The 72,089-nt window shown below is 29.6% G+C and overlaps 4 protein-coding genes across 4 annotated transcripts in view; 2 read left to right on the top strand and 2 right to left on the bottom strand.

Annotated features, from left to right (window-relative positions):
- Positions 1-15,885, top strand: part of LOC111684859 (putative mediator of RNA polymerase II transcription subunit 26) — a 17,876-nt gene extending 1,991 nt beyond the window's left edge. The window contains exons 3-8 of the mRNA XM_023447076.2: positions 5,620-5,698; positions 9,712-10,628; positions 10,831-10,962; positions 12,888-13,528; positions 14,423-14,584; positions 14,984-15,885. Coding sequence (XP_023302844.2) covers positions 5,620-5,698; positions 9,712-10,628; positions 10,831-10,962; positions 12,888-13,528; positions 14,423-14,584; positions 14,984-15,106 — 2,054 coding nt within the window. The 3' untranslated portion in view covers positions 15,107-15,885. The remainder of the gene's footprint in view (positions 1-5,619; positions 5,699-9,711; positions 10,629-10,830; positions 10,963-12,887; positions 13,529-14,422; positions 14,585-14,983) is intronic.
- Positions 15,886-21,174: 5,289 nt separating this feature from the next.
- On the top strand, positions 21,175-24,763 carry LOC111684864 (pickpocket protein 28). Its single transcript, XM_023447080.2, has 9 exons — positions 21,175-21,283; positions 21,342-21,548; positions 21,615-21,875; positions 22,626-22,886; positions 22,948-23,152; positions 23,215-23,354; positions 23,470-23,600; positions 24,073-24,331; positions 24,394-24,763. The coding sequence occupies exons 1-9, from the start codon at positions 21,240-21,242 to the stop codon at positions 24,647-24,649; spliced, it is 1,764 nt and encodes a 587-aa protein (XP_023302848.2). The 5' UTR covers positions 21,175-21,239; the 3' UTR covers positions 24,650-24,763.
- Positions 24,764-57,239: 32,476 nt separating this feature from the next.
- On the bottom strand, positions 57,240-61,801 carry LOC111684860 (cuticle protein-like). Its single transcript, XM_023447077.2, has 2 exons — positions 61,114-61,801; positions 57,240-57,844 (listed from the first exon to the last, which is right to left on the bottom strand). The coding sequence occupies exons 1-2, from the start codon at positions 61,759-61,761 to the stop codon at positions 57,308-57,310; spliced, it is 1,185 nt and encodes a 394-aa protein (XP_023302845.2). The 5' UTR covers positions 61,762-61,801; the 3' UTR covers positions 57,240-57,307.
- A 1,988-nt stretch (positions 61,802-63,789) lies between these two features.
- LOC111684852 (cuticle protein 76-like) lies at positions 63,790-64,646 on the bottom strand. Its single transcript, XM_023447066.2, has one exon. The coding sequence runs from the start codon at positions 64,583-64,585 to the stop codon at positions 63,935-63,937; it is 651 nt and encodes a 216-aa protein (XP_023302834.2). The 5' UTR covers positions 64,586-64,646; the 3' UTR covers positions 63,790-63,934.
- Positions 64,647-72,089: the final 7,443 nt, after the last annotated feature.

Raw genomic sequence — 72,089 nt, 5'->3', positions numbered from 1 at the left:
AGACTTATATATAATTACGACAGTCTGCTGTCTTGTCTACAGACTGATCTATAATCTTGACCAATGACTGGTCTATAATCATCACTGCAGACTGATCTATAGACTTGACTTAAGACTGATATATAATCTTGACTATAGATTGATCCATAGTCACACCTATAAACTAACTATATACTGATGTAATGTCTTGATTATAGATCGTTCTATAATCTTGATTGTAGTTTTTGTTATAGACGGATCTATATTTTGAACTATAGGCTGACCTTAACAACTATTTACTTTATACTGACCCATAGACTTGCTTACAGACTTGCCTATAGTTTTGACTAAAAGCTGATCTCTAGTCTTGACTATAGAGCAACCAATTATCCATGTATGTACTAGAGACTCTTCTGATCAAGAATCGTTGACAGATCAACGATACTGACAACAGATTTTATTGAATATAGCCTGATCTATATCTATAATCTTGACTATAGATTGATCCATAGTCACACCTATAAACTAACTATATACTGATGTAATGTCTTGATTATAGATCGTTCTATAATCTTGATTGTAGTTTTTGTTATAGACGGATCTATATTTTGAACTATAGGCTGACCTTAACAACTATTTACTTTATACTGACCCATAGACTTGCTTACAGACTTACCTATAGTTTTGACTAAAAGCTGATCTCTAGTCTTGACTATAGAGCAACCAATTATCCATGTATGTACTAGAGACTCTTCTGATCAAGATTTACTCTTTGACAGATCAACGATACTGACAACAGATTTTATTGAATATAGCCTGATCTATATCTTGTCATTTGCATATCTATAGTCTTGACTATATATTGTTTTGTATTCCTAACCATAGAATGATCTGTAATCTTGACTCTATATAGATCTATATTATTATTATTGATGTAGATTTGAACAGAGTCTGATCTATATTTGTAATTATAATCTTGATTTTTAAAATATGGTTTGCAAAGAGTTTATTCTTTCGCGCACTATAACTCAGTGAGTTCATGACAGATATTGTTTAAAGTTGTGTCTACGCTACTATCAATTAAATATTTTGTTATCCAGTTCCACTACTATATAAAAAATTTTATTTCTTCTTATCAATATTTGGGTATTTTAAATAAAATTTAACCTAATTTTGAATTAAAAAAAGTATATTAATTCATGGAACTAATAATTACACTTTATTATGATAAATTTCAATTTTTATCTTACATTTTTGAAAAATATTTGTGTATTTATATACATACACATGTATGTACGTATACGTACTATATTTTGCCAATTGACCTTTGATCCAACAAGTCATGTGTGAAAATATGAATATGAATGAGTACGAGAACATAAATGTTGCATGCAAAACCTCTTTTAATAAAATATCAATTTATTTTTATAGCACTTTGTCTGTTGCTGCTTGGTTGTATGGTTGGTTGGTTGATATTGCTGTCGTTGTTGTTTTCATTTTCTTTCCAATACTTTCAATTGGACTGCATTTTCTCGTTTCTCACTCTAGATGATACTGAAATCATGGCAGTCAGTATTTTATAGATACACTCATCCATCCATCTATATATATACACATACATACATACAACTATAACATACTTATTCATATGTCGAATTCATTACAATGTTTAATGAAATTTCACACCTTTATTGGAAAATGTATGAAATATTTCATGTGAATATTTTTGTTTATAGATAAGAGCAAAATTTTAGTAGAAATGATGTCAGAAAAGAGATAAATAAAAATATAACATTGAAATAATTATATAGATATAGATCGGTAATAAAAGAAATCTTTTAGACTATGTTTAAGATTTGTTATAAATAGAGGCTTTCGCTTTTGTCAATTAATTGTTCGTCTTTTTTTTTTGCCCTTACTGTAATTGCATCAGGAATAAATACATACATGAATACCAAATCACTTTTGTCTTTTTCGTTTTTGGATGAGAAGAGAGCGGATGAGTAAGTGCAAGCTTTTATGAATTTTAAAGAAACTCCAAAATATTTACTTCATACTCTCAGCGAACAGGAATAGTACACCAGGACATTGTTCATAGTTTATGAACAAGAGCTCACTAGAGAAGTAAAAACATGAGACAAGTGAATATATATTTTTATTTTTGGGAAAAATAAAAAAAAAAATTAATAAAGTAAAATATTCATAGGAGATGGAAAAGAAGATGAAAAGTAGGGTTTTCTTCTAAAAGAAAATTTTTCTAGAAAATAAATCTATAGGAAATTTTCTAAAAAAGAAATTTATTGCAAATTTTCTAAATTTATGGAAAATTTTCCAAAGAAGGAAATTTATGGAAAAACTAAATGAAGAAAATTTGTTGAAAATTTTCTAAATGAAGAAAATTTGTTGAAAATTTTCTAAATGAAGAAAATTTGTTGAAAATTTTCTAAATGAAGAAAATTTGTTGAAAATTTTCTAACTGAAGAAAATTTATAGAAAATTTTCTTTCTAAAAGAAGAAAATTTATCGGAAATTTTCTAAAAGAAGAATGTTTAACGGAAATTTTTTAAAAATGTTCTAAAAGAAGAAAATTTATCGAAAATGTTCTAAAAAAAGAAAATTTATCGAAAATGTTCTAAAAGAAGAAAATTTATCGAAAATGTTCTAAAAGAAGATAATTTATCGAAAAAGTTCTAAAAGAAGATAATTTATCGAAAATGTTCTAAAAGAAGAAAATTTATCGAATATGTTCTAAAAGAAGAAAATTTATCGAAAATGCTCTAAAAGAAGAAAATTTATGGAAAATTCTCTAAGAAATGAAAATTTATCGAAAATTCTCTAAGAGATGAAAATTTATCAAAAATTCTCTAAAGATGAAAAGATGAAAATTTATCGAAAATTCTCTAAAAATGAAAAATATATCGAAAATTCTCTAAAAAATGAAAATTTATGAAAAATTCTCTAAAAGATGAAAATTTATCGAAAATTCTCTAAAAGATGAAAGTTTATCGAAAATTTTCTAAAACAAGAAAATTTATCTAAAATTTTCTAAAGAAGAATAATTTATTGAAATTTCAAAAAAGAAAATATATCGATTTAAAGTTTTGGTTCATAGTGTGAAATTATTTTAACAAATATTACAAAAAAAAGTTGTCCCCTTATTTTAATAGATTCAAAACCCCTAGTGAAGTGAAAAGAAAAACAAATGTGTAAATTTTACAGAAAACATATTTATGCACTTAGCGTTTACACTTATGCACTCTGGCAGACTTACATATAACTACAGATAAATTTGATGATGCCATTTCACAATATGGTTTTCATAAAAATATTGTTGTATTTTTTCTTACTTTTTTTCTACAGAATTATTGAAGAAAATCTGTGTGTTTAATATTATTTGCAGAGAATGAAAATGTATTTAAAGTTGTGGGACAGAGAAAGAAATTAAAATAATATTTTAACAATTTTATAAAATTGAAATGAAACTTTTAAAATCATTTTTATTTTTTTTCTTACTGCTACTGCTGCTGCTTTTCCTGCAGCCACTTTAAACCATTTAAGTGCTTATTTCTGTAAGCGGCGGAAATCCTTCTTATTTTTATCCTTAATCTTAATTATACTTAAAAGTCTACAAGAGTTTTTTTTCATTCCTTCAACTAAACATTTTTAAGGCTGTAGAGGAAAGACAAAAGCGAGAAAGGAAAAAATAAAGCAAAGTAAAAATATTTTTCTAAAACAAAAAATGGAAAAATATATTATACTTGACAGCCATAGTGGTAATTTTTTCACCGCTTTCATTCTTGGGTTCTATTTCATTGCTGTTGTTTTATTCCTGTTTTACCTTGCCCATTTTTTTGTTGCACCATCCCCCCCTGTCTGTCCTTATTAAAGGCATATTTGTTTTGTGTTTTTTTTTTCTCTTAAACATTTCATGGGTGTGCTTCTTAAATATATAATTCGGAAATCTTAAGAATTATGTGAAGTACCTTGTTGTTGAAGTTTTTTCATAACAAATTTCATATTTTTTTTCGTTATCCCTAAATGTTGACTGTCACACCCTTTTCATATTGTTTCGTTTTGTAAATATGATGGCGTGTAATATTTTTTACATTTTTTTATATTTAAACAAAGTTTTCTGTTTTTTGTATTACAACTTTTTAAATAGATGATTGCGAAAATATGAAGACAATTTTTATTAAGACAAATGGTCGTTGATTGATTTATGAGTTGCGTTCTAAAGTTGTAAGTGCTTAGTTTTTGTTATAACAATTTTGGGAATACAATTTTAAGTGTTTTTTAATTTTTCTAGTAATTAATTGAAACAACAATTTCATATCAAATTTCTAAAAAATTGTAAATAAATTCTTAATCTGTAGGTAGTTCTTTAATTAATATTAATTTAAATAAAAAGTAGAATAATTTAATGTACGCCTAATATACAAACATACGTGAATGTCGAAACGCTTTAAGTGAGCACCTGTCATGACGGCCTTATTTCGCGGTGGGTTTTTTCAATCACTGCGTAAGCTTTTGCACCAACTCACCATCGCCTCAATGTGTATTTTACAAGGTAGCAATTTACGTTTACGGTCTAGTATACGTGTACTCGAGCTATCTAATCTCTGAGCCATTGCTGCCCCGTTGCCTAACAACTGTGGTGCAAAAACCTCACATCCGTTTACAACCACACAGATGGGATGAGTTGGCAACAGCACCTGAAGACGTAACCTGTAGACCGATTTACGAATCTATCAAATAAGCCGAGACTTTGTCCTTACACACAGGACACACTGTGTGTAAATCTGGTATGAATAGAGGTCCAATCATACCTGGATAAGGAAGGAAAATTCAATGGTGACACGTGAATAAAATTCCTTTCGTCCAGCTCATTCAATCCTGCACAGTTCTCATTTAACCGATACATATATAAGAGAAACATACGACACACTTATTCTAGGCTCGTACACTTACTCCCTTCCAACGCTTAGTCCCACAGTCACTCCTCTGTAGGGTATCTGTTGTCATTGGCAACAACACCGAACTTCTCCCGAATACTTTAAAACTAAAAAAAAAAACTTTAAAGAATTTAGAACAAAGCATTGTAGAATATTTTTCCCTTTTTTGCAAGATAATGAATTGTCTCTGTACATTAACTATTTATTTGAATTTCATATGAATGGATAAAAAGTCATGAAATTATTTAAGTTTTTTTTCATACTTTTTATCATTTTTTATTAAGACAAGTACGAAACAAAACAAAGCCTTTTTGTTGTTTATTATTTTCGCCCACAGTAAATAATGGCAAAAAAAATTATAAAATTCAAATAAAAATAGAAACCCATAACTAGACTATAAAGACAATGAAAATAATATGTGGCCGAATACAAAAGTTTTGTTATGAAACTTTGTTTTGAGCCTTATTTCTTTTTTTTTCGTTTTTGTGTTGGCCATAAATTTTACTCGAAAACAATGACCAGAATGAAAATAAACAAACAAACTGAAATGAAATGAATAAAAATGAACTAAACTAAGTACTCATATGTAATTTTCATTTATGCACAAAAATCTTTTATTAAAATTAAACTTTTTATATTTTATTATTATAATAATGCATTTTTCATATATAACTCTCTTCTGTTTTAGATGTCAACATGGTGGCAGAACCAAAACCCCATCAAGTGGGCCGCAAAAGACAGAATGTTAATAAAACCGGAAATGATTGGTAAGTACTTTAAACATAAAAAGGGTGGCTTCTAAATTTTAGTAATAAACCGAATAATTTTTTTTTTCATAGAAAAAAGTTTTAAAAATATTTAAAACATTTTGTTGCTTTTTTTGCAACAGCTATAAATTGTTGACCCTAGAAAATATTTGCCATAGATTATGCATGTATGTGTGTAATTGTTTAAAACATTTCTGTTTGTGAAATTTTACGCGAGAACTTGTCATGTATTGGTACTTTGTCTTTGTCCCTGGCATGTTATGTAGAGACTGTTGAAAAAAAAAACATTCACAAAAATACATAATAAAATACTGACATTTTCGTTGTTTCATATTTTCTGTTTACGTACATACATTGGTCTTTGCCATTATTCCTTCGACTATAGCACACTACTATTGCAACGTTAGCTTTCCGGTTATATGTAGCTGTCATCATTATCCTGGCCATCAACTACAAATGTCAACTATTGTATATAGTGTTGACAGAACACTCAAACCTATAGATTTCAATGGCATATATACAGGCTCACACAACTATTAAGGCGACAACAACAGATTCACATACCCCAATACATATTTGGTAGTTTATAACTTGAGGTCAGACAAAAACTGCAAAAAAAGTGAAAACTACAGTCAGAAATATGTTGGGATAAAAAAGTTGTACAATTTGAATGTTTGCATGTGAGGATAGTTTATAGAGTTTTGCCGAATTTTATATTTGCTATTCGGTAGTCGATCAATATGATTCTAGTTCAGTCATATTTCCGTTCTAGTTCAGTTCTAGTTCAGTTCTAGTTCAGTTCTAGTTCAGTTCTAGTTCAGTTCTAGTTCAGTTCTAGTTCAGTTCTAGTTCAGTTCTAGTTCAGTTCTAGTTCAGTTCTAGTTCAGTTCTAGTTCAGTTCTAGTTCAGTTCTAGTTCAGTTCTAGTTCAGTTCTAGTTCAGTTCTAGTTCAGTTCTAGTTCAGTTCTAGTTCAGTTCTGGTTCAGTTCTAGTTCAGTTCTAGTTCAGTTTGGATCAGTTCTAGTTCAGTTCTAGTTCACTTCATATAAGTTTTTTCGATTCGTTTGAAAATTAATGAACATTTTTAAAAATCTCTCAGTATTTACAAATATATTAAACCATTGCACCGAACACACTTTATTAGGTGTGACACTTTAAAAAATGCTTGTTCTCCTCGAAAATTACAGTCAAACAAATAATTCAAAAAATATGTGTACAACTCGCTACATTGTCCGAAAAAGACATTTAAGTGATGAATTGTTGTATTGTTTGTTATTTACACAAGGAAACCTCAAAAAATACGAGAGTCAAATTTTGACTTTATTCGTAATTTGGTTTTTAAGGTTCTTAGTTTGTTTACAGACATTTAACCAGACAAATACTCACACACACACAAGAACAGCCCATACAAATATAAAAGTTTGCAGTATTATACAGTAGAGTACAATAAAATAGTAAAGGACGTATTGCATGAAAATGATTGTATACTTTGTAAAATGTTAGAGATATTTTATTAAATAACATGACAACTGAATATATGTTATCGTTTGAATGCTCTTTTGTGGGTCATATTTTTTTTTTTTTTTTTGTTCTTTACACTTTATGGGAAACTGCTTAATGACATGTAAATAAAGGCGAAGAATTCCTTTCTGACGAAAAAATGGCAACAGCAAATAAATATTTTGTTTATTTTTACCCAGCCTTTTCTTAAATTTTGTTGATAAACGTTTTCTTTTTCGGTTGGAGTTTTGTTTGGTCCTTTCACTCAATTTTCACATTCTTGTGAAAATTATATAGTTAAATTTGTTTTTTTTTCATTTAAATTTTCTTGCTTGCATACACATTTACAGTTTTTTTTACAAATGTGTTGTGTTTCCCCTTCCCCCTTTAGTCCTTTTTGATACGTTCTTTCTATGTTTTTAACAGTTAACTAAAATGTAGTGTAGTGTGGCCATGAGTGCTGTCAATTTGTCAAATTCCCAACTTAAATAGAAAAATAAAATAAGCACACATATACATACATATGTACATACCAAAAATAACAAAATATAATAATGAAATTTTAATTAAAATGCTCACTCATGTGACGTATGAAATTGTGTATTTAATTTAAAATTCAACTGTTAAGTTTTGTATTTTTTGTAATTTTCTTTTATAATTTTGGGAGTGTTATATTACATTTAAGTATTTCCGGTAGATTAGTGTGTATGGAACAAGTTCATATCTTCCAATAGACAATAGAAATCTATGGCTTTTTCAAAGTTTAATGTTTCTAATCTCTCGATGTCTTTGAGATACTAGTTAATGCATCGACAGAGAGCTCTCTTAAGGCTCATTTCCGGATACAGACCTAATTGGTTCTAAAATCTAAATTTCTAATTTCGGAAGTGACTTTTTCAGCTTTCTTGAACAAAAAACTCACACATTTATCAAACAAACCACTTCGATAATTTTTCATCTCTTTTTACCAAAATTAAGATTGCATTCCTTTCTTCACTAGTAGTGATCTTTAAAGAGAGTTTTTGCCTTTATATCTACAGTAGAAAGTGTAGGAATACTTTGTCTTCTTGAAAAACTATCGGGTTGTATTTGAAAGTAAATGTATAATCAACCAATACATTCAACTATATGTACTAAGGATAACTGTTGTATACAATCATATCAAAGTCCATTAATATATTTCACTGCCAATAAGAAAAGTTCATCAATCATCAATTATTTTCATTTATAAACACACCGACACATACGTTACATGTTTGCTAGTGTTTGTATTGCTGTTTATAGTTTTATTTATTTAGTTTAGTTACAAATACACTTTATATTCCATAGTTATTTAAGAGCGATAAACTTAAAGGATATATACATAAGTATATGTATGTATTTGTATTATAGTAATATGTATTTACTTAATAAGTTTGAAATGGTTAGTGTAGAGTTTTTTTGAAAATTTAAAGAAAAATTTTTCTGATTTTGATAATATGTTGGAAATAAATATATAAATTCCATAAAGTAAAATTCTAACACGTCCGTCATTCTGCCTGTTAAAGCCACAATAGAGTGAATGTTTCAAGCTTTAGATAAAAATACACGACAAACTTTAGGACACGATATCTCGAAATCCGAATATTCGGATTCAGCATAGATTAATACTTTAGAAATGTATACTTTATTATCTGGTGCAAAGAACTAATGAAGCATATTTTTTAACAACTCTATCAATTTAAAGTATCAAGAAGCTTAATCATGGCACAAACTATGCTTTAGTTCCTTACCACAATCGCTCCCCCCCCAAAAAAACAGAACTTCTCCTCCACCTTGATTCAAAATTCTAAATAACACTCAATTTCATATTTACATATAACTTTAACAGAAACTTTTGTTGGGTCAGTTTAGATTTTTTCGTTTATTTTTCACCAAAATCAAATATTGACATTATCGCAACAAAGTTTAACAGACCATATTTTTTCGTACAACAAAATCTGTTTGTTTTTGTTTTTCTTTGTTTCAATAAATATGTATTGAAAACAATTTTAAAGTGACCTCTACTATAGAGAGTTTAGTGAGTTGTTGAGAAAAACAACCACAACAACGATGACAACAAAAACACATAAAACATTTATTGATTGCTGGCAACTTTTCATTGTTGTGGGTTGAAATTGTTAGTTTTGTTTGTTGTACTAGTAAATAAGTGTAAACGTTTTTTTGGTAGTCTTTTTCTCACCCAACTTCCAATACCAAGGGCAGGGACAGCGATAAATTTGTTGACTAAATGTTTGGGTCAAAAACTGAATGGTAATTTGTAAACAATGTCCTGTTAAATGGAGCGACAATAAGCGCATCAATTTATTTGCGTTGGCCACTTTTTTCCCCATTGAGTTTATTTGTTTTGTGTACTAGAATGTAAACTTTGGATATGGAACAATTTGTGTGTTGACAATTCAATTAATAGCGATAAAATTGAAATTGTTTTTACTTTTGCTCATATTTTTTCCATTTTTTATGTTTTTTTTTAGGGACTATTTCTATGACAGCTACTGTTCATCCACCCTGAATCGCAGCAATTCGTTACGTCCTAAAAAACGAAAACGTTTGATGAGCAATTCCAGCCGCATGGTTTCACTTAATGATGCAGTCAATAGTAATAATATTAATGCTGCGGTAGCAGCAGCTGCTGTGGCTCAACAACAACAGCATTTAGCTCAACAACAGCAACATCATCAACAACATCAGCAGCAGCAAGTTGCTGCTGTTGCAATGGCTGCCATGGCGAATTTACTGCCTCAACAACAGCTATTGTTGCATCAACAAAATCTTATATCAAATTCAAATGGTGCTACTGCTATAGCAGCTGCAGCCTCTTGTAATGGTTCCACTACCACCCCTCATCATGCCAGCCTTAATGTTTTCCTGCAACAGCAGCAACAACATCATCATATGAAACAGCAGCAACAAGCTGCTGCTGCAGCTGTTGCCGCAGCCCAATATGCGGCCGTTACAAATGGTGGTCTACAGTTAAAAATGAATTCACCCATGAGTCAACAACAATCGATTGCCTCATCGGCCGCATCAATGCTCACGCATAACAGCGAACAACAATTGTCTACCACAACATCGCCCACAACACATCAAACACAAATGTTACATACATCACAGCAACATCATCTCCATCAACAACAACAGCAGCAACAACAACAAACTTCAGGACATTTGATGCAACCGTTATCGTTAACCTTGTCACCACAGCAAAATCATCACAACCACCTTCAGCAACAACAACAACAACATCATCATCAACAACAGCAGCAACAACAACAACTTAAACAACAGTCATCCCAATGTCAACAGCAACAACAACAGCATCAGCAAATTCTGACTCAGCAAACAGAACAAGTATCAATGAATCAACAATGGGGTCCATTTAAAGTTTATAGTGAGTATTTATTTATATGTCTGCTGATATCTTGATTTTTTTACACAGATGTTTTGTACTACAATTTTGGAAAGCAGGGAAGATAATTTTCTTCTAGTTCTTTTTATTATTTTAATATTAACGAATTCTTTATTATACTTTAAATATATTTTCAAAACTTCATTTAAAACTTCTGTTTCTTTTTTGTTTGTTCTTCTTTCAGGCAATCCTGACACATTAATTTGCGGCAATTGTCGAGAATGTTTCAACGAGTTGGCTGAATTATTAGACCACAAGAGAAGTTATTGCAAACTTAGGTTCACATGCAAATGCCAAGATATAACATTGCCAACAAGTAAGTACACATAATTACATACATTTGTATCTATGAAAATGCCCAACAAACATTTGCAATTTATTTGTTATCAAATAAAAATACTTGGGTTTTCTTAAGGCTGAATAATGGCTGTTTAAGATTCTTTAAGAATATGTTACTTAAAGATAGAAACTTGAGATTTTAAAATGCTATTGTTTGCTGGGTATATAACTAAAACTCATCGTACACGTACAACTATGCAAAATGCAACAATGATGATGTTTATTTTATTATTATGGCATATGTTGTAAGTTTTAAGCAACAATACAGTAGCGCTGACTAGTTAAGGAGAAGTAAATATCGTAAATTTCCAAACTGAAGTTATTTAACAATTGCTTATTATAGTCTCATCTAGTCTAGTCTATAGTCTTCTGTATAGTCTCATCTATCTGGTCTGTAGACTGGTAGATAGTACAGTCAATAGTCTAGTCTTTAACTTATAGTTTAGTTTATAGTGAGGAATATAATTTCCTGAATAACATACTTTCAAGATCTAATTTCGACTAATGCCTGATATTGGGAAAGAAATTGCCTCAGAGTTTCACTGTCCTCTCCACATGCTCTTAATTCCTCCAATTTTGTATAGATGTGCTCCTGATGTAATCCTGTGAGAATACTCAGAACACGTACCATCTTACTAACCTCGCCTTGCTCTCATCAGGGTCACCTCATAGGATCTTTGCGATTCTGTCCACCGTTTCATTATTCCAAGAGAGTTTATAGGATTTTCTCACTAATAGTTTTAATTCAGCTTTATTTGCGTTGAATGATTGTACGTTTCCAGAGCATTGTTTGAAGTAGTACAAATCAGCCTCACCTCCGTCTGCAAAAGTGCCGGGAAAATACCAGCCGGTCCTACAGATTTATAGAGAGCAAAGAACTTGATCGACTATCTGTGGCAAGGTTTTAAGTTGGAAGGACGTTAAACTTATCGATAGATATAACAGATATAGGGAAATCAATCCCGCTTCCTTTTGCAAAAGTTCCAGGAAAATGCCATCTGTCCCTGTAGATTTATAGGGAGCAAAGCACTTGATCGCCCAATACCGTGTCATTGATGAACCTAGTCTAGTCTATAGTATATTAAAATTAATTAACCTTATATCAGTCCCACTGTTGTAAGTATACAGTGTACTATTCTGTAGCAAGTTCTTAAAGTGTTACAAATGAATTGTGTTTATATAGGTGTTAGTAAGTATGCTTAAAGTATGGATATATGTATGTACGTCTGCGTTTAGAAGGATGTTTTGTTTGTAATTAATTTATTATTGTTTAACACTTAAACAATAAACAATTGTTTTGAGGGCATGCTGCAATTGCTGTTTTATATGTATAAAATAGAAACAAATATGCATACACACATACATACATATGTATGTATAAACAGTGTTAGAGTATTAGTTACAAAAACAAAAAAAAAACTAGTATAGAATTACAAGCAAAATATTTAAAAATGGCAAAAAGTCCAGGAGGAGTGGGTGTTGTTGGTCCTATAAATAACAGTATTAAACAAAAGTTTTTTTCAAGGATCAAGGCTGTACTAGGAAAACAGATGTTGATGCTGTTGTTTATTTAACAACATGATACATTGTTTAATGTGGTTGAAACAAACTATTTCTTTGGCTTGTTTGCTACTTAGTTTAAAAAGTATTAGAAAAAAATGGTCAATTTCTTGAAATATGTTTAAAATTGAGTTGTTTATGAGTCTGTTACTGGCAAATATATTTCAAAAATATGAAAAATAAAGAAAATATGAAAGAGTAGAATTCTACAAAATTTGTAATAAAATCTCCTTAAAACTTTAATTTTTAACAAAAACTTAAAATGTTTATCCTATACATATACACATTTTGTTTATTCAATTACTAACAACTAATTGTACAAAATTTTAACTTTCACTTTAGAAAATCCACCCAATGGTGCTAAATTACTGTGTGCCGTTTGTAAGGATGCCTTTAACAATCCCTGGGATCTAATGGTACATGCTCAGGCTGCTCATATGGTCAATATTTATGAATTGGGCAATGAACCTAATAACAACAACAACAGTAAAAATATCAACAACAACGTAACCAGTAATGGTAGCATCATTAGTGAAAACCATTTAACTGCTGAAGAGCTGGACAACAACAACATTTCAATATCAAACAACAATAATAACAAGGAGCCTAATAACAACAATCTACATTGCAGCAATGATAACAATGATACCAACAATAATAACAACAAAAACCACAACAATGTCCTGCCATTGTCACAGACAGCAACTGCAACAACTTGTTTTTCAATACCCGATGTTAAAATGCAAGCACCCATACAATCATCATCATCAATGGTCAATATAAATAGTACGGATGTTGCTCTAATAAATGCAACTAACGGCAACAATTGTAGCATCAGCAATAACAACAACATTTTATCATCGTCATCTTCATCATTGTTGGGAGATGGCAGCAGTAGTACCAGTGATACCGAAGCCCATTTGAGTATGGAGCTTAAATTTGGCATTTGTAACAGTCCAATTGGCTCAATCACTAATAAAGAGGTAAGTTCAAACAAACGTTTACTGCCAAAAAAGGATTTTTTATTTGTTTGTTGGGTCAGTTTGTTTAAACAATCTTAGTTCCGTATGTTTTTGTTTTTGAATGTGGTTGAATTGGTTAAGCGGGATATGTAAAAGTTTTTTGAAATGTTTTATTAATTATTTTTGTTCATTTGATTTGAAGGACTTTGTTTTATTATAATTTATTTAATGTGGCAGAATTCTTTAAAGCTTTCATTCGTAAGTTATAAGAAAAAAGACTGAAGAGTCTGAGGAAAGTAATTTTCAAAAATGTAGAAACACAACAATGCCATCCCTATTTGTGCTGATCTATGAGTAGGAGAGAAGTATGACACTGAACTAGAACTGAATTTGAACTGAACTGAACGGAACTAGAACTGAACTAGAACTGAACTAGAACTGAACTAGAACTGAACAAGAGCTGAACTGAACTAGAACTGAACTGAACTAGAACTGAACTAGAACTGAACTAGAACGGAACTAGAACTGAACTAGAACTGAACTAGAACTGAACTAGAACTGAACTAGAACTGAACTAGAACTGAACTAGAACTGAACTAGAACTGAACTAGAACTGAACTAGAACTGAACTAGAACTGAACTAGAACTGAACTAGAACTGAACTAGAACTGAACTAGAACTGATCTAGAACTGAACTAGAACTGAACTAGAACTAAACTAGAACTGAACTGGAACTGAGCTAGAACTGAACTAGAACTGTTCTCTTCTTCTCTTAGAACTGAATTAGAATTTCTCTTAAATACTGTGATAAAACTTTAAACATTTGCAGAAATTTTCATCAATTTTAACATTTTTTAACCCAAATTTCAAAAGTATTTTAACCATGTTTCTTTATTTGTATCTCTTCTCTTTTAGGATAGTCATCGTGATGATGTCTCTTTAGACGGCCGGATGTCAGATGATATTAAAATGATACATACTAATGGATCCATGTCATCACGTGGCAGTTCACCAGCCATGGACAACGATGAAATGTCAACAACACAAAGAAATTGTATTGTGCGAACTTTAAGCATCGTAAGTAGTTGACTTTTAAAGCAAATATAAGCTTAAATTTATAGTTGTAAATATGCTCTACAATTGTATGCATACATATCTATGTATGAATGAACATATGCATGTACGAATGAATCTGAGTGAATCTGTTTATTTATGGCAATAAATTATTTTAATAAATTAAAATTCCACAAAAAGAATAAATATTATAAATTAAGTGAAAATAATTGAAAACATAAAATGGATGATAATAAAATGCAATAACGTACAAATTCAACGTTCAACATCAACAAATTGTTTTACAAATTGAAATGAAAATATTTATACTTTAATAATGTTTATACAACAATATATTTTTTTGTTTGTTTGTTTATTTGCCATTTATCCTCAACAATTTGTTCTCTCTTTCGTTCATTGCAGGAGGCAACCACTGTTAATACTCCCACAACAACGGCCACATTGGGTTTAATACCCAACAGTTTGGGTTTAAGCTTGAATAACGCCACAGCAGCAAATGCTGCAGCTGCTTTAGCACCACAATAAACGGACAGACAGTCATGCTATATTCAATATTGCTGATTTTTTGTCTGTCCTTCCTCGTATGTGTCTGTCGTTCGCTGTCTGTTTGCATATGGATGGTTATAGATATGTTTTTTTTTGTTTTGTAACTGCTGCAAACAGATCCGAATGCAGAATATACCAAAAACCACAAAAAATATATAACAATAACAACAAATACTCATACAATACTGTATAAACCAACAATGGTAGACAACAAACAATTTGTTCGCACTTTTTTTAAACAATTTTCTCGGCTAAAAAGGAAAACAACAACAAAAATTATTATTTTGGCGGACAAATGCTGATTATGCTACAAACCTACTATGACTACTACTACTACTACAACCAGCACTTTATAGCAGGCATTTATGCAGCTAGCAGTAAGCTAACCAGACAGTCACACACTCACATGCCTGAAAATTCCAGGATATACATTTGTATAGATGTATATTACCAGCGAAATGAACGTCAAGATTATAAATTATTTAAGCCTTCAGTTGCAGTTTTTGAACTTAAAACTATACAATGGTAAATATAATAATGAATATTGTATACACATACATACAAACATATATGTATACGTATGTATTGGCATTTAGTTTTTTATGCTGCACTTTGTATCCCAAAAACAATTTCAAAGCGAAAAAATACTTTATTATTTTGGTTTTTTCTACTTTTCAAATTTTGATTATAGTAAAACTACACAGATGATATATTTCAAATAGCACAATTTGTAATTTCTATTTGTTTAGATTTCTCTAGTTCAGTTCTAGTTCAGTTTTAGATTAGTTCTAGTTCTAGTTCTAGTTCAGTTCTAGTTCAGTTCTAGTTCAGTTCTAGTTCAGTTCTAGTTCAGTTCTAGTTCAGTTCTAGTTCAGTTCTAGTTCAGTTCTAGTTCAGTTCTAGTTCAGTTCTAGTTCAGTTCTAGTTCAGTTCTAGTTCAGTTCTAGTTCAGTTCTAGTTCAGTTCTAGTTCAGTTCTAGTTCAGTTCTAGTTCAGTTCTAGTTCAGTTCTACTTCAGTTTTAGTTAAGTTCAGTGCAAGATGTAGTAGTTTCAATGTAGAATATAAATAGTAAAGAAACAAAAACTTAAATTTAATTAAAATTAAATTTAGAATTCAGACTTTGTGGTTAATTTGAACATCCTTTAGTACTTCACATAGAGTATTTGCTTATTAACTCATTGTACACAACAATTATTTATTCTAGTTATACATATATAAATATAACACATATACACTTAAAAAACTGCTGAAATTAAAAGTATAAAAATAAAAATTAGGAATTAATTTATTAAAAAATATTTAATAGATTAGTTTTAGTAAGTATAAAATATTTAACAAACATATCATTTTCAACTAGTTGAAATTATGTATTTAAAATGCATATTAAATATTAACCAAAAATAAGTTTAATAAAATAAATATTTATATAAATGAAATACATATTTATGTAAAAAAGCTAGGCAGTTGCAAAATTATTTATACAAAAAGAAATTAAAATAAATAATAAACATACATTTTTAAATTGTTATTTATTTAAGAAAATATTAAAATATTTTAAATTAAAATTTTAAAATATTAAAACTTTAGTTTTCACTTATAAAACAAATTTTTGAATTTACTAATTAATAGTGGATATTAAGTAATTAAAAAAACGTTATCCTTATTTAAGAAATGTGTTCATAAGAATCATTTTTCACTTCAATAGTTTGCAATTAATTATAAATAATTTGTTAAAAATTTTGCAAATAAAAAAAATGTTTTATAAAAAGTATTAAAAGTAGTTAGTATTAATTAAATATTGTAAAAGAATACATATATGAAAATTAAAAATTAAAAAAAAAAACAAAGAGCATAGTTATTTTTAATTTTAAATAACCAAAGATTATATTTAATAACTTATATGTATATCTACTGCAATAAACTTACAAACATAATTAAATAATCAAAACTAAAAATATAAAATTAAAAATTTATAAACTCTTTGTAAATTAAGTTAAGTTTTATGTCTGTATTATAAACTAAAATGTATAAATATTAATCCAATCCGATCTAAAAAATAAATAATGTAATTGGTGAAACAATAATAATAAAATTCAATGTCCTCCAAAAATTACAAAATGAATTCAACAAAAACAAATAACAAATATAATTTATTAATAATAAATAAAAACTAATAAAAAAATCTGCATGTATGAAATTATTTAAACCAAAGAAAACCACAAAACAGACTTTAATTTACTCATAGAATATAGGTAAGTAAGAGTTTCTATATGATAAAATTTTAATTTAATCTAAGCTAAAACCACACAACTACACATTAAGGCAACAAATATTCGAAGACACATACATATGTATGGGAAATTCTATGAATGTGTTAACTACGATTTGAAAAGATAAAACCCTTAAAAAAATTTTCATATTTGAACAACATTTCGGTTATAATTTTGTGTTGCACAAAAGACCCAGGCTGTTAAACGGTCAAAACTAGAACAACTAAATTTTTGGAAAATTTTAATATTTTTTATAAAGTTATAAAATAAAGACTTGTCCGTAGCAGTCTTCAGAGTAGTCAATAGACTGGTCCATAGAGAAGTCAATAGACTACTCCTAAAACTTGTGAATAGACGAGTACAAAAACTAATTCATTATAGAGTAAACTAGTTAAAAGACTAGTCCGTGGAAAAGTCTATATAATAGTCAATAAACTAGTCCATGTAATAGTCATTAGAGTAGTCCACAGAATAGCCAATAGATACTTAATTCCAAAAGTTTGTTCATAGAGTGCACAATAGACCAGTCCGTAAAATAGTCATTAGACTAGTTCACAAAATAGTTAATGGAATTGTAAATAGGCTAGTCCAAAAACTTATCTATAGAGTAGTCACCAGACTAGTCAGTTGAGTAGTTCATAGACTATTCAGTACAGTAGTCAATAGAGTAGTTAGTAGAGTAGTAAGTAGACTAGTTCGAATACTACTCGGTAGAGTAGACATTGTAATAGTCCGTGTCAATGAACTAGTCCTTTAGAGTAGTAAGTAGACTGTAGACTAGTTCATGAGCTAGCCAATAGACTAGTTAGATGAGTAGAGAAGAAGTAGGGTAGTAAATAGACTAGTTCTTAAAGTAGTCAGTAGACTTTTCCAAAAGGTTGTAAAAAACTATCCCAAAAGCTTCAATGGACTACACCGTAGAGTAGTCAATGTACTATTCCGTGTAGTAGTCAACGTACCCCGTACAATACTCCATGAAGTAGTTCATAGAGTAGGTAATGGAATAGTCAGTTGAGTACTGGACTGTAGGTAGAGTATTCAACAGTAAGGTACGTAGAATAGTCAGGAAACTTGTCCATAAAGTAGTCAATAGACTAGTCCAAAAACTAGGATCATAGAGTAGTCATCGGACTAGTCACTTAAGTATTTAATCAACTTTATGTAGTTCGTAGAGTAGTCAATAGACTAGTCCCTAGTATAGTTAGTAGACTAGTACATAATGTAGTCAATAGACAACATTATAAACCATAGAGTAGTCAATGTACTAGTTAATTGAGTAGTGAACATATAACAATCGTGATAGAAAACTTGATTACATAATATTGTTAAAGTCGTCTGTGTAGTAGTAAATTTTTAATCATGATCTTCGAAATATTCTTAACCTTATACACATGGGTAATAATGCCCACAGTGATCTAATGACTTATTAAATACTACAGGGTATATAAAAGTGGAGCAGTTGTGTACCTAAAACAATTCTGCTAGCATTAAGATCTGTAGTTAAACCCATTCTTACAAACAAATTCAATAACAAATGTAATTAATTACCCGTAAATGATAATAGACGCAGAATTTCTAACATGCTACAGTTTTATTTTAATTGAAAAATATATATAAAAACAGGATTTAAATGATAAGTAATATAAACAGACAGCTTTATAAGATGAATGTTCTGACAGGATAATTAATCTTCAACATCCAATAAAACCTATTAAAAATACTTATATATAAAGTTGCTATTTGACGGAAAAAGCAGATCAGGTCGATAGCTGTTGTTTGGCGATAAGTACTGATGTAGGGTGTCAGTATGCTTCTTGTCAGCAAGTTGCAAATGAGCGTAACGAAATAAAAACGAAACAGTACCAACTGTAGAGTATTTAACTGATGTTAAGAGTCCAGTTAAATGTATTTAGATGGTTACTTGTTCGGCTATTGTTATTTTCATTTTACACACCTTACAACACAGCAAAATGTTCTAACAATCCTAAACATAGCAAATAAACATTTTCATTTGATAAAGTTTACATTTAGTATTCATTCAAGTATTATACAGGTTTAGTTTTAGTATTTTTTGTTTTTTGGGAGAATTTTAGTATTTTAATGACACACCTTGTTTGTAATTTTCATTGTATTAGTTTTAAAACATCATTCTGTTGTTATTTTCCACTTGCAAGGACATACAATACAATAACAAAAACCAAAACCGAAAAAAAGAAAATTCAGTTTAAAACTTTATTAACAACCTAAATAAGCTACAACGCCATTCACAACACACACATACAAACATTAATATACAAATCATTGTTATCCTTTCGTAATGTTGTTTCTCAATCTACAAACATACATTTACAAACATCCTTTTACATGTTGGTCAGTTTATATACTATATCTCTAGTCTGGACGATTTTTGTGGACCAACATGTTCTAAAGTTTGTTTAAATAGCTCTTTTAAATATAGCATAAAGGACAAAAATAACAACAACAACATCACCAGTATTGCATAGAATATGTGTATGTAGATGTAGGGAAAAAAAGGAAATATGTACGTGCAAAATAAAACAAACATCGTAAAACAATTGCCATTTTAAACATTTGTTGCAGTAATTTTCAACGTTGTAACTGTGAAATTTTCAAGTAGTCCCCTTTTCGTTTATGTATATGTTGGCAATTTTTGACGTCACCAACAATATGGTCATAATGAACATTATGCGGATGAGTTAATCAAAAGTGTGCATATATTTTATGAAGTTAATGCTTTAGAAAAAGGGGTCATCATAGAATTGGGGAAAGGGTCATCTTCCAAATGTTATACTTGTTCGAAACAATTTAACATGTTTAAACATTTTAATGGAATTTTGAGCTTTAAATAGTATGTTAAAATAACATCTATACCCGGCGGACTTTGCTTTACAGAAATATATAAACTATTTTATAGACTAGACTATAGACTAGACTATAGACTAGACTATAGACTAGACTATAGACTAGACTATAGACTTGACTATAGATTACACTATAGACTAGACTATAGACTAGACTATAGACTAGACTATTGACTAGACTATAGACTAGACTATAAACTAGACTATAGACTAGACTATAGACTAGACTATAGACTAGACTATAGACTAGACTATAGACTAGACTATAGACTAGACTATAGACTAGACTATAGACTAGACTATAGACTAGACTATAGACTAGACTATAGACTAGACTATAGACTAGACTATAGACTTACAGGTTTGCTCCCTGTAAGAGAAACGTGCTTAAATACCAAAACTGCAGACTATTCTGTAGATTCGACTGTAAACTAGGCCATATAGTAGACGAGACTGTATACAAGACTATTGTCTATATTCCAAAATTAAAAATTCTTTATTAAAATTCATGCAGTTGCGACAGTTTTGCTCCCAGTAAGCGAAATGTGCTTAAATAACGAAACTACTTTTCAAGTTCAAGCAAATTAACCCTTTCAGACAAACTAGTTGTCATTTATATACACATAAAAAACACATACGACTAATTCAGCTAATTAAAAAGCGAAGGAGTAAAAACTACAAACAAACTAGGACAAAAAAGAGGTGAACATCTCCCAAGAGTTTGTCTACCAACAATATACACAAATATCCCTAAGGTGTAATATGATGCGTTATCGCGTATATTGCAAAAATTCTACCACACCTGTAACTACAAGGATTATTTCCTCCTATAAATACAGAACAAACACTGTGTTCACATTAATAGTTGTTAATTCAAGGTGGAAGTGTTGAAATCATTTGTTGCGCATAGAAAATTTAAGGAAAGACATTTTTAAAGGATATAGTTCCGGCAGGCAAGATGGAGCCTGTAAAGCGTATGGAGTCAAAATCATCACTGCAATGGTACACCTACTAAATATATTGGATTTAAATAAAAGGATAATGTTATCGTCCCTTTTAGGAAACGTGCAGCGTTGATGGCCAAAACCATTACGGCTTTCAAAGAAACAATTGATGTGGACAGCGATGAGGATGTCGATACTAAACAACAAATTAAATATGGTAAACCTTCACAGGCTGCTTGGGCTATATTTTCGGAATATTGTGACAATAGTACTATACATGGTATTAAGTATTTGGGTGAACAAAAACGTCCTTGTTTGGAAAGGTATTACAAGTTATGCGTTTTGATCTCAACACTTAATCGTAATTGTGTGTGTATGTGTTTTCTTAGATTATTTTGGATTATGGTATTTGTATTTTCGATTTATCTTTGTGCTTCGCTAACCATGAACATTTGGTGGAAATGGAATAATAATCCAGTTATTGTAAGTTTTGCCGAAAAATCCACACCCGTTTGGCAAATACCTTTTCCAGCGGTTACAGTCTGTACGGAAACCAAATCACGTCAAAGATTTTTTAATTTTACCGAAATGTATTGGAGATCAAAGGATTTGGAAAATAATGAACCGGTGGAGCCCTTAACAGAAGAAGAGTAAGTATTGTTTTTTTCTAGGTTTGTCGGTAGTAATAACTTTTAAGTTCCAAAACTAAAGCTAAACTGAAGACCCGAAAATGATTTTATAGACATTTTTCATAGTCATTACTATGCTGGTGCCAGTTCTTATTTGGACTAGTCTTAAATATACTAGTCTTAATAGACTAAATGAATATACTATTGGGAAGGATATGGACGAGTTCTTTTACTATACTTTGGCGTAGTATGTGGAATAGTCGGTCGACTATTCAATTAAATAGAATACTGACAAGTGTTCTAACTAATCCATGGAATAGTTCATGAACTAGGCTATGGACTATCGTACTGACTACTATGTGAACTATAGTATTGTCTAAATTATAGATTAATGTATTGACTGCTATTTTGAATGGTCGGACATTCCAGAACTATCTATTAAACCTGCCATTTAGGGTTAACCCTAGCCAACCACATTTGACTACCTATTTCAACATGTCACCGAATAGATTACGAAGAGACAGCAAAAAGCTTAAGTTTGTTTCAAGTGTCCACTCTCTCGCTGACAAGGGGGACTCGTTTACGGAGAGTATATCTGTGAAAAAAAGGGCCAACCAGGTGGTTAGACGTAAATGAAAACCACCGTCTTTTTCGAATGCCTTGATTCTTCGTCGAACTATTGAGTAACTAGAGACTTAAATAAGATCGAGATTTACTTCTAAAGAATTTTACATAATGAGGGAAAGTTAACCAAATTTTTCTAATTTTCAGAAAAAATCGCTTAGACGCCGCTTTTCTTGTATGCGAGGCACATTTATCCAGTGAACAAACAGGTTTCAATCAAACTAATGGCTCAGAACTTATTGATATATTAGGCACTATAATGCCTCAATTTGGTACAACATTTGAACAGTGTCGATGGCGTAATGTCAACCAAACATGTGATCAATTATTTTACAAATATCTAACAGATGATGGAATATGTTATAGTTTTAATACCTTAAGTTCCGAAGAAGTCTTTAGGTCGGAGAGGTAAAGTGTATTTCATTATTAAACTTAAGGAAAATGAATGCTTAACTTTTTAAGACTACAGTTTAATAGACGACTTCAAATTCGAAACGGAGAAACGTAATCGTACAGATTGGAATGTTGAATTGGGTTATAAAGACAATGCTGAGCCAGAAACCTATCCGCATCGGGTGTTGGGACCGGGTGCTAAGGCGGGTTTAGATTTAGTCTTACGAGGTATAGCAGAGGATTTTGATAATTTGTGCCGTGGTCCCGTGCAAGGATTTAAGGTTTTGTATTTTGTAAAATCAAAAGAAATTTGTTCTCAATTTTATTGTCATCTGTTTTATAGATTCTATTAACTACACCCGGTGAAATGGCTCAAGCTTCAAGGCAATATTTTCGCATACCCTTTGGTCAGGAGGTATTAATTGCTATTAAACCAAAAATTATTACCACATCGGATGGTTTACAACATTATGAGCCTAGTAGGTAAGGAATGTCATAGCATTGTCAAATATTAAATTGTTTAGTTTTTTAATGGAATTTTAAGAGTTTTAGGAAAAATATTTCTAAACCCTCAAGTTTTTTTACTTTCTCTTTACAGACGTCAATGTTATTTCCAAAACGAACGTTATTTAAGCTATTTTCAGAATTATACCCAAAATAATTGTGAATTGGAATGTTTGTCGAATTTCACCATGCATACGTGTGGTTGTGTGAAATTTTCAATGCCTAGTAAGTAAATAGATATTAAAAAGAAACAGAATTTTGATAAATAATTAATCGGGGAATCGGTCTATATTTAAATTTTCGTAACCACCATCTTCATTACTTTATATCTCATAAATCCCCTTAAAATTACTCAAATTTTTTAAACCAGAGATCAAAGTATTATTTTATAAAGGATTAAACAACGCTTAGTCCGAATCTGGCGAATCCGAAAATTTATCCATCAAATAAGGTTTTCCAGATAAATATTCTTTGAAAATCCTCTATTTTTTATAATATTTGAGACAGCTCCAAGACGCTTTTTTAATTAAAGTTTTATGTCAAAAAACGGGGTGTTTCAAACTTAATAAATTGATATCTAAAAAGATCCATATGATGAGTAAATTCTGATTTGGATTCAGAGCTGCTTAGTCTATTAAAAACAGTAAAAGTTTATGTCAGGTTTCAACTGCATTATTGTAACCATAATTCCATGCAGGAACTGAAGACATACCCGTCTGTGGATCAGGTAAAATCAATTGTATGAATGAAGCTGAAGATCAACTATCGATGCGAGAATTTGAACAGGGTATTGCAACGTCAGGAGAAAATTATCGTGGACCCACCAGTTGTAATTGTCTGCCCTCGTGTACGTCAATAGCATATGAAGCTGAAATATCTCAAGCCGACTATGATCATCAACTGTCCATGAAAAATAGGGATGCTGAATCCAATTTGAATGATGCAGATGCAGGAGAGTAAGTTAATTTCAAAATAGAATTTCATTTCAAAATCCTTCATTAATATATCTTTAAAACAGACCTAAACGTTCTCGCCTATCGATATTCTTTAAAGAAGCCCAATTCTTAACCTCTAAACGTTCAGAACTCTATGGTACCACCGATTTTCTAGCCAATTGTGGTGGTCTTTTGGGTCTTTTTATGGGTGTGTCCACTTTAAGTATTGTGGAGATAATCTATTTTTGTACAGTGCGTTTAATTACCAATTTGAAAATGCGTCGTAAGAAACGTAAAGAAATGAAAACTTTGGAAAATGGTGATGATAAAAAAGCTTAAAGAAATGTATTTGTTTTTTTTTTTTTTGTTATTTAAATTGAAGAATTTGTATATGTACGTTTAAAGAAAATGCCTTATATAGTTGTTTTTGTTAATTTTTAAGCCAATAAAATGTTGAATTCTTACCCTTAAAATAATGAAAATTTTTAACAATTCGCTGCACAAATTAAACATTTGATTTGTCTGCAGGCCTTAATAAAGTTAGTTTAGGTAAACAATTACACTTATAGACGTAACAATTATTGAATTGTATTAATTTATAATAATTTTCTATGAAAACTTTTACAATATGTTAATATACACACATATGCATGTGTATATTTATATAGAAGATGTAAAGTCAATAAGACAAATATATTGAGTTTATAACTCTTTAGATAGATGAGAAATATTCTTATAGATTTCTATGTGTGTGTGTTTATTCCATGTCTAAGGATTTTCGTAAAATGTAGTATAGTAATTTTATAATAATACCTTTAGTTGTGCAAACAATTTTCTAATACAATAATAACATTACATACGTATAACGTTTTAAAAGTTTTGGTCTACTTGTTATGTAAAACTCGACATATAGCAACAACAGTCAAAAAATAAGCTAAAGCAAAATCCATATATATGAATGTTTATATTTAACTCATTTAGGAGGTGCTATGTCCCTTATTATTTTATTAAAAACGGTCCAGCTGTTTAGGCTCCAAAATGTTCAAATGGATGTTCAAGTTACTCTGGCAAAACTTGAAGATTATAGCGCTAGTAGTATTACAGATAAACAGATTTGTGTATTTAATTCATATGGGAGGTGCCACGCCCCTATTCCGCTAAATTTATCACTCAAATGTTTTATACTTTATCAGATAAATGAATTTTTATATTTAAATCATATAAAGGTTTCCCGTCTTTATATAAGAGGGCTTGTTAAATTCCAGCTTTAATAGTTTTCCAGGAGAAATAGTTTTTTATTTAATTCATATGGAAGATGCCACTTCTTACTAGTTCATCAACTTTTTGGTGTATGCATTTACAGTGCTAACTGTTTTACTTTCTTAGATGTACTGAGTTAATGTTCTATTCATATGGAAGGTGCCACGCCCACTACAGCCATACCACCTATTTTGTGTAAAACTATTGCAGCTTCTGAAATATGTGACTCTTAATCGGTATTTTGTTTCTTGTATGGCACTTCAACGTCCTAAATTTTCGAAAAAAAAATTCCAGACATTTATGGAGATTCTATGAATTTCAATAAAAGCGGTACAGCAGTCAATAGACCTCAAACAAACACATAAACAAATGAGCATACCTTATTTTTTATATATCGCGGAGGCAATCGTCTCTTTAATGTCTCTTTGTAGAGTGTATAGTGACGATTGACTTCCTCGTAGGACAAGTCCATGTTAAAATGATCAGTCACCTGGGTAGTTAGGTGGCTAGGGGCCACCACAAGTGTTAGGTTAAGAAGACAGTTCGGGACTGTCCCGTCGAAATGCTGGGATGTAGAAGTCAATCGTCACTCCATAGATTACGAAGAGACAACAAAAAGTATAAGTTGGTTTTCTAATTGTCCATTCTCTCGTTAACAAAGGGATACAAGAGTGACGATTGTCTTCATACTCGTTTTCAGAGTTTACATCCGTGACGAAACTAAATGGAGCCAACCAGGAAGTTAGATGGTCTTTTCATGCATTGACTTTTTCTCGCACTGCTGGGATGTTTGTGGTCTGCAGATTGGTTAAATTTTAAATAACGATCTGCTTAAAAGAGAAGCTAGTCTAATACTCTTTTATATATACATACATGCCCACAATACATGTAGAACAGTGTGTGTGTATTAGTTTCCATATCCAACACTACTGCTATAATAATATAGTTGTCTAGCAGATACATTTATTTACTTACTATTCTAAACATTTAATGGAAAATGTAAATGAATTAACTTAATTAAATAAGCAAATATTTAGACAATACTATCAATTTGGCAACAATAGATTTATAGAGGTTTTAAAAATTTCGACATTCATTTACTATACGTCGAAAATCAGAAATTGTGTTAAAGTTACCCCATTCGAAGAAATCAATTAAAATATGAAAGAAAAATAAGGAATTTTATATTTATAGGATAAAAATCAAGGTAAATATAATATAATAATAATATAAGGATTGAAATACACTACTCATTAACACTTTGTCAACCTATTTAAATAACGAAATAGTTGATTTAAATAATGCATCTAATTTGAGTAATCGTTCTAAAAATGTCAATTCGTTAAATTTAAAATCAACAATTACTAAAACATTAACTACTTCCCTTTATTTTAAGAGAATTTTTTTATTTAAGTTCCATATTTTTTGACATTATTACATTTAATTTACAACATTTACTGCCAAATGACGAATCAACAATTTGCTTTTAGACTTTTATAAAAAGCAGTTTTATTATGGAAATAAATGCATTTATAAAACGGGCTATAAAGAAAAAGGGTAATGGGTATGCAAAATTGTCGAAACTGTATATACGGCACTAAAATATAACTTTATATCTATTAAGCCTGTTAATTTAAACAACTTAAATTCCTTTGGTATACTAATATGTATACCAAAAAGTAAAAAAAGGACTTCCAAAGTCCTCCATGGAAGTAGTGAAAAAGACCTGAAGAAGTTATGTCATAGGAGAAATGTGCTTTTTATTTGATTCCAACTTCAATACATCTAAAGTCATTCTCAGGAAGTAATTTTTATATTTGTTCAATTCACAATCAATGTCGTATCGTTGTAGCGTTGTAAGTCATAAAAAATGTTCAAATAAAATTTTTTGAAACAAAAACAAATCAATAATATAAAAAATTACGACATACTACGATACAACCGTACAACACCGATTGTGAATTGGATAATTCTCTTTTTAGAAGTTATTAGGTAGTGAAATTCTAGTATTATAGAATACAACTAATTTGACTCAAATAATATTAACATAAATAAATAACAAATTCACTTCGTTTTATTTTTACTGGGTATAAGATATTCATCTAAATTCTTCAGAAAGAGTAAATGGTTTTATATAGGTCTTGTTACAAAAATTAATATCTAAAGATTTTCAACGAAATTCCAGCATGACTCTTTCGGTAGCCGTTAAATTCAAGTCAAGTGTAGACAATAACAAGAATATATATACGTCACTATAGTTTTGTGGGATATAAAGTGTGAGTTTATATGTGAAATCAATAAAGTAAAATTACACTGTTAGAGTTTATAATAAATACCCAGCAAAAACTTACTTTGAAAAGTAATGAGTTAAAAAGTTACTTGTTCATTAGCATTTTAACTGATTATTTTAACACAGTGATGATATTGGTGGCAAACACTTACCACGCTCGCTTAAAAATCACTATTTAAATAAGTACTTACAAATAAGAAGAGTTGTGAGTAAAACAGTAAACTAGCGAACAGTTCTTATTTGTAAGAACTTATTTATTTAAGCGATTGTTCAAAAAAGTTAGTTTCTTTATGTAAGTTTAAAACACTAATTTTCTATTTCGGAAATCATCAAAAAAAGTACTTACTTATCTGATTATATGTAAGTCATTATATGAGTATTTAAACGTTATGCAGACGGTAAGTAGTAGTCATTGAAAAGTAAGTGATAATGTAAGTATAAGTAATTACCGAGTTTTTGCTAGGTATACAAAACCTACACATACATACATGCACTTTGAAAATAAGTATTTTACATAAAAAATACTTAAGTATAACAATATACTCTCATCCATATGTTGATGTAACAAACCACATTTATTGAAAGGTTCAATCTAAAAGGGCTTTCAAATTGTAAAAATTATTCTTAAAATACATCCATCAATTTTCTAGTTTCTAAACACTTCGATTTTAAACGGATAATTAATTCTACAGTGAGACAAAATAAACTAAAATCGAAATATCTAGATCCGAGTTGAACTAAAATCAATTTTTGAAATTTCCCAAACACCTCCAAAATTTTGACATACGGCACTTGTATTAAGCACTTAGAAATCAGTAACATAGTTGACTCTCAATCGATTTTCGGTTTTTTCTCAACAGATTTAGAAAGCAGAATCTGAGAGCTTTATATGAGATATATTATATTGAAATTTTCATTGTATATTCCTGTTTATCTGGAAGAGAGCCACGCCCATATTATGAAAATATCATATAAGTATATCTGAGATAATATAATAATTAGAGTCCTCAAAGTTTATCAAAGGCTCTTTATTCTCAATATGATTATTAAGGGCAAAAAGTAGGCGGATAATTCGCAGGGGGCGTGGCGCCATTCAGGCAAATTAAGTAAAAAATTTCATATAACTTGGAAATCTATTTAATTTAAATAGAAAACATTTTAATTCTATGAAACCGTTAAAGCTAGATTCTACAAATTTTACATGAAGAACTTTGATATTCTTGTGCACATTTAAAAAATAATGCACGGACTTTCAATGGGGGGCTTCGCACCTCTCATATGCATTAAATAAAAAAAATCTGTTATCTGGGAAACTAATAGAACTAGATTCATGATTTGAAAAAAAACTATTGTAGTTAGAATCCTCAAAATCGTTAAGTGGGACTTTTATTTATATATTTATAATGAATTTCATCGTTATATTAATAAAATCAAAAGAATTATAGAAATTAAGACACTTGCTGAAGGAAGGTCTGCATGAGGACTTGAGTCAAGCAAGGCTCGATCAACAGAGGGATTTATGCCTACATGTTATCAACAGCCATATTCGTTGCGTACGGTTGTATCCAGGGGCAAAAGAAATAGACCGATTTTATACACTTTCAATAGGATTGGTTCAAAAGAAGTGTATGTGCCGAATCTTATCAAATTATTCTGTAAATTGCGATCTGTAGCTTGCGCACAAAGCTTACATAGAAACAAAGACGGATAGATAGCTTAATCGACTCAGAAAGTGATTTTGAGTCGATAGGTATGCTTCAAGGTGGCTGTACGCCTTGTATTTTCGGGTATTACAATCATCAAACGCATAATAAGTAAATAATACAAAAAGTATATGAAGATCAAAACGAATTTTCGCGGCAACTAACTAAGAAAATATTAAAAATTGTTTCATAATATTTATATAGATTATCTTTTCGGAGTGAAAACGATTTGTTATCAAAGTGAAAACGCTATGTTGTCAAACAAAATGTTTGAAATCACAACAATGCTTTGCAGAAAACACACAAAGCGTAATCAAACAAAATAAAATTTGACGTACAATTTCGTATATATTATAAAACAATTTCATGGTGTGAAACAAACACAATCTTATTAATTTTTATTGAAATATATTCTTGGTTTCAAAATGAATTTTAAAAAGAAAACTTCCAAGTCTATCCTCATATTAACAGTATAATGTTGTTGTTTTTTTTCGCCTGCAAAAGCAACAAGGTTCACATCATCAATAATAAAAATAAAATTGTCATAAATTCAGTTTATTTTTTTTCTGTTGTTCATTTGGTTACATTTTGTAGTAAATTATTACTATTTTTTTATAAAATATTAATAATATATATTGATATGCACGAATGCAAAAGTTGTAAAATGTTTCCCTATAATTTACGTGATAAATGCATGTTTCAGTTTTATATATTTTTTTTTTGCTGTTTGTGTTTCGCTTTTTTTTTCTCATTTCCTTTAAAAGGATACATTTATGAATACCCATACCGAGGTACTTACATACATATGTGTGTGTGTGTGTTCTTGTAATAAAGTGTATACATTTCTATTAAAAATTGTGTTTCGTTTTTTGTTAATATATCCCAACAGTTTTGCGATAAACAATTTTACGAAGTAAAATTTTTAGAAATTGATTCATTGGAATTTTACTTTTACATTGGTCAATATAGTTTGTTCAAGTTATGAGGAGAGAAGTCACACATTTGTAATAGAAGTAAATAGAGCATTGATAGTCTGATAGGATTATCAGTATTTTATCAAGGACATGCTTGTATTAAAAAACAGACAACATCCAAATTCATTAGAACGGGACAGCTACCATGAACTGTAAGGATGTTTGATTGTATTCAATGGTTTGGTGTGTAAATGACGGCTGTCATAAGTGTATACTTTAAACCTACATACTTACACACAAATTTATATATGTATATATATATATCATTTCATATACATGTATGTAAATGACTGACTGCACTTGTCACTTTAGTGTTTAAAAATGTATGAAAAAATAACACTTATTTGTTGAGTTTCACATGAAAAGGCGCGAAAAATTTATGAAAATTTTATTAGTTCGTTATGCATGCAGCATTTATAATTGTATATACATACAAACTGTATATTGTTCATATGACTTACAAACAAGCTAGTTTGCTTTTATTCAACTTCATTTTCAATCAATGAAATGTGAAAGTTACAAAAAAAATGTTTTTTTTTTTTTTCAATTTTAAACACTTGTTGCTGTTCGTATGCAGTAGTTTCGAATAAATATTTTAATAAAATATGTTTTTAAATTATGAAAATTTGTAGTGCAAATTCATGTAAATTTTATAATGGACACATGTCTGCATTGTTTTTATCAGATGCAAGTTAATTTGTAGAGATTGACAGAAATTTTATTTAACTAACAAAAATTAATTAGTTAAATAAAAAATACACCCAAAAATAGAACTGAGTATGGGTTTTCTTAAATCAAGAAAATAAAAACTTGATTCAAGTACGTATTATTTGATTTAAGTTCATGGGTTTTCCTTCATCAACGGATGCGTATATGTATATAAGTATGAACCACTTAATTTAAATTTATTTTGGCTCAAAGTGATCTTAAAATTTGCTCATTTTAAGAATTTTCGTTTTGATTTATTGTTAAATTGGGATCAAAACAACATTGATTTAAGAATTTAAAATATTGAATTAATCCCAAAATGTTCTTGATTTGAGCATAATATGTACTAGATTTTAGAAAATTTAACTACTTATTACAAAAATATTCTTAATGTTTGAATCCGAATGACTACATTTTTTGAACCAAGTACGAAATGAAATTAACAAAAGAATTAAATATAACTCGCTTAGTAATAGCACATCAATGCTGAGCAATATGTAGGAAAACTATAGACATGAAATGGGATATTAGTCCTAGTATAACAAAATGGCAAAAGTGTAATTAGACCAATTGTAGCTTCAATAATCTAATGGATTTCTTTGGACAATGAGTGTAATATCCAACTACTACAGGGAGTTCAGCGTTCATGCTGCTTGGGTATAAGTGGCACCACTTGTGTACTACTTCAACCAAGGTCCTGAAGACGTTAGCTATTAAAATATAATAAAGATATGAGGCGGCGCTAACAGACGAAAGGCTCTTTGCTTAAGGTGAACTGGCGAAAAGCGGCAATAGGTCATCCACGTATACAGAACATATTGGAAGGTAATACACAATCTTCGGACGTGCCTAACAGACACAGAATATATCTGAAACTTTGAAACGCTGATTCCAAATAGAATGTCTTGGTCATGCGGTACATTAGAAAAAATACAAGTAGGAGTCCGTCCTACATGGATAACTCAAAATTGGGAAAAAAGTGAACTTGGTATTCTATATTGACGACCCAGGACTAGAAATATACCACCGTTTACCAAATCGCAACATAAGCTTCCAGGCAGAAGCCCGAGCAAAACAGGAATATATTAATTTGATTAGAATAAATATGTCGGTCACAGGATTGTACATATTAACCGTGAGCCAAAAGGCAATTAGAACTATTTCAGATGAAAGTGTTAAATATAAAACCCAGAGCAAATAAATACATCACAGTGGGTACCAGGACTACTCAGAAGTAGTCGACAACGAAAGAAAAAATGAGATATGCTTTAAAGGAAAGGGAGCTTGAAGTAGTTAACCTGACGAACGAAAAACCATTTGGCACAACTAAAGCTGAATTAAAAACATAGGTAAGAGAATCTTATAAGGCCTCTTGAAATAATGAAACGCTGAGTAGAACCACAAGGATCATATGGACACATATAATTACAAACACATCTATACGAAATTGGACGCGTAGATTCAGACGAATGAGAGCATGTGTTGAGGACACTGAAACTCTGGAGGATTTTTTTATTGTTGTTCCGGAAATAATAATCCTGACTATCGGCGACATGTCATAATGTCCAGTGTCCATAGACCTTAAAGTGTCCACGGACATTTTGATACTTTTAAAACAGAAATGTATTGGAAAATTTGTTTAAAATTTAAGAAAGGGACACACTTATCCCGAAAAAATTGCTGCTAAATTTTTATGTATCTTGCATTTTGGATTTCTTTTAAAAAGTGTCCTGGATAGCTGACCTTTGGCCAGGCGGGGGGATTTCGCAATGGACTCTTTGAAATCCATGGACTATCTGTCGCATTGCTCTTGGACATTGTGACAATTTTGAAATTATCATTATGTCCATGGACATTATGACTCAATTTAGTGTTTAATAAGGTATTTGAGTAATACGACACTGGAAATTATGACTCACCACCTTGTCTTACGTCCAACAAACTTAGTTTCTGAACATACATTCGGTGAACAAGTTGTTTTTTTTTTCATGAAACGAAGGGTACAACAGGGCCGATACTGGTTTTGGTGTGTTTCTTTGGATATGATATATATTACTATCTAATTTGAGAATATGTGTGTTAAATTTAGTATATGAAAAGTGAATTTTTAAAACAATCTTTTAGAAAACTTTACAAAATTATTAGAAACATTGTGCGTTGTCTGTCTGTCTATATAATAAATAGTAAACAATGATTCATTAGGTTATACAGGGAAGACCTGAAACTATGAGTTTCAGGTCTTCCCTGACAAACTTACCTCTAGAAGAGTATTCGATGAAGGTTCTCTTATACTTCAATACAGTTAGGATTTAACATAATCACTGCCATTCAGTAAAAATATTTCCCTTTGTTGTGATGCATTTTATATTCGAACCTGGTTCAAAAATGCAATTTATGCATTCACTTGACTTCTACAGAATATGAAGAAATAGAAAACACCAAGTATTTTCTATCTAAATGTGACAAAATAACCATTGAGTAGGTGTAAATTAACTCTAAAACTTCTGATCTCTAGTGGACGAAAGCTACGTATCATTAATTTTCCAATTGAAATCCGTAAAACATCAAAAAACTCCAGGAAGTTAATACTAATAAACAATTCTACTCTCAAACAGAAATAAGTGTTCTATACAAACATTAATATGAAACGCTACAATAGCAATTCTCCGCCTCTGTCAACATATTGTTGCACTCCATTAAATATGAAAATAAAAAACACTTAAATAATGTTTATGGCTTAAAACAACTTATAACAAGAGTAAAATACACTTTTTTGGGCCTTTATTAAAAACTTCATAATATATAGTCCCAAAAGTGTTTTAAATTAGGACAAAAAAAAAAAAAAACACATACGTACAGTTAAAGAAAGCTTAATATTAGAGAAAGTTATAAAAAATATATTTTATTTATCTCAATATTAAAGTTTTTATTACATACTTATATATATATATATGAATGTAAAACTTTACTAGTGTGTTTGTATTTACTCTATATAAGGTAAAAATTATTACCTTTTTTGAAAATTGTTTTTCACATTCAAAATAATAGCATGGTATGACATTTTAGAGAGAGAAGTATTATTTTATGTAAAAACTTGCGACAACCATTCATTAAATAAGTTAAGTACCAATATTACTCATGGTTATTTATTTCTGAAAACGTTTGTTAATAATTTCTTCTGATCACCACTTTAACTACCACTTCTAGGATTAATATTTAATTAAAACTTTTCTTTTAAAGTCGCCTCCCTAATATAACATAACTATACATTTAAACTCGTACATTTTAGAGTCTCTAGTGCGTATACTTTATGTGTAAATAAACACCGTTCATACACATGAACGAATGTAAGGGAGTATTTAGTGGTTGTATGGTTCCATTTTTTTTTTTTTTTGTGTCATAATATTCTCGGTAGCAGTACTTGTACGCTTTTTGCTGGTTTTGTATTACAGTTTGCTTTTTTTGTTTGGTTAAAATGTGTTGACATTATTATATAATGTTTGTGGTCGGCTTGAGTGTGTTTCATATTTATAACATTTGTTGTTTTTGCTTTTGAATATTTTTTTAGTTTTCTGTCATTTTGTTTTCATTCTGCTTTAAATGGACACTTTCTATTAAGGATAATGAGCTTTGTTAATTAAAAAAGCCATTTTAATTAAGTTGATTTTGATAACAATATTTAAAGGTAAATAAGTGTGTGTTAAGTATAGTTTAAATATTAGTTTTTTAGAGAAGTTTTGTAATTAAGAGTGAAAAAAATATATTAGTATTTAGACATTATTTTACAAAATAGGTCATTTATAGAAAGAAATATTCATGAAAGTGTAAATTAAACTAAAATATTCGTATAGAATCAAAAAAATTATGCAAAATTTTCTACAAAATCAAGATTTTATAGTAAATCGTTCATATAAAAGGTTTTAAGGATCTGTTAGAGAGTTTTTTTTTTAAGAATTTATCAAAAAAGTTCTATAAAAAAGGAAAATTTATCGTAAATATTTTGTAAAACAGAATTAATCGTAAATTTTCTATAAAAATTAAACATTTTTCACAAATTTTCTATAAACACGAAAAATTATTTAATCGAGAAAATTCATTGAAAGTTTTCTATAAAACAAAAAAATCTATATAAAATGGAAAATGTATTCCAAATTTTCTATAAAACTGAAAAATTTATCAAAAATTTTCTATAAAAATGGAAAATGTATTCAAAACATTCTATAAAACAGAAAAATTTATTAAAAATTTTCTATAAAAATAGATAATTTTTCCAAAATTTTCCATAAAACAAAAAATTATCGAAAATATTCTATAAGAAAATTTATCAAAAATTTTCTAGAAAAAAAATTAACCAAAATTTAAGAAAAATTACCGAAAAATTTTCTATTAAAAAAAATTATCGAAAATTTTATATACAACCGGAAAATTTTATTTAAAATAAAGAAAAATTATCTAAAAATTTTTTTAATAATTTTCTAAAAAAAAATTTAATTAAAATTTTTCTATAAAAAAATTTTATTGAAAATTTAAGAAAAATTATCGAAAAATTTATTAAAAATTTTCTTTTTAAAAAAAATATCGAAAATTTTATATAAAACAGGAAAACTTTCTTTAAAAAAAGAAAAATTATTGAAAAATATATAATAATTTTTTTAAAGAAAACTTTAAGAAAAATTTTTTATGAAACAAAAATTTTTATAAAAAAAAGAAAATTTATAGAAAATTAAAAAAAAAACAAGATTTATCGAAAATTTTATATAAGAAAGCAGAATTAATAAAGAAAATTAAATAATTAAAAATTTTCTATAAAAAGAAAATTTATCAAAAAATTTTTATAAAACTAGAAAATTTATAGAAATCTTTCTAAAAAAACAAGAAAAGTTATCATAAATTTTCTTAAAAAAATATAAAAAATTAAAAAAAAAAACATATACTGATTTAAAGTTTTCTTCATATGAAAGGTACTACCCCTACTATAGCCATTCCGCCCATTTTGTCCAAAAAAATCTTATTGAAGTCAAAGAAGTCTATACTTTTGAGACTTATTTTGTACGCAGGCGTGACGCCCACATAAAATTTTTAAGTAAAAATGACTGGCGGACTACCATTATAAGAATTTAAAGAACTTAAAGAATATTTAATAAAATATCTTCAAAAAACTTTCTCTTAAATAAAAATCCTTTTTATACCGGAAACTCTACTTTGTAAATTATCCAATAATAACTATAACTTTAATAAAACACTCTCAACATTTATCATTAAGTAAACTAATTTTACACTTAATCCAATTTTCAGACGAAAACATTGGAATAATGTAACATTTCCTAGAATTAAACAATTTTCTTTTATTGTTTACCAACACAAATACATAAAGCAAAACTTACAAATTTAAGTACTTTAACGGAGAGAGAGAGAGAGTGAGAGAGAACAGGAAACATACAATCTTTTTTTATAAACTAAAATGTATATATGTTATTAGAAGAAATGAAAAACGAATGAAAACAGGAAAAAAACAATTCATACAGCCACAATTTTACGATTGTGGCTTGGATGATGCCAAACGATTTCCACATGAGCACGTACAGCAGGAAATATTAAAGATAACTTTCAAAAACATGACGTTATGGTAAAATAATACATATACGAATATAAATGTGATTGTGAATGTTTATATAAGAGGGTATATGTATGTACGAGAAATTGAAAAATAAAAGAAAATTTAGAACATATTAGAAAATAAAAATAAAAAGTCTAATAGTGGCTATATATATAAAAATAACAAATAATAGAAAAGAAACCGCCGGAAATATTGCAGACCATACCAGAGTACCAAACTAAAGTATTGCAATTTGAAAGATTTCAAAACTTTAGCAGAAAATATGAACAAAATATTAAAATTGGAGGCAAAGTACAAGAAAACACAAAAAAGTCATCCATACATATGAAGTCATATGTCAGTGTATGTAATTTTATTCTTTTTTGGATAAGCCCAATAGGAAATTTTGTGATAGTTGACTGCCTGTGTAAAATCTTTTAATAGTGTTGGTTTCGAAGTATTTAAGCAATTTATTGATGAAATTCTTTTAATGGTGTCTAGGGACAAATATGGTCTAGCAAATATGGCAGAGCTAGGATATGGGATTGGATCAATTATGGACCGATAGATAGATAGATAGATAGATAGATAGATAGATAGATAGATAGATAGATAGATAGATAGATAGATAGATAAGTAGATAAGTAGATAAGTAGATAAGTAGATAAGTAGATAAGTAGATAAGTAGATAGGTAGATAGGTAGATAGATAGATAGATAGATAGATAGATAGATAGATAGATAGATAGATAGATAGATAGATAGATAGATAGATTGATAGATAGATAGATAGATAGATAGATAGATAGATAGATAGATAGATTAGGTAGTTTGTTGGTTAGTTAGTTAGTTAGTTAGTTAGTTAGTTACTTAGTTAGAGGTGGGGTTAGTCGGAGGTGGGGTCTAACAGACTAGATGATTGTGATCTACAGATGCAGTTATTTAAAACTTCATGTCGTTAATTTTTTACCTTCATATCTGACAGTAGCAGGATGTTACTGAAGAATATATTACCTTCAAGACATACTTGTACAATTGATGGACTAAATTAACAAAATTCCAAGGGGACTTAAAAATATATAAAATTTTGTCTGTATGTGTACAAATATATTGCAATATGTTGAATATCATTTTCACGCCCGTTTGCCAGCAGGCATTTTCAACAAAAATTCAAATGTTCATAAAATAATTCTCATGCCACATACTTTCGCTAAAATTTTGTAATTTTTGTTAGAATTTCGTCTATATATGTATGTGAAATGGTATATATGTGTATGTCTGTCTTTCCATTCTCGTTTTTGTATGTTGGTTGTTGAGTAAATATTTGATTTTTGCATTAAAGTCAATTTGCTTTCATGATTCTGTAATTCATTGTTTACATTTATTTACCCAAAATGTTGATGCAGCCTTGTAGCATTGAGTTTGGAAACACAGCAACCACCACCAGCATCATCATTATCGCAATAGCAATATCATCATCACTAACAGCATTTTCTTTAAACAACTATTTCGTGCTTCTACATCTTCTTGTATTTGTTTACTTTTATTTTTTGCCATTTTTTCGTTGCCCTCAACAAGTGAAGTCAAGGAACAAGGATGATAAAGGACAAAAACAAAAGCAAAACACGACGTTTATATTTGTTGTTGCTAAAGTAGTATGTGACTTTAATTTTTTTTTCGTGCCAACACTTTTTTCTAATTTTTAACTTATTTTTTTCTAAATTATTAACGCCTTTTTCATTATAAATTTTATGTTGTTGTTGTTAGTCTGAATTCAAAGTTAGTGTTTGCTTATGTGTGTCCTTACTTCGTTGTATGTGCGAGAATTTTATAAAATTATTTGTTTATTTTACTTTTTATTATTCTAAGTACCATTGTGCAATTCATATACATACACTGTTGTCTGTAAGTTTGTATTTGCTATTAAGTGAGTAGATTTCTATTTGTTTTTCTCTTATTCTTTTTCTCGTATTAAATTTTAATATGTTGTTTGTTATTATTGTTGTTGTTGTTTTTATTATCCTTACCAATGCAATTGAAATTAAATCTGATTTTTAATGTAATTTTCTGTTTTATTTATTCATACAAAATATTTACTTTGGAAAATTCTATTTAGAAAGTATTAAATAAAAGAATAAGAGAATATAGAGAAATATAACCTAAGAGTAAATAATAGTGATAAGTAATTGTTATATTATTGCCTTGTACATGTAAAGTAATGGAGACTTATATGATATGAAAATATAAATATTTTATAAACACATATTTTATGAAGAATATTTGCAAGATTTAAGTTTTATATTTATACATATTTAAATTAAAAATAAATTAAAACAAACATCTCAAATAAGGATTTTAGCAGAAGTATAATAAGAAAACAATAATTTTCTTGAATTAAAAGAATTTTATTTTTATTTTTTATAAGTCCTAATCTAGAGGTGTCGAGTTCGATAGAGTCTTTAATGTATACACAACCTGCTAACTAACTACCTACCTAAATAACTAACTAATTAACTCGAATAATCGACTTTTTGTCGAAAAGTCGAAGTCGATTATTTTGTTTCAAAATACTCGATGACTTTGAAAAAAGTCGAAAAGTTTCCTTTGTAAATAAAAGGCGAAAGAAGTCGTAAAAATTCAAAATGTCGGAAAAAGTGGGAAAATGTAGAAAAAAGTGGGAGAATGTCGAAAAAAATCGAAAAGACGAAAAAGTCGAAAATAATGGAAAAGTCGGAAAACGTTGAAAATAGTAAAAAAATCGAAAAATGTCGCAAAATGTGGGAAAAGTCGAAAATTCGACTATTTTTAAAATACTGAAAGTCTTAAAGTCGACTTTTAATGAAATGCAAAAAGTCGGAAAATCGACTTTTAACTAAATACAAAAAGTTTACTTTTCGTTTTAACTATAGAACCCTATAACTTAAAAACTAACTTACTAACTTACTAACTTACTAACTTACTAACTTACTAACTTACTAACTTACTAACTTACTAACTTACTAACTTACTAACTTACTAACTTACTAACTTACTAACTTACTAACTTACTAACTTACTAACTTACTAACTTACTAACTTACTAACTTACTAACTTACTAACTTACTAACTTACTAACTTACTAACTTACTAACTTACTAACATACTAACTTACTAACTTACTAACTTACTAACTTACTAAAAGTTGCAGAAGGAAGGATAAGTAAAGTGATCACAAGGTTTCCGAATAAACCAATTTTTTACAATCACATTAACATATTTTTGGTAAGTATAAAACTGAAATAATACTGCAGTTAAACCTTAAAAACACGTTTACAAAAACCATAAAAATAATTGTTTGAAAATTAAACAAGTATGTAATAAAAAATAACTTGTATGACAAATTTTTTTATCAAAACAGCAAAATATTTTACAAATTTGCGCATTTGAAAAAAAAAGAAAAAAATTCCTGCAAAATAATCTCATCAATTGCTGTAATTAATAAATAATTCATAGATTCGAAGCTAAATCAATAGATAACGTGACATTATTAACAACAAAATTAACAAGGATTCGTACACACACACACAGACACTCATAGAAATATACATAAAAACATGCGAAAACACACATTGCACACTCCCCTAGAAATAAATACATACTCATACTTTCATTTTATGTGATGAAAATTTTGAATGTTTTAACATCACACAGCCATCAATGAATGAATGAATGAACATTGATGTGTCTTTTATAAGATAAATGAACGATAAAAAAATTTTGTATGCAAAACGCGAACTAAATTAGATTTTTTTATATATATTTGCACGAGTAGAATATAACGCTAAAACGCATAGAGAATGTTAGATTATATCATGTATGTATGTTTGTGTGTAGTTTTTATCATTATTAGTTTGTTGTATTTGTGCAATGAAAAAAATGTAATAATGACAATCTATTGCAGCAATTTTGTGGCATTAAATCTGTTGGCTGGTTAGTTAGGTGGTTGATGTTTATAAAATGTCCATAAGGATTTGGAACTTTAAAAATTTTAAATTAAAGGACTTGGTATAGTGGGCTTGATATATATAGTTTCGACTTTAGTCTATTCTTATTTTATAGCCTTGACTATAGTCTAGTCTATAGTCTTGACTATAGTCTAGTCTATGGTATCGTCTATAGTCTATTCTATGGTATCGTCTATAGTCAATTCTATAGTATCGACTATAGTCTAGTCTATAGTCTTGATTATAGTTTATTCTATAAGCTATAAAATAAGCTATATTCTTATTTTATAGCTTTGACTATAGTCTGGTCTATAGTCTTGACTATAGTTAACTCTATAGTCTCTACTGGTCTAAGTTATGGTCTAGACTATAGTCTATCTTATAGACTTGATTTTAGTATATTCAATAGCCTCGAATAAAGACGATTATATAGTCTCGAATACAGTTTATTTTATAATCTAGACTATAGTCTATTCAATAGTCTTTACTATAGCATATTCTATAGCCTCGACTATAGTCTATTGAATAGTTGCGATTATAGTCTTTTCAATAATCGTGATGTTGTATATTCTATAGTCTTGACTACGGTATATTCAATAGTTGCGACTATAGCCTTTTCAATAGTCGCGACTATTTTATATTCTATAGTCTTCTCTTTAGTCTATTCAATATTCTTTTTTATAGTCTTGACTAAAGTCTATTTTATTATCTCGACTACTTTCTATTTTACAATCTTGACTATAGTATATTCTATAGAATCGGTTATAGTCTAGACTATAGTCTATTATATAATCTTGACTATAGTCTCGACTATAGCCTATTCTATAATATCGTCTATAGTCTATTCTATAGTCTATCCAATAGTCTAGACTAAAGTTTATTATATAGTCTCGAATATAATCTATGTTGTAGTCTCAACTACAGATTATGTTATAGTCTAGGGTCTATTCTATAGTCTCGACTATAGTCTATTCTGGACTATATTATATTTTATAGTCTCGGAAATTGTCTATTCATTAGTTTCGACTATAGTCGATTCAACGATCTCAGCTAACATCTATTGTGCTGTCTCAACTATTGTCTAATCTATAGTCTCTATATAGTCTATGTTATAGTTTTGACCAATATGCCATTTCTTTAACTTTTATTGTTCCACAGTATTAAGTTTGCAATATGTATGTTGCAACATAAAATATGTTTGATCTACACACAATCATGTAAATATGGCTCGGAGAGAACGAAAAGAAAGTGTTAAAAAATTTTTCAAATATAAACTTTGTTAGAAACATAAATCCATAACTCTACTCTCTCTCCCTGAGTTTTATAACAAAATAATCTTGTTAATATTTGTAAATTGTATTAGAGTGAAACTGTATGGGTGGCAGCAACACACGGTAGTATGTTGATAAGTTATTTATTAGAACTAATGATAATCATGTTTGGGATGGTGTTAGTTCGGTGGCATTGATGGTGATGATGAGCTTAACACTTTTTTTCTGTGTCCTAGCACTAATGCTGCTGTGACAACAATGACTGTGTAATACGGTTGACATTAATTGTAATAGTGGCCATGAATTTTATTATGTTTAATAAATGATGTGACAAAATTATTGAATCGGCAACATGTGTCATTTTATTGACAACTATACACTAGATAATGCAAAATTATAAATTAGTAGAAAATTTTGTTTTGAACACTCATAAATGAATAAATAAATAATTTGTAAATATTAAATTATATTAAAATATGATCACAGTAAATTTGTTAAATATTAAATAATTTTGTAAAAATACTTTTAAATGTTTAAATATATTCAAATTCTTTCTAACGAAAACTAACAAATTTTGGTTTTAATATTTAAATGTTGCAAAAAAAAGAACTACAAACGTTTGTAGATTGTTTAACAATTTCAATCAAATTTGTTCAACTTTTTAACTTGTTTGCAAAGTTTTTAATGACTTTTAAACTATGCAAACTTGCATGTTCTTGCATGAAATATTTAACGAACTATAAGGATGTTGCATAAAATTTAGCTAAACTCTGCTTTTGTTGTTATTGTTGTGTTGTGCTGATTTTGTATTTGTTTCCTTTTTCTGTTGCTATTCAAGGTGTGTTTAAGTTGTTGTCAAAAAAGTTTTCTATTCCATATTTGATTAAGTTGGTAAATCTAAGCGACAAATAACCCAGTAAAGAGTTTTTTGTATTTGTGTTTTGAATGTAGTTTGTTCCCCAGATTTGCAAAACAATTGATTCTGCGAGAAAGAGAACGAACTAAAGAACAAAGAGTCCAGTTTTAGATTCTGTATGAATATTTTTTTGGTTTTTTAAACAAATCAACTGGGTTAGTCTCGACAATAGTCTCTTCTATATTCTCTCGACTATCTATCTATCTATCTATCTATCTATCTATCTATCTATCTATCTATCTATCTATCTATCTATCTATCTATCTATCTATCTATCTATCTATCTATCTATCTATCTATCTATCTATCTATCTATCTATCTATCTATCTATCTATCTATCTATCTATCTATCTATCTATCTATATATATATCTATCTATCTATCTATCTATCTCTCAGCAGAGGGACAGAAATGTTCAGATATTAGATTGCTCAAGTACTTGAGCAAAGTGATTCTTTCACCTGCGTCTATGAAGTACTGTGAGTCGGTGGCGAGTCGTCACAGAAGATTACCTATTTGAAAAAGACCATATATGAAAAGAGGCCAACATGTCAGGTTTCACGTAAGGCACTTCGACATTCAATACGATTTATTATATCTATTCTGAGCATTTTGTGTTTTATAACAAGTCTAAAGAACTAAAGACCATTTTCCGACTATTCATTAGAGCGCTAAAAACAATATTTTAATGAAAAAAAATATTCTCATTTATAATTGACTTTATATATTTTACTTAACTGGGTTAGTTTTAATTGGTTGTTCTGTTACGTTGATATCTCTCTTGAAATGAAAAACGCAAGTTTCCACTCAATTTCATCAAATGCAACAAATGTATAAAACTATATTCATACGTCATCTATCAAAAGAATGAATGAATGCAAACATATAGATTTCTATGTATAGGTAGGTATTTAAAGTAAAACTGAATAAATATCTAGACGTTAGAATACAATTGCTTTAACTATATTCAGCCCGGCAGTTTTGAGAGTGTTCATTGACATCAATATGTAGCTTGGAGTTTTGCCCGAAATATTCGTCAGAAGAAAATTAATTGCATAACATACAACGGTAAAAAATTACAATTTCGTATATATTACGAAACAATTTCGTAGTATGTATGAAATTATAAATTAGACACGGACTATTAACAGTATATATTTGCATATATTTGTGTACAAATGTATATACCGTGTCAAAACCGACAGGACACAACATTTTATTTATACTTATTCAGACAATTCCCAAAGTTGTAATAACATTAAAACCGATAAGTGGGCTATAGAGAGATTTTTTGCAATATTTATAGATTTTTATATAATACAATTTAGTCCAAACACTAATGATTAATAAAAAATAAACGAAGTATTGGTGCTAAGGATAAAGATGTATATATATTAAACATTTTAAAATCAACCGTGTCCCTCTAATATGACCCACAGCCCTCGTAGATCCTGTAACACACATACATATAAACAACTGCATATGTCTATATGTATGTTTATGTTTTGTAGTTTTTTGTAATTCAAATGATGACATGACTGTCGCGTCAGCTTGTAATCAATGCCGTTCGTTGTCATACAAACTTCAAACAAATAAGAAACAAAACTTTTTAAATACAAATATTGGTAACAACAATAGAAGCAACAGCTACAACAACAACTACAACAACAATAACCATCGTAGAAACAATAACCCAAACAAAGATATTCATGGGCTACATACATATAAACAGCCCCAACAGTTTGAAATGTGTTTGGATGTGGTCGAATGTTGTTACAACAATGACGTGTGTTTTGTTATTGCTTTTATTGCAAGAACATTTTAAACGGAAATAGGAAATGCAAAGTTTTTTTCAAAGAGTGAAAAAAATCAGTATTGTTGTTGTTTCTTTTATATAGATTTAAGTAAAAGGGAAATGTTTAAAATAATTTTTTTGTGTTGTAAAGAAACTCATTTGCATTGAAGTATTTATGGGTTTTTAAAATAAATGACTGCATTATAAATGTTTATGGGAGAATAAAGTATTAAAGTAGTTTTATTAAAGTTTTTTGAAGCAGTTTTAAAGAACACTTTCAAATAAAATTGTTGCCTAAAATGCTAATTCTAATTTTCTCATTTCCAAGAATATTTAAATGAATAAGTACAATACGGTTCAAGAACATTAATTTGAATTAAATAAAGAACTATGTTATGTTGTCTGAGACTCTTGTAATCAAATTAATTCCTTTTAACTCCTTTACGTTTATAGGTATTTAGTAGCAGGGGAGTATAGGTCCATACATTCCATGCCACAATGTTCTAACGAATTAAGATGTCCGAATAGCTGTACAGCTGTAAAGTCTTAGTTTCATTATGTTGAGCTGAAAGTCCTAGGAGACGTAAACAAATATTATTGGTCGACTTCTTAAAACGTTATTTACAGGTAGATCATGCTTTGTATCGATAGCAACAAGCAAATCTTACAAATTTTTCTTAAGATCATATCGATAGCTGAATAATGTTCCAAATTCCAGGCTCATCACAGATTTTAATATTGAAGAGAACCCTTTCACTGAGTTCAAAGCATTTTTTGAACTCAATTTTCATTTCGGAAACTTTTTTACTAACATAAAATATGTTACATTGAGGAATTACCTGCTTATTGGTGTTAATTCAATCCCGGTGAAATGAGGTTTTACTAATACCTCTAATCTATTAGGATTATAATCTGACGATGAGCAGTATTTTCTTGGAATGATTTAAAATGGAGTCAAACTTGAGAACCACATGATTTGATCCCAAGGGAACTGTAGCACACAGGGCAGAGTTACTTAAGAGATCCCTTCGGGTGCACTTGGTGGCAGAGTTTTAAATTCAAATTTGAAGAAAAATATTGGCAAAAAGGTAAAGTCTACAATCTTGGTTAAAATCGGTACTATTACCGACATACCCCACAGGGGACACAATTGTATTTTCCCTATTAGCGGGGGGAGGGGGTTTGATGGCATGTTACATTGATGAACTTCTAGCATATTGGTGTTATTTCCATACCGGTGAAATGAGGTGCTACCAATACCTATACTCTGTAGGGATTGTAAACTGATGATGATCATGTTTTCTTTCTATCTTACAGAAGAGGTCCCTTTGGGGTGTACTCGGTGGTTGTGTTTTAAACCCAAATTTGGAGGAGAATATTGGTAAAACGAATGACATCCGGTGTAGTCTAAAATTTTGGTTAAAATCGGTGCTGCTGGCGACATACCCTACAGAGGAATGGCTGTAGGTCTAAGCGTTGGGAATGAATGGGTGTCAAATATATATGATACGAGATAGATATAGAAGTATACGATCCTAGCATATACCTAGAATCAGTGTATCGGATTAACGATAAATGTCCTGGATTAAAAAGTGATAGATTTATCTTATACAAATATGTTCTCTGTATATAAGAATAAGTTAATCGGCTTATACGATGAATACGTGTTTTGGCCTATCGATCTCTTGGTGCTACATGCCTTTTCAAAGTTTTTGTACATGGACTGGCGAAACAAATATTGCCACCAGCGTGTTAGATACAAAGAAAAGCTTATACTGTAGGTCAAAAAGTCCACCGTGAAATTGATATACTTATAAAGTCAGGTGTTTACGTAATTCGCTCTATAACATCTCCTATTACTAGACAACTCTCTCAGTACAGTAGACCATATGAATCCGTAGGATTCCAGAATTTCGATATGCTTGTCTACGATCTATCAAGCGCTTGTTCAATAGGAGCACTAAACTTCAAAAATACCCACAGTGAGGAAGATATTTCTCATAATAATGGAATATTTTAGTGCGGTTTTGCACCTCAAACTGAAGTCCCTTGATATCTAGCATGTATGGCCAGTTCAGTTTTGCTCCTCAAGCTAGATATGAAGTCCCTTGATATCTAGCATGTATGACCAGTTCAACAGCCTCTATCCAACATCCCAATATATTTCTATAATGGTAACCATTCCAAACAGAGCTTTGGTGAGGTATCCAATCTAAAAAAGGTTGACAGAATCATGTATGCTAACTAACCAAGCTGGAGTTGTGGGCTTTATGAGACTTATTTTCAGATGACATTTAGAAAAGGTATTAAGCAAAATTTTAAATATTTCCACTTTTTAATTTTCCACCCCTGTACTTTCCAACTCTGGCGTGCAACATAACACTTGAAATTAAAAATTAACAACAATATTTCCATCGCTTGTCAAAAATGTAACAGATTTTCTTTATTCACTTCATGTTCAATCAATCGTTTTGATGACGATTGGTTGCTTACACATTGAAGTTATCACTTTTTTTCTGAAACTCCAAAAATCATCGTTGGAAATTAATGTTCGAAGTATAGATTATATGAGTAACTGTATCAGTTATTGTTGAGTGGCAAGTAAAATTCAAAACTTTATATTTTTCTATATATTCAGACAATTAGACCATTGATGTCAAGTCAATGGTGGCAATGAGTCATTGATTTTGCTGTCAGTGTCACTAGTGATTTAAGAATGTAAGTGTTGTTGTTGAAATTTTGCCACAAAACGAAGTAGATTTTTCAGTCACGTTCAAGTGATTGGTTTCACACATCATAAATATAAATGTAGAAGTAATAAAAAAATCATAGCGATTGGAACACATTCAAATACATTGGGCTGGTTTTCCAAAATCTCAAATTTTAACATCGTATTTTGTAAGAATATTACATTATACCAGCAAAAAAATAACTTCCAAAGAAGCGAAATTAGGTGGGATGTTCTTTTAAATTGATTCCAAATTCACTACATCTGAAGTCATTCTCAGGAAGTAATTATTACGTTCTTCTTTTAAAGTTATTAGGAAGTAAAATTTTAGAATTTTAGAATTTGACTTTAATAATAAAAACACAAAAATGTGCTTGCTTTTTAGAGTTTAATCTGTGATAACCATGGAGAAACTATATCGATATGTAATATTTACTACAAGATAAATATAAATTTACAATACAACATAGAAATATCTAATAAATTGCCCCTAGCAACACTCTCACTTCCACCATTTAAATAAATTGAAAAAAAGAAAAAACTATTTTTAAAATTTCATTTGTCCATTGTATCCGCATTTAACTGTCAATATCTTGTTGCATAAATCCTTCCACTACAAAATTTTCAATTTGTCCATCAATTGTGTTCAACTAACCAAAAAACAATCGTTAGAATTTGTTCATCCAGTTTTTTTTTGCGATTTGTTTACAAAGACTCTGCTTGAATTTCAGTATCAATAAACACTTCAAATGCTAAAAAAAGAAAATAAAAAGAATTCAGAGAAAGACCGAAAACTGGATAAAAAAAAGCGAAAGGATAAATGGCTCAATATTTGTAAAAATGCAAATATGAATATAAAAATGTTGAAGCAATAAAATTCATAAAATCAAGTAAAACAATTGAATTTTGGAAAAATTTATGTATGCAAGAAAATAAATACAAATAGTTTTTGCATACGGAATAAGGATTTGTAATTGATGTACATAGTAGATATCTATGTTTATTTAGCATTTTATATAGAATAAAAAAGTCTTGTTAAATTTTAAAGGATATGAAGTAAAAAACTAGTTTACGGAATAAATTTTTGGTGGAAAATTTTACATGATTCCATATTTTCACTGATTTTAACATATATCTTAAAAATTCCGAGTAAAACCAAATTCAAATGATCCCAAATTTTCATAGGGTGGCGTGTCATAATATCCTTGGAAATTAATTGAGTTATATTGTCCATGGACGTTATGACAGTTTCAAAAGTGTCACAATATCTAAGGCCGTCTATTAAGGACACTTTTTTAAAAGGATTATAAATGTAACAATAATAAATAAAGTTTCACTTTCCTAAATAAATTCCAATACATTTTTAAAGTGTCACAATGTCCATGAACATTAAAACAATTTCAAGAATTGTCATAATATTCACGGACACTATACGAAGAGAAAAAACATGGTTGTGGAAACTATATTCTAAGAGTAACATAGTATGCTTAAAATTATGATTGTAGTCTTAACATATTATGGTTATTAAAACAACTTTAAAATATCATATTATGATTAAATAAAATTGAAGTATTTTATCATATTATTTTTTTATTTATCATAATATTGTTTACATAATTATTATTCCCCAATTTTAGAATAATTTCGTAAGAAAATATATATCAAAATCAGAATGTGTGGCAAAAGTAGTTTTGTTGTTGTACCAGTAGACAAATAATAACATAACAAACAGAGATTATATAACATATAACAACATAACATATAATGGGTAATTCTAAGTTTAAATAGTTGTAAATAACATAATTTGTTTTCATTGTTAAAATAATTTAGTTGTTGAAAAAACGTTTTGTTTCAGTAAATCATAGTTAAATTTATAATTGCCATGAACATGAAAACGATCACAGTAAGTAAAATATTGTTTAAATGGAATTAAAATAACAATTATATGTTTTTGATAACAATATATTGTTACAATAGTAACCATGTCTAACTATTTTTCTTATCTGAGTGTATGACACTTTTGGTGTGTCATAAAGTCCATGGACATTATTGCAGTGGACGTTATGATACATCACTTTTTCACTCTTGTTGCCATATACATATATTTTCCTGATTTTTGGTGACAAATTAAAGTGATCACACTTCACCATAGTGCGTGGGATATTATGCGTTTGTGCTAATGTTTGTATTACCCAAAAATCTTACACCCATCTTAATGTATACCAATCGACTCAAAATCACTTTCTAAGCCGATTAGCTATGTCCGTCTGTCTGTGTGTACATGAAAAGCTTGTGCACAGGCTACAGGTAGCGTCTGCATATAACCTTCTTTTAATGCAAGGTCGAACGCTATTGAAAATTGTTGAAATCTATCCATTATTTTCAATACAAAGGTATGCACGAATAGGGCTTTTGGTCTTATAATTATATTTAATGCTGTTGTATTAGCAAAACTAAGTTTATGAGTTTAAATGTTTTACAATGATCGGAAATATTTTAAACCCTGTCCCTCATATAAACTTACCTTCAGAAAAAGACTTGATGTGCAAAATTTACATACAAACACTAAAAACACGATTAAATTCTACACAAATTACTTTAAAGTAACGTAAATTCCTCTGCCCAGACTTGGAGGGTAAAGATGACATTTTCAATTACAATTACATTCGAAGTAATTGTAATTGAAGCTTTATTAATAACAACTACTTTTAATTGTGATTGAAGTTTTCCCAATTACTATTATTTGTAATTGAAGTGGTGAATTAACAAGTACTTGTATTTCTAATTAAAGTTTTGCCAATTACAATTATTAAAAACTTAGGTATTTTCAATTAAAATTACTTGTAATAGTGAATTTTGTTTTTTATAATTACATGTAATTTGTAATTAGAACAATTGTAATTAATTGTAATTGTAATTAATTGATTAATTGTAAGAATTATAAGCAATTGTAATTGGTAAATTTGATTACAAGTAATTGTACTTGGTTATTGGTCAGTTACAAATCATAAGTAATTGTAATTAGAAAAACATCAATTAAAATTAAAGGAAATAGTTATAGAGTACAAGTAATTATAATTTTCTAGAAAACTATAAAAAACAAGTATAGTTGGATATGGCGGACTGCATAACATTTGGATCATCCTTTGAATTATCACAATTAAAACAATTTCATTTTCATTTAAATCACTTAAATTTAAATTTAATTTAGCATGAGTAAAATGTTTATACATTTAGCAATAAATTATTCACACAATTAACCACAAAACAATTTTTTTTCAAACAGCCATTTCTTTCTTTTTTTTTCCTCCCAAAAAAAATTAAATAACCACAATAATGAATAAATTTATTTCTTTTTGCTTTTGTATCTGCTTTCAACATTTTAATATGGTGCGTCAAATAGCACACAATTGACTGAGTGAATGAATGAGTGACTGACTGGCGGACGTGGCAGCAGAAGCAGCAGCAATAAAGCGTTAATAGAAACAGCCAACAGCAGTTACAGGAGGAAAGAGGAAAAAACTAAAAATCAGCTTGGCAGCTTAAATTGTAAATAATGCAAATTTGATTAAAATCACAAACGTCAACTGCAAATGACAGACAACACTGTGTGCCGTTATAGAGTGAAACGCACACACATATAGAGTAACACAAATTCATTTATTCACACACACACACACTACAATCAGGGAATCTATTCTCATACCCTGAGAATTTGAAAGTCAATACGATGCAATTCAATATCTAGAGGGCATAATTTTTGGGTGGCAAAATTTCGTAACTTTATCGTTATCTCTTATTCTTCTTGTTTTATCGTTTGGCTTACTTTGCTCGTTAGTCTTTGAGTTTGTCCGTCCTTCCGTTTGCCTCTGTGTGTTTGTGTGTCTGTCTGTCTGTATGTTTGTTTATTTGTTGCGCTGTTGCTTAGTTAGTTACCGCAAGGCAAGTATGCGTGTAATCCTTGCTAATCATTTTAAATTTGACATCCAGCTTATAGCATCATTCTTTTTTATTTCCTCACACTGTCTATCTATATATGTATATTTCTTCTTATAGTTTTAATTTTGGTGTGTAAGTGTTGGTGTGGGTCCGGGTATTATATTTCTTCCGTGATTTTTAAGCTGAAGAAAAATAAGTAACAAAGTAGTAGTAGGTCATAACCAATGCTATACTTTAAGAATGTAGTGGAAATACTTTCAGCTACAAAGCTGAATACCCTCCCTACTGTAGTTTTAAAGTTGCATGTGTCTGCTTGTATAAATCCAATGTTATACTCTGCCACGGATTATTTTCAGAGAAAATAATTGAATTGCTATTTGACACAAAATGTCACTATATCTTTAGATAATGTAAAAATTATGTTAAATTAAGATTAAGATTTAAAGTTAAGTTATAAATTTATATTCATACAGTAAATAAATTTAAGTGCTTGGGCATTAAGAATTTGTTAATTTAAATAAATCAAGATTTAAAAGCGAAATATTACTTTTAAATTTAAATATATAAAGTTTTGTTTCATTTAAACATTTTCTATACAAATTTCCATTATGCCGTGGGTAGTATTGGAGAGAGCTTAGTCTTGCTTCGACAATGCTATGGCGCATACAATTTTCATCTTCATAGCCCAGAGATCGTCTTTTTTTATTTCAGAATAACCTTAATGCATTCAAATGATACGCATGATATGTCTTCTGAAATTAAGACAGAATTGAGTTAAAATTATATCCTTGTCGTTTCCTAAATAAATATGCTGGAAAGCAGTAGAAAAAGTTCCGATTTTTTTTCTTAATGCAATAATTGCTAAAATATTTCCCTGCCTAACTTTATATCTAACTTTTTTGTCGTTTGGTAACACTGTAGAATTGACGCCATCTTTATTCGATATAGGAATTGGGATTGTATATAGAAGGAACTTACTCGAAACATCAGTTTCGATTAAACTCCAAACTTTCAATGAAAGTTGATATTAAAAATCTAAATCATCACTACTAGAGACATCTTGTCTTCTTTTCGTTAAACTTATACACTTTTCTTCCAACTCGGAGACCCAAACCAGGATTAGGTTTTGATCAGAGAGTTCTAAATTAGTCTGTTGTTTATATCTAAGGATGTACAATATCAAAGCATAAAAACTGAATATACTAGAATTGTGAGTCGTCTACAGACAGATACAGACCTTGTACTTCTCCTGAATTTTCTCCTTTGAACTGTTAAGAGAACAATATGCTACTGATTAGTTGGTCCATTAGTTGAAGTTTTCTACACGCAAACTATAAAGTAAAGTTGCAAAGGTTGGGTGTGTTAGAGATTAATCTACTCTGTGGCAACTAAAATAAGTTTTATTAATTAAATATAAATACGGACTTCAGTCTACCACATATGTGCATAGGAGCTGTTGCCGAAACAATAGAACCATGAAAGTAGTGTAGTTGTACGTCATTAAAAGATTAAGAAATGCACTTTGGCGAGTTTTTATACCCTACACCACTAAATATCAATCGGGTAAGAATTACATTCTGAGTCGATTTAGCTATGTCCGTCTGAAGGTGTGTCAATGTAAACCTTCTGCGCACGCTATTTTCAAGACAATTTGATGAAATTTGAACATACTCTTCTTTTGGTCCAAGGACGAAATCGGTCCATTATTTCGCCTAGCACCCATACAACCGTACCCCTCGTTTCGATGAGAATGTCTTAACTCATAGCATCAATAGAATTAAAGAAATTCATCCTGTGGGTGAAAAAGACAACCGTTAAATTTAGCTGTCAAGGCAGGAGTTCACGTAAATCTCATGGACATATAATACCAATAAGCCATATAAACATGGGTCATCATTTGTATAACAGAATTGTTGATCGAAGGATTTTTTCTTTAAATTTTAGCACAACCTAAACACAGAAACCTTTTGTATTTATAATTCAACATTAATTCATCTTCATACTTTAACTAAGGAATTCCCCTAACCAACGCCTTAATAAAACATTTTCTTTCACTCTAAGAAAAAGAATTAAAATATTGAAAATTCCACGATAGCAATGTAAGGAGGAAAAAATATAATGGATATAACTCCTCGAACACAACCACAGTGCCAGTGGTATTATAAACCATCCTTGAGTATAAAATCAAATTAGGTGTAAACGAGTAAAAATCTCTAGGCAATAACCACCAAACAACAAGAACATCTATAGGAGTTTTCATTGCTTTTAAATATGTAGAAGTAGCTATGTGTGAATATCCTTAGCAGTAGATGATTTTATGCTTAAAGGGATCAACATGTCAGTCGGTAGGGGAAAAAACTGCAGAATAAAAAAAAAACGAAAAACAGCAGACAAAAAACCACAACGAAAAAGTTGGAAAAAAAACTAAGAAAAAATATAATGAATAATTTATTATAGTTGGCAAGCTTTTACGGGAAATTAAAGTTTTGTGGATTACACAACAGAATAATCAACCAAACATACAACTTACTAACGCCCTCAGTGAATCTCTAGTATATTTTCTTTTTTTGATTTTCATGTTTTTCCCTAGAAATATGGAATTCTATATAAATAGTTAAAATGAAAAAGTATAAAATCAAAATGCAATAAAAAACAGCTTGTTGAATGTTTTCTTTTCTGTACTTTTTTAGATAATGGTTCATGAAATTGTTGAAAAAAAAATTAGTTATACACTTTTGTAGAATTTTTTTTTATTTTTGTCTATCAATAACCTATCGAACTTTTATATTCATAACAATTTTTTTCCTCACTACTCTATTCACACTCATCTTCATAACCATTACACTTCATCAATCTGTAAAATTATAAATACAAAAAAAAAGAACTAAATTGTTCATGTACGATTATAAACTCTTACAACCGGAAATTTTTACCAACATTGTCTATTACAATGTATTGACTTTTTCTTTCCTTCTGAACAGCGAATTCATAAATGTTTTCGGAGTCAGTTCTTTTAATGAATGTAATCTCTTTAGATGAAAACAACTTTGCAGTCCTTAATATACAGATTTTGTTAAATGATAGCAATTGTCTTTTTTGTTCTGAAAAATGTTAATAAAAATGTTATTTTAAACTTCTGCTTTAACGCATTATACACAGTCAAGTGAATACATCTCATGACTTACAGCATACATCGATTTCCGAGTATTCAATTTTTCACTTTACACACAGTTGATTTATCGGATCACATTTTTCTGCTGACACGTTAAGGGTGCCTCGTTTCAACTTCACATTCATAGTCGTACGAAAACACATACGTACACACAACGCTGACTATATTTCCGTACCCAGAAGTTTCATAAAAATTTTGAGGAATCCCTCCTAAACAGTCTAACCACTTGATTTTAATTATTACAGTGAAAAGTAAGGAGTTAAAAAGCTAGAAAGCCGCTTTTGATTACATGACATTGGGGATAAGTATTTCTATGCTTGCTTACAAATAGTGAGTTAAATAAGTAGTTCCAATTTCGCTATCAAAGAAGTTGTTGTTTTTAAAATTGAGTCCTCGTTTCTCAATTGTTAGTCAAATTCTAAAAAATAAACCGCTGGACTTTTTATGGATTTGACTTAACCATAATTTTTGATAAAAAAGGAAAAAAGTGTTTTCTTTGGATATCGCAAGATATTATACTTCTTGGCATGTAGTGACATCAAATTCTAAAAAATAAAATAACAAAATAAGACAAATAGTCTTTTCAAATAAACATTTATTGTAGCTGCGAACTCAAAATAACGCTCTAAATAGATAAAAAAGTAAAAATAATCTTGGGTCACGACTGTCTCGTATACGTGAAAAATGACAACGTAAAAGAAAGTCATTACTAGAGTACTTCCAAGTTATTCAAAAGGTATATAGTAGGTATTGAAAAGTGAAAGTTTATAAAAATTCTCTACATTACCGAGTTTTTGTAGGGTACATATCTGATTATATGAAAGTCATCATAAGAGTATTTAAAAGTAATGCAGACGATAAGTAGTAGCCATTGAAAAGTAAGTGGTTATATAAGTACAAGCCATTACCTAATCTTGCTACTACTCTTTAACATCTCCAAATGTTCTTAAAAAAAGTCTATTTGCAATTTATAATTAGAGAGAATATGATAAAATTTCTTACACGCACATTTCCAGTCACATAAAGTCACCATTGATAACCGTAAATAATATATAAAATCACTAATTCGTCACAATCACCCCAATCTACAGGGTATTCTGCAAAAGTCTACAAGTAAGCTACAAAAAAAAACGTCAAGTGAAAGGAAATAAAAAATTGTTTTCTTGTAAACGATAAACTTCAAATCAAATTAACAAGCATCGCAAATAAGGTTAATTTTTATTACTCAGATACAGTTATATACATACATCCATCCAACATTCTGATACAATACGAAGTCAAGATATGAATCAATTTATCTTATTTTAATTCGCAAATGAAATAAGAAACGTAGAAACATCAAAGGTAACAAGAAACACAAAATTAATTTAAGCCTACATTTGTTTAAGAAAACACAATATGTTAATATGGAGGCTATGTGATTTATAAGTAAATAAAATAGTTCAAGTGAAGGAATAAATTGGCATGAATATATAATCATATTTAAACACAGTTATTTAAAAAGTCAAATATTTTTAAATATGGCATTTATGAGAGGCAGTCCAAATCTTGAAGGAACCAGCTTAGACTTTTACTTCTTGAGTGTTTCTCAAAAATAAGTCATGTCCGTCTGTCCTGCTGCCAGTCCATTGAAACCTTGTGTGCAAGGCTCAGGTCGATATCTTCAAGATATTTTATGAAATTTGGACCAACTGTTTCTTTTTAAATAAATTTTTCAAAATATATGATTAAGAGTATCATATACTTGTTTCATAATATTTACGAAAATTTCGTGAATAATGCGAAATATTATTTTATGAAATCGTTTTCTACATGCTTTATGGATATTTCAAGAAGTACCTTTTAAAGAAAGGAAAAGTATGAAGAAATATTATTTTATAAGATAGATAGGTAGATAGATAAATAGATAGATAGATAGATAGATAGATAGATAGATAGATAGATAGATAGATAGATAGATAGATAGATAGATAGATAGATAGATAGATAGACTCGTGCCAGTAATTATCGTTAGTACGTTTTATGGGAGATAGCGTCAATTGTGAGCCGATTATCATAAAACTTCTTTAAACTTATTTATGTGGATTTTCATTGCTTTACTGGTGTTTTTAAACCAAATATTACTGTTTAAACTGTGGGACAACTTTTTCCGTGATCTCATCGATCTATTAAACAAAGTTTCAGCACACCTGCTATCTTTATTCGGAATCTATAGTGTTTTCAACGGACATACGGACGGATACACTTTTGTGGGTTTTACGACTATACGATTAAAAACTCTAAGAGTTTTAAATTGCACTGGAAAAGGCTTATTATACTTAAAACTCCGTGAACTGATGAATAAGACAGCAAAGAAAAACTTACTTTGCACTGACAATTACATACCGTCTGCATTACTCATAGGGAGTCTAGTAATTTATTTTTTATCTGACGAAGAAGTACTTATTTTAACTTACAATAAGTGTACCTAGGGTACCAAAAGGGATTTAGATACCTAGGGAACTAATTTCAAATTATTCCATACGTTATATGTTTAAGAGTTGGGGCTTTCAACTTTCAGTTGTATTGCACGGTGAAATAAAAGAAAAATTAATTAATTTCAAAAATCAACAAAATTTATTTATTTCAACAAGTGATAAAAATAATATTAAGTCAGACAATTTAATAGCCCCAGTGAGAACCGAAACCATCAAAGGAGACATGAGCTACAGTAGCAGCGGGAGAGTAAGCAATGGCTTGCTTAACGACGGGAGCAGCATGTGAGTAAACAACAGGAGCATGAGCAGCATAAGTATTAACAGTGGGTACAGGAGATGAAACCAAAGTCTTGGTGTATACAGGAGCGGGAGCAGCATAATGAACAGCGGGAGCAGCATAGCTAACAGTTTTGGTTAGAGCAGGAGCAGCATAGGTGACAGTCTTGGCAACAGCAGGAGTGTAAACATTGTTACTAATGCGGGTGTCCACCTTACTGACACTAGAGTAGGGAGTCTGAACTGTTTTTGAATAGGAAGATACAGTACCGCCAAAAGAACGCACAACATTTTGTTGAGTAGAGGCAACAGCATCCACAGCAGGATTGACATACTTAACCACAGGAGAGGCAGCATAAGTAACAGGTGCTACATAACCGGCGCTAGCAGCAGCCAAAAGAGTGCAAAAGGTAATGAATTTGAAAGCCATGGTAAGTAAGTTGTTTTAACAGTGCTGGATAGTGGATAACTGATATTAAATACTAATTGTAATGAACTTTTTATATGATTTTATACGCTGCTTTAGGAAACGAATTTGTTATAAGTTAACGATATATATTCAGGGTCAATTTTGTCGCTAATTAAATTAGCTTTTGTAAAATGAAATAAAAACTGTACCTTTCATATAAACGAATTTTGTTAACCGGTTTTGACAACGACAAATATTAGGGCCTAAACTTACTTATTTGTTACGCTTGTATTTTAGTATTGACAAAAAAAACGAAAAAAACGTTTGCAGATTATAACGCAAAAAGTTACAATTATGTTTTCGTTTTTTTTTTGCACATTATCTCTTTCAAATTCAAATTGTAACGTTTTTTATTCGTTTGTTAATGGCGCTCTAGAGTAAAATTAATATCAATTTGCCAAAATTACAAATGAACTCTAAGTCAAGTCACTTGTAATATTAAGACTATCAAAGTATCTGTAGTTGCAAAAAAAATATCTTTTTATTAAATACTCTTTATGTTCCTGTACTGAATATTCAATTTCCATTACAAGTTTGTATATAAAAGGAGGGTTTCTAAAGTTTTTAAAAAGTTTAGCTTTTTTTTGAAATTCTAATAAATATTCATCATCGTCCATAAAAAAAACAACAAAATTTTACCATTTGCCAAAATGTAGAGCAACTATAGATATAATACAAACATACATATGTATTAAGATATATGTTTGAATAAATATTTTTCCAAACTTTTAAGAAACATAATAAAAAAAGTTTTTTTTTCTTTTTTTTTTTTTTTGCTTGCACCCCCACAAGGTTTTCATTCTAGCAATTGTCATCTTACCTTTCGAGGAGGGTGCGATTATTTTTATAAATATTTGTTTTGTATTCTATTTTTTGTTTCTCATCATAATTTATGTTTTTATTACAACATATTTTCCATTTGAATTGAAATAAATTAAGTGGAAAATATGAATGTCGACAAAGTTTTGTTTTTGTAAGAAGATTTTCTTTCCAAACTAATTATACCCTACACCACTATAGTGGGGAGGGTATTATGCGTTTGTGCTGAAATTTGTAACACCCAAAAATATTGGTCCTAGACCCACCTTAAAGTATACTAATCGCCTCAGAATCACTTTCTGAGTGTATTTAGCTATGTCCGTCTGTCCGTCCGTCCGTCCGTCCGTCTGTCTGTCCGTCTGTCTGTGTGTCCATGTAAACCTTGTGCGCACGCTACAGGTTGCAATTTTCAAGATAATTTGATGAAATTTGGCACATACTCTTTTTTTGGTTCAAGGACGATCGCTATAGAAAATGGTTGAAATCGGTCCATTATTTCTCCTAGCCCCCATACAACCGTACCCCCCGAATCGGGCCTTTAGGCTCATAAGTACGTTAAATGTTTTATAATGTCAACGAAAATCAGCAAAAATTAGTTTTGTAGAACAATAATTGACAATACTAATTTTTATTGTGATCGGGCCTCATTTGACCCTAGCCCCCATACAGACTCCCCTTCAGAAAATGACTTGATGGTCAAAATTAACTTATAATTACTTATAAAACGATTAAAATCTACATAAATGACTTTGTAGTAGACGTAAATTCATCTACCAAAATTTATAAGGATAGGCCCATATTTACCCCTTCTCCCCTATGAGCCCTCTTGTAGAAAATCTCTCTTTTTTGTCAACAATAAGTAAAAATATTCCACAATAAAACAAATTAAATGCTTTATTTAAAAAAAATTAGAATTTCAACATAATGACTGGTGTAGGGTATCATATGGTCGGCAATGTCCGACTATGAATTCATACTTGTTTTAGTTCGAAATTTTAGTAATATTTATACCCTACACCACTATTGACAGAAGGGTATTATACGTTTATGCTGATGTTTGTAGCACGATTCAGAATCATTTTTTGAGTCGATTAAGACATGTCCGTCCGCCTGTCCGGCTGGCTGGTTGTCCATGTAAACCTTGTGCGCAAGCTACAGGTCGCAATTTTCAAGAAAATGTGATAAAATTTGTACCAAGCATGTTTCTTGGCTCAGGGATGTAGCCTATTGAAAATTATGGAAATCTATCCATTATTTTGCCTAGCCCCCACACAACTGTACCTCCCGATTTGGGCTTTTTATGCCATAATTAAGTGAAATATACTATTATCTCTCTTTGCAGATTTTCGTAATGATTGGACCTTATACTTCAAAAAATGACCCAAACGTCTAAAATTGACTTGTAACCATTTGTATCGCAATGAAACTCAACAAAACTAACTGTGATTTAAAAATATATCCTTTCCTACATATAATGGGGATCGGCACATGCTAGACCTATATAAAGCCTCATTTAGAAAATTTAGTTTTTTTTATCAATGAATTGCTTAAATACTTAAGGTAAAATTCAACATAAAAGTTTCTTTATGAAAAAATATATATTAAAAATATACTCATGGTATAGGGTATTATATGGTCGGCCATGCCCGACTATATTTTCCAACTTATTTTAAATTTAATTTAAAATCAATGACTGACCTTTTTGCATAAAATTTTGAACACATATTATTGTCATAAATAGTTTACTATGTATCTGGGTATTATTTCCGGATCTTTGATTAAAATTCCAAATTCTAACATCATCGAATATGTCTAAAACATTAAAAATCTGATCCCAGAAAGTAAGAAGACGCAGAAACTCTCCCGAAGGTAAGAATTACATCACATGGGTACCGTTGAGTTAGTCCTCAACGAAAGGGCAAATGTATTAGCATTAAAGAGAAGAGAGCCCTAAGTAGTTAACCAGACGAATACCAAAACCTTTCGACGTAACAAAAGCTATATTAAAATATGGACGAGAAAATACCATAAGACCTCTTGGAACAATTAAACGGTGGGTAGAACTACAAAGATCCTATGGAGTGACTCTGATGAGAGAAAGAAGAGAAATCTTCTTAATATGAGAAGGCTGGACTTGGTATGATGATATGTATTTTGAGTGAGTACACAGGTTTACGGACACAGCTATATAAACTTTTAAAAAGTTTTTTTTTTTTTAATTGAGAAACGATATTTAAACTTATATGTATTATTGAGTTTCCCCATCAAATTATTCTCAACTTTTTCAAAAAAAAAAAAAATATATATATATTAAATTTTTTTTTAATTATTAAAATTTAAATGTATTTATTTTTAAAAAACAACAAATATTTCAACAATCAACAAAGTATTAACAAATGTCAACACATTAATTCACTATTAACTTAGAAACCCCAGTGAGTACCGAAACCATCGAAACTCATGTGAGAAACGGTTTCAGCTGGAGAGTAATGTACAGTTTGACTAGTACCATAACCAGAAACTCCGGGAGCACTATGGGTGTAAGTGGTGGCAGCAGGTCCATGATTGTATGAGGTAGTAGCAGTAGGAGCAGCATAGGTGACAGTCTTAGTTAAAGCTGGCTTAGCGTATACCAAAGGAGATTCGTGTGAGTATACGGTTTTAGTAACAGCAGGAGCAGCATGAGTGTAAACTGTAGGAGCAGAATAGGCTACAGTTTTAGCTACTACGGGTGTAGCATGGGCAGCATAAACTGTTTTGGTAACAGCGGGTGAGGCATAAGTAACAGTGGGAGCAGCATAGGTTACAGTCTTGGCAACAGCTGGAGTGTAGACATTGTTATTGATGCGTGTATCAACTTTACGAACACTAGAGTAGGGAGTATCCACCGATTTAGAGTAAGAAGAAACAGTACCACCAAAAGAACGCACTACATTTTGTTGAGTAGTAGCTACTGCATCTACAGCAGGATTTACATATTTCACAACTGGAGCAGCAGCATAAGTTACAGGTGATACATAACCAGCATTAGCAGCAGCCAAAAGAGTGCAGAAGGTAATAAATTTGAAAGCCATTTTATTCGGAGAAGTTAATTGGTTATTGATTGTTGAGTAATTGATCGTCAACTGATACTGTTATTGGATAATTGTTTGGTATTTATACTCAAAAATTATGTTAATTCATTATTGCTACTTATTGTGTGCGTATTAATATTTTAATGCTTGTTTCGATTAACATTAATGTAGAAACCTTTTTTGAAAAAATTTACCTTTAGTACAAGATAAGTTGTATATACATACAAAAAATCTTCAAGAAAGCATACACAAAAAATGATTCATGCATAGACTATATAGTAAGTAGTCTGCTATTAGTAGAAAATTTTGTTAACTAGCCATACTAATGGATGGTCCTCGAACGAATAAAATTTTATAGAGCTTTATATAGACAACTAAACATCAATTTGGATAAATATTGCCCCAAGGTTAGTACTATTAAATAATAGGCCAGACACAAATTTTCAGCTTTATCGGTCAAGAATTGTCAGACTTAGATGGGGGTCAAACTTGGACACTTTCCGATTATTGTCGAACTACTAGTATATTTTAAGAAATTATGAACTTTAAAGCGTTATTTAGAGGTTCTATTGTATCAGACCTAAGTGAAATAATGGACCTATTTGAAATAGTTTCAATAAACTTCACCTATAGTATAATGGAGAAATATATATTAAATGACGCATATTTTGCTATACTCAGGATTATGTCAGTATTGTAGTAAAGACGCAAACCATGACCATATTCAATGGAAGTCGGTTTATAATTGTGAATACTGTACTTAATGCGAATTTCATTGATATACTGCAATTTTGAAGTCTGTTATCAAAAGAGTTCTTATATCAAGGTGGGGCTAAAATATCGTCATACTTTATGGTAAAACCTATATTCCTGATGATAGACCTAAAGAATTTTTAAGGAAAACTGACTCCTATCGCGCCTGTTGAAGGCAGAAATACGAACATACCCAGCATGGAAATGCTGAAATAGATCAGAAGAAGTTATGATTTTAACACAAGCTTTTTCTTATTTTTTGATTCCAAACTTACTACTTCTTTTCAAGATGTCATTTTAATGTTCTTTTTTTTGGAAATTATTTGATAGAAATACAGACCCTTATAATAACAATTACCAAAAATAATATTTTTATACTCTTCACCTTCGTGAGAAGGGTATATATAAGTTTGTCATTCCGTTTATAATTTCCGACCCTATAAAGTATATATATTCTGGATCCTTATAGATAGCGGGGTCGATTAAGCCATGTCCGTCTGTCTGTTAAAATCAATTTTGTAAAGACTCCAGATATCTTTGAGACCCAAAATCTTCAATAATTCTGTCAGACATGCTTTCGAGAAGTTTTCTATTGAAAATCAGCAAAATCGGTCCATAAATAACTGAGATATGGATAAAAATCTGAGACTAACTCTAAAAATTTCCTCAAAAAATTATAAATAAAAGCAAAAAAACAACAACAAGGAGATAAAGCAGTAATATGTTCGTAATACAGCTCATATTTGTTTGAGGGTGGTAATACAGTTTTACGGTGGTAGTACAGTACAACGGTTAATATTTCTTTCTGCTACAGTTTATATTTGTTTGCGTGTATGTATGTGTCACCTGTGTGCAGAGATACAAAATAAATAAAAATAGTTTTTTAAACCATACTTGGTGAAGGGTATATAAGATTCGACACAGCCGAATATAGAAATCAGACTTGTTTAACAAAAAAATTGTAAGAACAAAAAAATATATTAAGTTTTGCAAAATCATCACTTCCACAAAAGGTAAAAAAGTTACGAGTGCTTCTATTGAATTGGCGATAAATGTTATTCTTTTAGAAGTACTTCGTTTTATTAATGCTGGGTAATAGTATTAGAATAAATCCAGTATGTGTATGTGTAAAGATCGGTCTTTAACTAACACATTTTTAAATCATGGTACAAAAATCTTTAAGTGTTGATATTAAGATTTTTTTTTCAAAATTGTGGAATTACAAATTTAAAATTTTTAAAATAAAAAATAACAAAATATTCGTATATTGTACTTTATTTCTTAATTAATAATATAATTTTTCAACAATCAACAATGTATCATTCATAAACATCATCAGAGGTTTAGAGAACAAATTTTGTATGCAAATTTGATATATAAACCTTTGAATAAGAAAACCCTTACTCTTCTTATTTACTACTTAAAAACCCCAATGAGTACCAAAACTATCGAAACTCATGTGCGAGACAGTTTCAGCAGGAGAATAATGAACAGTTTGGCTGCTACCATAACCGGTAACTCCAGGAGCATTGTGAGTGTAAGTGGTAGCAGCAGGACCATGATTGTATGAGGTGGTAGCAGTAGGAGCAGCATAGCTAACAGTTTTAGTTAAAGCTGGCTTAGCGTATACCAAAGGAGATTCGTGTGAGTATACGGTTTTAGTAACAGCGGGAGCAGCATGGGTATAAACTATAGGAGCAGAGTAGGCTACAGTTTTAGCTACTACAGGTGTAGCATGAGCAGCATAAACAGTTTTGGTAACAGCGGGAGCGGCATAAGTAACAGTGGGAGCAGCATAGGTAACAGTCTTAGCTACAGCTGGAGTATAGACATTGTTATTGATACGAGTATCAACTTTCCGAACACTAGAGTAGGGTGTATCCACCGATTTAGAGTAAGAAGAAACAGTGCCACCAAAAGAACGCACTACGTTTCGTTGAGTAGTAGCTACAGCATCTACAGCAGGATTTACATATTTTACAACTGGAGCAGCAGCATATGTTACAGGTGTTACATAACCAGCATTGGCAGCAGCCAAAAGAGCGAAGAAGGTAATAAATTTGAAAGCCATTTTATTGATTTGTTTAAGGTGAGTTAAATTTTTAATTAACGGCTGGTTGTTGATTGTTGAGTAATTGATCGTCAACTGATACTTTTTCCAATTGATTGAGAGTGTTTATATAGTTAAAGAATGAAGTAATTTAACTGATAATACATTTTTTGGTTCGAATAGTTTTGTTTTGGTGATTTAAACATTCATTTGTTCAACTCGAAGAAATAATTTAAGTTTAAGGTTTAGACAGGCTTTTGTGGGAAAAAATTAATGTTTATTCAGGCATAACTGACTAATTGATACCCTTTAAAGTTGAGTATTATATATGTACTTATAGTTATTGTTCGTATAATAAGGCTTTAATTCTGAAATTTTTTAAAAAGGTGATTTTCTGAATTTGTTAAGTAAAAATTTGTTTTAACATAATTTCATTAATTTTAAATAGGTTTCCTTCTTGGATTAATGAAAACAAGTAATTTCATAAAATTAGCTTGAAATTTGCGATTTTTAGCGCGTGCACAAGTTTTACATGGAAGGGCAGACACATGGATGGAAGGAAGGACTACCTGTTATAGGATCTTCGCACCAATACTCGGACAAAGATTGCCAACCTAGCAACAGCTATATCAACCGATATTAACACAGGTAAGAATTATTGGACACAGTCGAACTATTACAACAACTATACTTATGTAGGGTATAATAGGATAATTATGTGCCGATTTTCGCCATATACATATGCTGTATGACTTAATGTTGTTAATAAATCGATAATTTATAATTTAAGGGGCAAATGCCTCAAAAAATATTTGTGAGTTTTAAAAATTAAAATTTCCTAACATAATTTTCGTAATATTTACGAAAATTTCATGCATAATACGAAATCTTATTTAATCATATAATTTTCTAATTTTACAAGACTTTTTTGTAATATCATTTTTAAACAAAAATTCTTTAAAAATTCCCAAAATACTATACTCGGACAAAGATTGCCAACCTAGCAACAGCTATATCAACCGATATTAACACAGGTAAGAATTATTGGGCACAGTCGAACTGTTACAACAACTATACTGGTGTAGGGTATAAGAGGATAATTGTGGGAAGATTTTCGCCTTATACACATTTTGTATAGCTTAATGTTCTTTATAAATCGATAATTTATAATTTAAGGGACAAATGCCTCAAAAACTATTTGTGAATTTTAGAAATTAAAATTTCCTTATAAAATTTTCATAATATTTACGAAAATTTCATGCATAATATGAATATTATATTATATGATAATATAATATTCTAATTTTACAAAACTATTTTGTAATATCATTTTTAAACAAATATTCTTAAAATTTTCCCAAAAACTAAATCATATACAAAAATTCACCTGCTTACTATTCTCTAAATATGATTCGGTAAAATTTAAAAAAAAATTTAATTTTTTTTCTATTTTTACTTTTCATTCATACGACATATAGCCACAGGTCAATTATGTCAGTCAGACATAAGTCACAGACATTCAGTCACAGACATTCAGTCACAGCCACTCAATTGATTGATCAAAACATATTAATAGTTTGCCCATAAGCAGAACGAATCAATTACTTTGCAAATTATAACAATAGACATTCATATATTCAACTAAACATGATTATATTAATTTCAGTAAAATATATGTCTAGTTAAGCACAGAGTGAGTGGCCTTGTAAAGGTGAGGGAGGGTATTTTGCTGCAGATCAGATATTGAATGAAGGTAAATAATATATAAAAGACACGACAAACAATTCAATTTAATTCAATAATAATAAAAAAAAGGGCATTATCAATATTTAATCTTTTTATTGTTATTGAGTAAACATTTAAATTGATTTTGAACATTGTGATCTATAAACACAATTATTGTCTATTTATAGAATGGAATTAAAGTAAAGCATTTTATTGTTAGAAAAAAATCTAGTTTTTGTAAAAAAAAACTTTTTTTTAAATAAATACCTTTTGCAATTTTAAAATTAAACTGATTGTATAATTTGTCAACTACAATTTTATCTAAATATTATTGATTTTTACTTACTTCACAGTTAATGGTCAAAATCTGTTAAACTTCATACATATAGTATACTACATCCTTTCGAAAATTTAACAAATAATCAAACTCTTGTTACTGTCTAGCATGTGGCCATACATCCAGAACATACAACCTACCACTTCTTTATATGTGCATATGTTGAGAAGTAACATGCAACATGTCCAGAATAATGTCTATGTGTCCAAAACAAATAATCTCTGTGGAGCAATGTAAATTTGATTTATGACTTATTATGTGTCTTATGTCCTTTCATAATTTAATTACATGTTTAGGAAAAACATTTAATATTCACATTTCTGTCTGTCTGTCTGTCCGTTTGTTTGTTTATTTCATTGTCTTTAGGAAAATATGCTGCATTTAACTTTCTTTGTCATATTCTAAATATAAAAGAAATTTTGTTATTGAATTTCAAAGATTGTTGGCAAATTACACAAAAGACTTGTTGTCAAAAATTGTCAAAATATTTTTTTATGAGATAATTGTAATATATTTTTTTTGAAGTTCTTAAAAAAACAAATAAAATGTCACTCGTAAAAGTTTGTTTAATAATTTAAAAAATTAATTAAATTTTTGTTTGTGTAAAATTTTAATAACAACCCAATAAAATATTTTCAAATTTTAACAATGAGTATCGAAAGCAATATAGTTATTTCATACATTACTAAGTAATGAGTGGTCGATTTTTTTATAAGATTTGTAGACAATTGTCATAAGTCTAATAAGGAAATAGTTAGTAGTTCTAACCTTAGTCGATATAAGAAGCTTTATAAAGAAATATTAATTTTTACATTTGAGTAAAAACCATTCCAGATAGAATGATAAAATCATTTAATAATAGAGCATTGAGTAAAAGTAATAAAAAAATTACTGTAAAGATAGTTTAAATCCGGATAAGTCGGTTAAGTATATTTGTAAACTGTTAATGCCTCTTGGACTATATATGTCAAAATTTAAAACTAATTTTTCGTACATTTTTATTGGCGACTTTATTATTACCTCTACAGATGATAATTACCCTAAATGTATTCGTAAACAAGATCGAACAATGGAATAGAAAAGAGAAAATAGAGACAATTCTGAAACTCCCTATCTGATTTAATATAAATTTCACATGCCTCAAGAGGAAGTATTGTCGATTTAAAACTGAAGTGGGATATAATGAGGACATCGGAAGCGCGGTCACAGGTTTCTAAATTAATACATCTTGACATTATATGTGGTCCGATTAAAGTAAATTTACTATCCATGAAATTTTACTAACACATCGAAATATTGATTATAGACCCACAAAAGTATATATATTTTAAGTCCTTATTAAACTCTAAGAAGATCTAGCAATGTCAATTCATCTGCCCGTCAGTCTGTCTGCCTGTCTATCTATCTCTTGAAAGATAGAGTCCAAATGGAAAGAGCTGGAGTTGAAATTTTCCACAAGTATTCCTTATATAGGTAAGATTTGTTTGGTATTGAAAATGGCCAAAATCTGTAAACGCTTTTGCATAACCCCCATACAAATGGACCCCCAAAAAAACTCTAAGAGTCATAAATATTTTAAAAATGCAAATACAACGACGATATTCGGCATAAATATGTTTTGTATGAGTCAAATTCTCTCTATCAAACTCTTTATCTATGGTCCCCTCCAAAATGACTAACGCTCTTTACTGACTTAAAAATTCGAGTTTAGAGCTAAAATTCGATATAATTAATTTTCTAACGCTCAACACGAGAAGGATTATTGACCACATAAAAGTTCGATATTTTTAAGTATTTGTAGAATATAATTTATTTAAATTTTGTTCAGTGTTAGTTATGACCATATCTCTCATCTGTCTGGTAACAAAAGAAATCTCAGACAAAAGAACTGCTGATCTTTTGATACCAGGACGGATTCGAGCGAAATTACGAATTTCTAATACAAAGAACATTTCATAGAGAGCATTCTTCATCAATCGAAGCATTTAGTAATCGGACGGTTTAAGGTCTCGACTATAAGGAGGGTTAGGAAGAACCCATTTGTAACACTAAATACAAAACAATATTTTATCGTCATGGATTTGATTCAACGCTTCGGCTTAACGTTATGAATATTTTTTTCATCGAAAAAAATGATTCAGAAAATATTTATATATTTTAAGCAAAATTGTCTGTCAAGGTATCTGGGGATCAGTTATTATATTTCTCAGTTCCCCTGTTGCTTGATTAGCTCTCAATGATTTTGCAAGAGTTTGACCAGAATCTTAATGAAGTAATCCTTCATTTCTTGGAGTCTAAACTGTTTCAGACTGGACTAGATGATCTCTGTTCTCCATTTCAAAATCACCACTTCTGGACCACGCAATACTATGTCTTACTACTTTAAAACGCTAGAACACATTCACCAATAACGCCGGTATTATTTTGATATTTGCAAAAAACGGACGATCTTGTTCCTACGTCTATATGTTCAAAGCACGACCTTTTACTTTCACATAAGAGAAGCTAGTGGTCTGAAATTTTGCTTAAAATATTCTCTACTGTTAAGGTTTGTACGATATTGCTTCAGGATTGCACCTAGCCCCATACAACGTCCCCGGGATGTAGTTTTGAAATTCACGCCCCACGTTTATGAGAGCTCCTTATGACAATGACTTTAACTCTTAAAACTGGCAAGTATAGTGATGGACCTCGACAAAAGAACTAGATTTATAGAAACCCGAAACAGTCTAGCTCAACAAAAAAATTGTTCACATATTATCGAAATGATAAAATTCGACAAAAAGAACTTTGTAGAGTATATTAATCTATATTTCAGTAGTTCATAATTGACTGCAACTCCTGAGTCATAAGTTTGTTTTAATTAATTTTGTATCTCTGCTATTAATCAGAGATACATTCAAAACTTCTGGAAATGTCGATTAGTACATTTATATTAATTTTTAGATTTCTCCATTTCTTACAATACATTTTATACAAATACAATTCTACATCGAATTCTGTACAACTTGCACCTAAACAATTCAAAATTCATAAAACCCATACCCTCGGATCATGGGTTATATTGTCACATTTCATGAAACATTTCATAAATATGCATGACATATCCTTCAGGGGTGTCGGTGTGTATTTCCTCATGTAAGTGTAAGAGTCCAAACAGAGATATGCATGTGTGTGTGCAAGTAAATGAATACATGTCGAATTAAGTTTTTGTTTATGTATTTGTAACTGTTTTTGAAAATGAAAATTCTAATGAATTATTGAGTAATTGTCACATCTGTAGCAAGTGGTAGTAGTAGATTTGCTTACGAACAAACACACATATGTTGGTATGTGTGTGCGTTTTGCAAAAGTCCTTTCTATACCCTTTTTTATGTGTAGGTATGTAAGAAGAAAATTTTGTTGCATATGTTTTATGTTGCATACTTTTGTGCATATTTTGCCTACAATGCATTTTATTTATTCAACAAGAATTTATCTTATTGTTAGTGTCAGCTAATTTGATTTATTTTCTACTTGAATGGATTGAGTTTATTGGGTTTTTATATTTATATTTACATGGTCTAAGTCACTGGGGAAATTATAAAAAGATGTTTCTATATGCAACTATCAGTCCATGTGTTTAATGACATTTATTTTAATTAAAATAATGTTTGTCTCTACATATCGTTTAAAAATGTAAATTACTTATTTGATTCTATAGGAAAAAAGTAGGCGAAGGAAAATATTAATATTTGTTTAATTTTAAATAGCAAATAAATTTATAAATAATATAAAGATATTTGTGTTAAGATAATTATTATTTGTAATATATAATTAAACGGTATCAACTTGTTCTCTTATTTCTATTTAAAATAACACATGACATTTTTATTAGTTTCAAAATTTTGTTTAGTGTAGAAATCTGGTTTTTGGTTCTGTTAATGTCAGTTACAAACCGACTATGGTTAGAAATGACTAATTTTTGTACACTTTGAAACATGAACGCATTAATATCACCTCCCATTCTTTTCCGAATTCACTTAACAAATACATACTTACAAACGATTGAAAACATACACAGGAATTTGTATAAAACACAAGAGCATTCTATTCTTTTGTGCCCAATCTTATGAACCCAACATAGAAACATTTAAATTAAGAATTTTTGAATTATTCCTTTCGTGAGAAAACTTTATAATTTATAAAGCAATTTACAATTGTATGAACACAATCTTAAAGCTTTTGTGGAAGTCAAACCTGTGACCTCCTGAATGATGACCTAGTAAATATTATATATTATATATATTTTTCTATGTAAAATAACAATATTTAATTGTGTTACAAACTGAATGACAAATACAATATATGTCCCACAAAAATATATTTTTGATATATTCTTGCTTCTAATGTACTCCATGTAGTCTAAGTTGCACTTATGTTTTTGCCATGAAAATTGTTGCAGTTTATTTTTTTTCTTTCCAGTGCAAGCTACCGACATGAAGTGGTTGATAATAAAAATGGATAACAATAATACATAAGGACTAGATGAAATGCATCCTAGCAAGTAGTGTAGTTACATAGATCAGCGCTGTTATGTTGTTAAGAATTAATATGTGGAAATACACTCCTCAAAAATGACAACAACAATAACAAAAACATTGGTCAATGTTGGAATCAATAAGTGAGATATTAGGGTGAACAATTGTTTAACAATTCCCTTAATATACCAAATACATAACATATATCTATCAATCTTTCTATCAATCAACTAACTATTTATCTATCTTTCTATCTATCTATCTATCTATCTATCTATCTATCTATCTATCTATCTATCTATCTATCTATCTATCTATCTATCTATCTATCTATCTATCTATCTATCTATCTATCTATCTATCTATCTATCTATCTATCTATCTATCTATCTATCTATCTATCTATCTATCCAACTAACTTATTAATCCCACTAAGCGACCTAAAAGGTCTTACATACTAAACTGCAGTTTTCATCAAAATCGGACGACATCAATTTTAAAAGTTGGATTTAAATGAAATGCACAATAATATATATTTTTATTGCAGTATAGATTAGAAAATTAAAACATAAAAATAACGCTCAACTAACCCTCGAAGTATGAAATTTGTGAAAACATTTTCTTAATCTTTGTCTTTTTTTCTTTTACGTTCATTGATCTACTTTTTACCATGAAACCTTTAGAGAATGTAATATAAAAAAGGTTTTCATAATATAAACAAAAATATTGTGGTCGTTTCTAATGCTGTATTTCTTTAGAAATATTTCTTTGTAAAAATGTGTTTTTGAAGTGAAGAGGAGGGAGAAACACAATTTCCCATAAGCAATTCATAAGGTTTTTAGTTAAAATTATTTTAGCAATGTTTGAAGTGTGTTGACTGATGATGTCGACGCATACACTGATGAAACTATTATCGACTATTTTTCACTAACAAAATTTTGTT

Source organism: Lucilia cuprina, chromosome 5 (assembly GCF_022045245.1).
Source record: "Lucilia cuprina isolate Lc7/37 chromosome 5, ASM2204524v1, whole genome shotgun sequence".
Taxonomy (NCBI): Eukaryota; Metazoa; Arthropoda; class Insecta; order Diptera; family Calliphoridae; genus Lucilia; species Lucilia cuprina.
Note: the sequence above shows the minus strand (reverse complement) of the source record. Positions and strands in the feature narration are given on the sequence as shown.

Excerpts from the sequence above, each read along its gene's own strand:
- LOC111684864 (XM_023447080.2), top strand. The coding sequence starts at position 21,240 with ATGGAGCCTGTAAAGCGTATGGAGTCAAAATCATCACTGCAATG. Across the intron at positions 21,549-21,614 it reads AAACGTCCTTGTTTGGAAAG|ATTATTTTGGATTATGGTAT; the intron begins GTATTACAAGTT and ends GTGTTTTCTTAG. Across the intron at positions 23,153-23,214 it reads GTCCCGTGCAAGGATTTAAG|ATTCTATTAACTACACCCGG; the intron begins GTTTTGTATTTT and ends TCTGTTTTATAG.
- LOC111684860 (XM_023447077.2), bottom strand. The coding sequence starts at position 61,761 with ATGGCTTTCAAATTTATTACCTTCTGCACTCTTTTGGCTGCTGCTAAT. Across the intron at positions 57,845-61,113 it reads TCGGTACTCACTGGGGTTTC|AACAACTTACTTACCATGGC; the intron begins TAAGTTAATAGT and ends CAGCACTGTTAA.
- LOC111684852 (XM_023447066.2), bottom strand. The coding sequence starts at position 64,585 with ATGGCTTTCAAATTTATTACCTTCTTCGCTCTTTTGGCTGCTGCCAAT.